A 72089-nucleotide genomic window follows, 5' to 3' on the forward strand; every position below is an offset into this window, starting at 1 on the left:
CAGGGTAAGGTCCTGTGACATGTGCATAGGGAATAGCCATTTAGTGGGAAAAAATACTTCTGTTGCCCAAAACCCCACAGTCTGTGGTACTTTGTTATGGCAGCCCAAGCAGACTAATAAGAGGATCATGGGTTGATAGCCATGTGACAGGGGAGGGGAGTAGGCAAGAGTGCTCCAAGTTGTGTCCCTTTGGGGCTATCTTGGTGATAATATACTCAGTAGGTGGGATAGGAAAGGATCTGGAATCTGGGGGAGATGAAACGTGGTAGATCAAGAAACCTGTACATAGTAAACTTTGCGGGTTCCGTGCCTCCTGAATTCTCTTTGGCCCAGCCTGCCTCTGCTCGTAGAGGGCAGCCTAAGCAAGCTGAACCCTTAGTCAGGGAGCAACATGTTCCTGAGGGGGGTCAAGGCCATAGAGGGATTGGGGTCAACCCTATAGGTCAGTTACCCCTCATCATGGTGAGTTTTAAGTTTTTTCTGAGTACTAACTTTGAGGGTTTGGCTTTTGTTTTAATAACAGAAAGAGGAGAGAGGGAAAAATGCTAATTCCTTAGGAATCAGGACAAAAAGGACTGAAAAATTTTCTTTCCTCATGGATTTGTGCCCTCTTTTCTGTCTTGTCTTGCTTAAGGTACCCCTGACGCCATCTCAGACAAGAGTTCTCACGTGTGCACACCTCCTTCTTATCCTTACTCTTTAAAAAAAAAAAAAAAAAAAATATATATATATATATATATCTATTTAAATACAATTAGCCGACGTATGATATATCGTTAGTTTCAGATGTAGAGTTCAGTGATTCATCAGTTGCGTCTAACACCCAGTGCTCGTCACATAACCTGCCTGTCATAATGCCCATCACCCAATTAATTACCTCATCTTCCCCCACTCCCCTCCAGCAACCCTCAGTTTGTTTCCTACAGTTAAGAGTCCCTCGTGGGGGGCGCCTGGGTGGCTCAGTGGTTAAAGCCTCTGCCTTCAGCTCAGGTCATGATCTCAGGGTCCTGGGATCGAGTCCCGCATCAGGCTCTCTGCTCAACAGGGAGCCTGCCTCCTCCTCCTCTCTCTCTCTGCCTGCCTCCCTGCCTACTTGTGATCTGTCTGTCAAAAAAAAAAAAAAAAAAAAAAAGAGTCTCTCATGGTTTTTCTCCCTCTCTGATTACTCCCCATTCAGTTTTCCCTCCCTTCCCCTACGAGCCTCTGCCCTGGTTCTTACATTCTATGTATGAGTGAAACCATATGATAATTGTCTTTCTCTGATTGGCTTATTTTGCTCAGCATGATCCCCTCTAGATCCATCCATGTCAATGCAAATAGTAGGTATTCATCCTTTCTGGTGGCTGAGTATTATTCCATTGCGTCTATGGACCGTATCTTCTTTATTCATTCATCTGTTGAAGGACATCTCGGCTCCTTCCACAGTTTGGCTATTGTGGACATTGCTGCTATGAACACTGGGGTGACGGTGTCCCTTCTTTTCACTAGTTCTGTATCTTTGGGGTAAATATCTAGTAGTGCAATTGCTGGGTCTTATCCTTATTCTTAATGACCATCTCTTTCAATCTTTGCTCAGATCCCTTTGGTAAATACAAGCCCACGGTGGTCTCCTTTTTCATTCCACTTATGGGCTGAAGCACCTCTCAGTCTTGACACTGAACTAAGGCTAGGGACACATCTCTACTGAGCCAGAAGTGGAACATGTGACAAATGGGCCAGGCTTTTGTCCTGGAAAGTCCTAGAAGAGCTCTTCTCTAAGACCCACTGGAAGACCCACAACGGTTGCTGTGCTCCCCACCTGCCTTTAACTGAACTGTTTCTCCTCAAGTACTAGTGGCCATTTACTTGTTTGTTTCATGATTGAGATTGCCAATGAGCTTTTAATTTTTTATTCTAAATATATGTATAAAATATCCATAAACCCATTAATGACATATTCCCTTTTTTTCTTTTAAAGATTTTATTCATTCATTTGACAGACAGAGATCATAAGTAGACAGAGAAGCAGGCAGAGAGAGAGGAGGAAGCAGGCTCCCCGCCAAGCAGAAAGCCCAATGTGAGGCTCCATTCCAGGACCCTGGGATCATGACCTGAGCCGAAGTCAGAGGCTTTAACCCACTGAGCCACCCAGGTGCCCTGATATGTTCCTTTTATAAGGAATCTGAGAGCTTACCTTGCTGACTAGTGACCTGTTCTGTTGACAAGAAATCTATCACCTCTTACAATAGCCCATTCCCTGGCCAAACAACTCTGAATTTAGAAGATGCGAGGGACGCCTGGTTGCCTTAGTCCATTAAGTGTTCAACTCTTGGTTTCACCCCAGGTCATGATCTTGAGGTTGTGGGATTGATCCCTGCATCAGGCTCTGTGCTCAGTGCGGAGTCTGCTTCAGATTCTCTCTCTCTCTCATTCACTCTCTCTCTTTCTTCCTCAAATAAATAAAATCTTAAAAAAAAAAAGATGCTTCTGTCCCCATGTACCTTCCATTTATGGGTTTATGTTAAATTACTATAAGGAATATCAAAGAACTGACTCCCAAATTTTGAGAACCTAATCTGTCTGAGACTCCTAAAGGTTGAAAATGCCTACTGTCGTGGTTTAAAAAATATATGTCGGAGACCAGAAATTGTTGGAATGAATGAACACCTCTCACATGGTGTCTAGCAGAGAGAAATGTACTTTTGCTGTGATTGGAGGCTGTCCCCGGGCTGTGATCTCAGCAAGGCTGAGCTGCTGAAGAAGGCAGCCGAGTGCCGTACTTGGCAGCTCCCTGGCAGAAGTCTGGGAATGGAGGAAAACGGATACCACACAACGCCCCCACTCCCAAGGCCACAACAAGCAACCCCTTTGATCTGACTTCCTAGACCAGCTGGGGCACGGTGAATTGTGGAGAGGAGACAGTCTCCTTCCAGAAGGAAGAGGAGTGAGCTGCTCTTGAGTGGCCTGGGCTGCCTGCCAGCAGGCGATGGCCACATGGTCTGTCCAGGGAGGAGAGCATGAATGTGCTAATGTCGCCTCTTGCACGTAAGCATTTGGCGTAGGGAAAAGTTCCATGATAACATGAAAAAAGAAAATTCTGAGAACACTCCTAGTACGGTGGCACCCGGCGAAGACAGTCCTTCTCCAGAGTTGCTTGCTTAACAAAGAATCAGTATGAGTTGAGATGGAGAATTCTGTTGGCTGCTTGAGGCTTTTCCTCTATTATTATTATTATTATTATTTTTTAGAGGGGGGGTAGGGACAGATGGAGAGAGAGAGAGAGAATCTTTTTTTTTTTTAAAGATTTTTATTTATTTATTTGACAGATCACAAGTAGACAGAGAGGCAGGCAGAGAGAGAGAGAGAGGAGGAAGCAGGCTCCCCGCTGAGCAGAGAGCCCCATGTGGGGCTCGATCCCAGGACCCTGAGACTGTGACCTGAGCCGAAGGCAGAGGCTTTAACCCACTGAGCCACCCAGGTGCTCCAGAGACAGAGAATTTTAAGCAGGCTCCATGCCCAGTGCAGAGCCCACTGAGATCATGACCTGAGCCAAAATCAAGAGTCAGACGCTTAACTGACTGAACCACCAAAGTGCCCCATTTTTCTCTACTTTTTTTTTTTTTTAAATAGAGTGACCTACTTAATGACTATTAGACATGGCGTTTTCCTTCTTGGGACTGCATATTATAAATGCTGAAAAATTCTAAGCCCCCACACTCCCTTTTATGATAACCTTTCTTATAAGTTAGAGAAATTCACCAGTTCAAGGTCCCTTGCTTCCTACGAGTCATGGTTGTGATGACAGCTTAATTTACCTTAGTTACATTTTAGGATGCCTACTTTGGGACTTTCCTAGTCATCAGTAAATTTTCTCCCCCTCCCACTGTATGATGGCTTGTTTCTAGGAAGGTTTTGCGAGATGGCTAATTCTAACCATCATTTGCTGCTTCTAGTAATTTATCTTTCCATTCTGGAATAACAAGTTAGCTTCACGGCTTGCAGCCTCTAACAATCCCTTACAGACTTTCTCTTTTTGACTTGGGCGTGGGTGTGTCTGTGTATGTCTTTGTTCAGTGCAGCATAAACATGGCCAGACTCTTGTTTTTAAGATTTTGATTATTTTTATTTCTCCCTCCTGATTCTAAAGATTGAAAATAGTTTTAATTTCAATGGTAATTCATTGCACATGGTATTTATGTCTTTAATATAAAGTGTGTTTATTATCATATACAAGTGACTTAAATAGTGAGCCTTTCAAAATAAGGAATTTCTTCCATGTTTATCATTTGAGGAAAATGTGCTTTCTGGGGAATGAACTCTACAATGAATATGGTTTATTTTAATTTTTGTAATAAACCATGTCTACAGTAGAGACCTCTGAGAGTAACAACAATAGCTAATTTATTTTTAGCTGTTATTTGCAGAGAAGTGTCATTTACAAATTATATGTGATTTTAATTGATATTCACAAAAACCTAATGAGGCAAGATGCCTTTATTTCTTCATTCTTTTATTCATTCAACAAATCACATTAATCGCTATCCAGTGCCAGGCACATTACAAGGCACTATTGATTCAGTGGTGAGCAAGGTAGATCTGGTCTCAGCCTTAGGGAATTTTCAGTCAAGCATGAGCAGGTATAATTAACATTCCTGTTACCAGAGTTCAGGTAAATTTGTATCTGTCTGTAACTTAGAATCTCTGAGACCTCATTCATATTCGACTGCCCCCATCTTATAGAGGTGAGATGGCTAGGAAGCAGGCGTTAACTCAAGGATGCCTCCATGAGGCACTTATGCAAGGAGGAGCTTGGAAAGTGCTAGAAGCTATGCGCAGGTCTTGGAAAACACTCCTCCCTGAATGAGGGATTACTTTTGAAGGGGGTCGGTAAGGCAGTATATTTCTGATTTAGTGGCTTAAGGGTGTCATCCCCTTCTGGGTGTGGGACTTTCAAGGACCAGAGCTGAGCTTTTGGATCTGTGTAGACCTCTAATTGAATTTCTTTGTAGCCAGCTAGGCACAGAGGTTTGTACTTATTCCACTTAGATGAGTACAGATGCCCTCAGTCAATGTCATTAATTAAGGGGGTTTTAGACAAATAAGAGGCTGCTGGTGTCTACTTGGCAAAGGCCAGGCCAGCCTCCCCCAGGAGGTGTCCACCTGAGGAGCTCCCTGTGGTATTGGTGGTTATGTGGGTCACTGACCACGAGGACAAGCACATGTGAATTTTTAAATGCTCATGGAGAGTGTAGAAGTCGCGGTGGCAGAAACTGCATGGTTGAGGCATCTTCTGTCTGGGTCCATAAACCTTTAGAGGGTGGACTTGGCAGGGAGGAGCCCTTTACCCCTCCCCCGCTTCCCAGGACAGCTCTTGAGACAGGTTTGTAGACGGGGTCAAATCCCTTGGCTCCGTCTGTCTGTCATGCTTCTGGAGTGTCCTGGTGCAGCTTAGTAGACAACTTCTGGAGGAAAAAGCTCAGCCAAAGCCTATTTAGTTTAAGATTTAAAAGGATGACAACAAAAGCATCAATTGTAGGACACCAGTTATGAAAAGGCTCAATGAGGTTAAGTGGGGTGCATTTATGGACTATACCCTGTCCCCCCTATAGTCACTCTATTCACCCCCAAACACGTGTTGAACATTAGGGAGTGAGGTTAAAGAAAAGGTCCAATTTCCCCATATCACCATCCACATACCATATTTCTGATTATTTCTCTTTGCGTAAGTAGAGTTCCAGAGATTTTTACCAGCTTCGTGGCTCTGGGAGAATTGCTTGAACTGTCAGAATCTGTTTTGCCTCTGCAAAATAGGGAAAACCGAAGCACTGTCTTCCCGCGGGATTTTAGCCCAGGGCTCACTACTTGGTGAGCACCAACTAGGCGCTCACAGTTACCCATTTCTTACCCTCTGCTTTCTCTTTGCCAGATTTTGGTCAGAACTCTCTCTTTCTTATGGGGCCTTGAACACTGCCCATGCCTAAGTCAGAGCAGTGGACCCTGACTCTCTTCTTAGTTTCTCCTGGGAATCAGCTGGCAACAGCCAGACCCTCTTCCAGGCAAACCCGACTGGTCATTTCTCCTTGCCTGCCTAGATTCCCCTCCAAAGATTCTGTTTAGCTCGGCCTGCCTCTTACCATATGAAAGAAAACCCTTTTTCTGTTTGATTTTGAGATGCCTGGAGACCTTGTGATCACTAACCCCCTCCCTCTATCCTGAGAGCCCCTTTCTACCCCTCACAATAAGCCCTTGACCAGAAGTCTCTCCTCGCTGAGTCCTGGTATGTTTTTCCCTTGACAGCATTTAATATACAGTAGCTGGTAACGATGAACGGTCTCTTTGATCAGCTTGCCAGTTTTAACCAGTGTCAAGATTCAGGGAGAGAAAGCCAGGCAGGCAGCCCAGGGCCCACCAGCTTCCGGTGACAGTATCTGGTGGACTCAGAAACGGCTAATGGTTTAAGTCTTTGGGTCTGACTACTTTCCCAAAATGCCCGGCCTTTGGTGGTTGCATTTTTTTTCCCAAGCGACAGACAAGAGATCATATACACTGTTTCACTCTTTCGTGTCTGAGTATTCAGGTGTCCGCTTGGTTGGGGAAGAAAGTGGGTTGCTCTCTAGTTCTGATTTAGGGGTGCGTGTGGCACGCATGGGCTGCCCAGGCTGGGTGCACCCACAGTTTCTGCAGGGGACTGATGGTAAGTCACTGCAGGTTGGAGGCCGCACTTTGAGGAGGCGGGCGGGCACAAGCCACCTGGTGAGTCTACGCTCTGCTGGGCTCAAGTCTGCACCACTCCCTTCTGTGCTGGCCAGCGGGCTCTCAACGTCCAGGTAGCGTCGGGCAGCGGTCTGAGGTCTGGCTTCCTGGGCGTTCCTTTTCCTTGGAATTGTTTTGCTCAGTTAAGGAAAAGGGGAATTCTGCTTGGAAAACGACCCCGCAGAACGTGCTTTTTGGCATTTAAGGACCCCCTGGATTTGTTTTAATAGCCCAGAAGGGGAATGAGCCGGGACAGCGTTGACAGACTCCCATCATCCCTTCTGATGGCTTAATTCCCTGCCCCAGTTTCTCCTTGCTGGCTCTCCCACCCCCCTCACTGTTTCCTTTCTTTCTCTCCTGGTGTTGGCTCCCTCTTGTGTAAATGGCACTTTCCCTTGACTGGGCGGGCCTGTCTACACCTGTCTATACTACAGTACCAAAAGGACGCACCAAGAGTTACAGACTTCTTTATAACCTTTCATATTCAAGGCAGCAGAAAAAATCCCAAACGGGGGAGATTTTGTTATCAGGGTAATTTACGGGTTGACTCTACAGCCTCGAGGCAATCCCCAGCCCAACAGCTGACAGTGTCTTCTTGACCAAACTTCAGACTCCGAGCCCCCTTTCCACTAGGCCCTGTCCTTGAGCCTTGTCCTGTAGAGCCCAATTGTCATCAGAATCCTGCTAAGTCAGTCTCTGAGACTCCCCGTCCTTTCTATCTGATCCCCCTGCATGTCGGATCAGATTTCCTCACCGTCCACCATCCCCCCGTATCGGTCTCTGATCACCCAGGTCTGCCTTCCCCAGGAGTCCTATTACTTTGGCTCTGTTTAACCAGATCTCCTCCAGTTCCTGATGTTTCTTCCTAGGACTTTTTCCTTCACTGACCCCACCCTGTGCCTTGGCTCTAAGTCCCCGAGTGTCCCATGGGCTATTCAGGAACTAAGCCAGTTCTATACTGAGGTCTTTTTCCCCCTATCATCCGTTCCTGAATAAAATCTGTTTACTGTTTTACCCCCACCCCCACCTCTGGTTTTCTTTAACGGCTACAGTAAACACTCTGCAAATCATGTTTTAGTTGTTGCTCATAATGGCTGGGAAGTTACCTTTTAAGAATTGTTTTACTCCTCCCAACTCAATTTTTCTTTCTTTTTTTTTTTTTCTAAAGAAATCTATCCTCCCTCTCTTCATTAAAAAAAAAAAAAACACCTAATTTTTGATCACATGGTTGAGTTTTGCATGCTTAAAGCAAGATTTCAGAGTTAACTGGACACCCAGAATAAAGACAGAAGGCTGTATTTATAGTCCAAATTATCATACAGCAATTGACAGTTCTGTTTTGATTTAAAGTTCTGTCTCTGATAATATAAACAGAGTCACGGTTTATCTCTGGCTGTAAGGCTTTAGAATGGTCCTGTAATTCAAGGCTTATCTCTGGGAAGGCATGGCTTTTAAAAGTGTAAATCTTTTCTCAGTGGCGATAGTTGCCGTCTTCCCATAGCAGACAGAGCTAAGCTAAGGATAAGAATGTCAGTTTTAGGGGCGCGTGGGTGGCTCAGTGGTTAAGCCTCTGCCTTTGGCTCAGGTCATGGTCTAGCCCTGCGATGTCTGGCTCTCTGCTCAGCGGGGAGCCTGCTTCCCCCCTTTCTCTCTGCCTGCCTCTCTGCCTGCTTGTGATCTTTCTCTCTCCGTGAAATAAATAAAATCTTAAAAAAAAAAAAAGAATGTCAGTTTTATGTTTTGAGGTCTTACAAGCAAATTTTACCCTGATGACATGAATTGAACCACATATGTCTATTCTAGAGTTCCTGAGTTAGCATAATTAACTTGATGTTCTGTTCTATTTGGATGGTTTTATTGATAAAAGGAAAATGCAGAAAGAAGTGGTGATGGTATGTGAAGACCTGCTTGTCCTATATAAGATGTTAGGGCTGAAGGGTGAACTGGTGTCTGTGACTGCCTTGCAAAACCCCAGGAGTCACATTTTTGATCATTTTTATTATGCCAGATATATTCTATAGTGCCTTTCATTGTTTGTCTATTTCCGGTCCAGGAACCAAGAATACTTACTGGCTTTCTCCTTGCAGTCCCTGTGTCTGTAAGGTTTTCTTTCTCTGAGATTCCTCATGTGACATAGAGTGTTTAGGCTCCTATAACAAATGCCCATGGACTTGGTAACTTATAGAGCACAGAAATTTCTCATAGTCTAGAGGCTAAGAAATTCAAGATCATGCATGAAGACCGTTTGATGAGAGCCCGCTTCCTGGTTCATACAGGGCCGTCTTCTCACAGTGCCCTCACCTAGCAGAAGGGACGAGAGACTCTCTGGGGTCCCAGTACCCTTCAGGAAGTCTCCACCCTCATGACCTATAACCTCTCAAAGATGCCCACCTCCTAATATTATCACATTGGGGGTTAGGATTTCAACATATGAATTTGAGGACTATGCAAACAGTCCCTAATAACATGTTTGCAAGTCCTGGGCTGCCAGGAAGTGCGAATCTTGACCTCCTTTAAGGCTGGGACTCTGTAAGCCACCGATCAGGCATGAGGGCAGTTTCCCTGGAAGATTTTGTAGGCATCATTGCCACCTAGGAAGTACAGTCTCTGTTCCTTAATAAATGGGCTGGTCATCCTCAATTAATGGGATTTAAACCAGACATTTCTGAAATGGTTACAAGTTTGGTTTATCCAATTATGTCATACAGATTCCTACTGAACCTATGCAAATGGTCACATAAGGTACAGCCATGAGAAGAAAAGGCATTCGGTGAAGGCACTTTGATTGTTTGGAATAGTTTTGCAGGCAAAGCCAAGCAATATACAATGTTTTCTACAGACTCATAATGCTTAAAGTCCCTTGTCGATTCATTAGTTTATCACTTATATTAAGATTTCTGATAAAGTATTTCCCCTGGGTTCTGAAGAGGGATTTGGAGCAAGACACCATTCAATGCATGTTTTCTTATAGTTTGTACAAGATTAACCTGCTAAATTCTAGAAGGAAAAGAGAGAATAAAGATGAAAGAAAAGGGTCCCCGCCCATGACCAAAGAAAAAGGGCATTTACCACAATTAAATTACCCTTTTTCAGTTCCATTTAGTACTGCACGGTTGATCCCTGTTCTTCTGGATCTTGGGTCAGCAGTCGGCTTTCCTAAAGTCACCAGCTTCTGAGCTATGGGAGTCTAGGAAGTTCTATCTCGGTCCCCTGGGGCAGTCTGACAGGACATGATGTCACCTCACAGTGGCATCATGAGTAGGTGGAACAGTGCTCTCCTGTTCATTCTTTTGATGTTTCGTCCAGAAAGTTCAATTCCTGATCTGGAGCTTCTAGCAAGGGCATAAGGGAAAAGGGGAACCACCTTTTCGTGGTAGGACTGAATGATTGCAGCTAACCGGTTACAGTGATGTCAAAGAAGACATCACAGATGCTGGATAATGGCAGTAAGACAACTTGTCTTCAGTAGGGATCAGAGACTTACGTATCCGCTGAGCTCCACTCCAGCTCAGACATAGATGACTGCGGTCTTTAAAGAGAGAACAGAGAGAGAACGAAGGGAAGCCATGGAGCGCTGGGGAAAGCAGAACAAGAAAGGGCACTAGGGGGGACATGAGGAAATGGAAAATTGCAGGAGAGTGGGAGAGAATTACTGAAAATAGTGCGGCCAAGCTTGGAGGCATTGTGTTTCCTTGAGCAAAAACTCTACCCGGAGTGCTGGGCTCAACTTTAGGGACATGGAACAGTACAGACGGAAGCTGGGCTGAAGTGTGGTCAGCACAGTGTTTTCCTGGAGTTCCTTGTTTCACATGGGAGTTCAGAGAGACCAGCAATGAAAGGATAGAGGGGAATCTCCTGTTGGAGTATATTAACTATTTTGTGGTGATTGATTATCCTGAGAGTAACAACACTGATGTCTTCAAGGACACCGACAATTCTGCAGGACTTTCCAATCCAACAGGTAAAGAATATTTAATTTGGTTTAATTTTTTAAAGTTTTTATTTATTTATTTGAGAGAGAGAGAGTACAAGTAGGGGGAGTGGCAGACCCAGGGAGAAGCAGGCTCTCCACTGAGTGGCAGCCCGATGTTGGACTGAATCCCAGGACCCTGGCAGAAGGCAGCCACTTAACTGACTGAACCACCCAGGTGCCCTGTGAAGAATATTTTAAATACAAGGACATTTTAAATTGAAGGGGGAAAAAAATCTTAAAAATTAATTTGTTAATAGGCCATTCCTTACTTTTCAATGTGTGATATCTCTGACTCATCCTCCAGAATTTGTTTCTGTTGCATTAGTGAGAATTTGTACACCTTAACCCATATTTCCTCCCTTTTCCCTCCCTCCAGCTCTACTATTCTACTCTCTGCTTCTACCCGTCTGACTATTCTAGATTGTGCGTATGAGCGAGCTCATACAGTATTTGTCTTTCTGTGTCTGACTTATTTCACTTAGCGTGATGTCCTCCGGGTCCCATCATATTGTCACAAATGGCAGAATTTCCTTTTTTAAGGCTGAATAATATTCCATCATATGTTAATACCACATTTTCTTTATCCGTTCATCCACCAATGGACATTTAGGTTGTTTTCATACCTTGGCTTCTGTGAATAATGCTGCAGAAAATATAGAAGCACAGGTATCCCTTGGAGATACTGATTTCAATGTCAATTTCTTTGGATAAATACTCAAAGGGGGATGGCTAGGTCATATGGTAGTTTTATTTTTAACTTTCTGAAGACCCCTCATGCTGTTTTCCATAATGGCTTTACCAATTTACATTCCCACCAACAGTGTACCAGGGTTCCCTTTCTCCATATCTTCATCAATATTTATGAATGTATTAAACAGCCATCCTAGTACATATAAGGTATATCTCATTTTGGTTTTGAGTTATAGTTCCCTTGATGACTGAGCACTTTTTTTTTTTTTATATTTTATTTATTTATTTGACAGACAGAGATCACAAATAGGCAGAAAGGCAGGTAGAGAGAGAGGAGGAAGCAGGCTCCCTGCAGAGCAGAGAGCCCAATGCGGGGCTCGATCCCAGGACCCTGAGATCATGACCTGAGCCAAAGGCAGAGGCTTTAACCCACTGAGCCACCCAGGCGCCTGACTGAGCACTTTTTAATGTAACTGTTGGCCATTTGTGTGTCTTAATTTAGAAAAATGTCTGTTCAGGTTTTGCCTATTTTTCAATTGGATTATTTGTTTGTTTTGTTTTGTTTGGCTCTTGACTCATATAAGTTCCTTATATATTTTGGATAGCAACCCCTTATCAGATATATGGCTGCAAATATTTTCTCTCATTCTGTAGGTTGCCTTTTCATTTTGGTGATCGGTTGCTTTGCTGCTCAAAAGCTTTTTAGTTTGATGTAGTCCCATTTCTTTACTTTCTTCTTTTGCTGTCTGTGTTTTTGGTAACAGATCCAAAAATTTGTTGCCAAGACCGATGACAAGGAACCTTTCTTCTTATGTTTTCTTCTGGAGTCTTATGTTTCTGTCTTAAATCCATTTTTGTGGATGTCTAAGATAAGAGTTCAGTGTCATTTTTTTTTGCATGCGGCTGTCTAGTTTTCTAATACCATCTATTGTGACTATCTTATTCCCATTGTGTATTCTTGGTGCCCTTGTCAGAGATTAATTGACTATATATGTGTAAGTTTATTTCTAGGCTCTCTATTCTGTTCCATTGGTCTGTGTTTCCATTTCTTTGCTAGTACCACACTGTTTTGCTTTCTGCAACTTTGTAATATAATTTGAAATTAGGAAGAGTTTTGTCACCAGCTTTGTCCTTCTTTCTCAAGATTGCTCTGCTATTCAGGGTCTTTGTGGTTCCCTATGAATTTAGGATTGTTTGTTCTATTTCTGTGATTTTTTTTTTTTTTTTTTTTTCTGGAACAGGGCTCTGGGACCTTTCATTTGACTCCCAGATTCTCACAGAGGTACATCTGTGGACGGCGGTCATAACGCATGCTTCTGTGCAGATATGAGAACTGGAATCCCCATTCCGCCATCTTGCGGAAGCACAGCAGCGAATGTGCAGTGAACACCCTTCTCTGTCCATCTGGTTCTCTGACCTTTCACGAAACCCAGCTCCTCAGGGCCTTATTTCTGCCTCCATTTAGAAGAGTTTCGTATTGTATTATTTAATTCTTCTGATTCCTTATGTTTTAGGGTTTTAAAATTCTATCAAAATCTCATGTTTTGAGGGACATTAGAATGTTTCGACTGTAAACAGAAACAACAAAAAAAAATGCAATATTTATCTTTGCTGAGAGGAAGCAATTGGTCATGGCTCTCCAGTTTGACTTCCAGAGCATTCTTTTGTTTTTTCTTTTCTTTCTTTCTTTCTTTTTTTTTTTTTTTTAAAGAGAGGGATGGAGGAAGAGGCAGCAGGAGAGGGGTGGAGAGAATCTTAAGCAGGCTCCATGCCCAGTGCAGAGCCCAACTCGGGGCTTGATCTCATGACCTGAGCCAAGACCAAGAGTGAGATGCTTAACCGACTGAACCATCCAAGTGCCCCAATTTCCAGAACATTATTATTATTATTTTTTAAAGATTTTATTCATTTATTTGAGAGAGAAAGAGAGAGCATGAGTGGGTGAGGGGAGGAGGGGCAGAGGGAGAGGGAGAAGCAGACTCACTGAGCAGCCGAATCCCGGACCTAAGCAGAAGGCAGACAAGCAGAAGGCAGATGAGTAACCCACTGAGCCACCCCAGGTACCACACCCAGAGCTTTCTTAACTCAATGCTTTCTCTGGCCGATTCCTATTTGAATATCTATTAAGCCAGAGTTTTTCCTTGATGACTTAATGGGAGGAAATCCTCTTAGCAGTTGATCTGAGAAGCAGTCGATCTGTTCTCACTTCCCACAAGCACCTTGGCCTAACAAAGGAAGTGCCAAATACAACAGCCTCCAAGCTGATGTTCTGCTTCTAGCCTCACTAAGTCACCCTGGGTGTTAGTTTCTTAGAAATGCCATAGCAGAGTATCAAAATGTGATGGCCTGAAACAAAAGTGTGTTCTTTCGCAGTTCTGAACGCTAGAAATCAGGAGGCTGGGTGAAGTCAAGCTGTCAGCAGGGTCACATTCCCCTTGAAACCTGTAGGGAAGAGTCTTTTTCCAGCTTCTGGTGGCCCCATGGACCCCTCAGGTGATGCCAGCCTTACCCAATTTCAGCCTCGGCCAAGGTCACCCTCTTGCTGTGTGTCTCTGTCTCCCCATGGCATTCTCCTATTGTTTCTTATAAGGACATCAGTCATATCAGATGGAGGGCCTGCCTTACTTCTTATGACCTCATCTGAACTAATTACACCTGCAAGGACCCTATTTCCAAATAAGATCACATTCACAGGTACCAGGGGTTAGGATTTCAACGTATTTTTTTGGAGGCAGGGGAGGATACAATTCAATGACGAATTCCTTGTTTACCATAAGCACATTAACCTTTCTGGGATACTGTTGTTTTCTTTCCATGTCACTATTATAGAGAACTCAAAGAAACAATCTTGAGATATTTCTAGCAAACACCTGAAGAAAAGAGGGGGAACAATCGACCTCTCATAGCAAAACTATACACAGAGACTTAGTGCAGGGGCTTAGAACATCAGCCTAAAGACCCAAAGCAGATTCTAGCCTAAGACCCAGCAGCAAACTCATCAATGCTGTGTTTACTCTGTGTGTGTGTGTCAGAGTAGATGCTGGATTAGTTAGCTATCGGAGCCAAGACAAGGCAGAGCAGACAGACCCATGAAGGAGAGATCTCTAAGCCCATGAGGTACAGATGCTGAGCCACAGTGTCCTGGGAAGCTGGTAGCAGAGGAATTAAGATCCAGATAGTCCCAGATCTGTGTCCTTTCTCCCTTTCTTCATAGCTGGGTGACTTTGGACAATCTGCTTAAGCTCTTTACTCCTTAGAGAGCCTGTCTTTGCAGTGGGAATGGTCAGACCTCCCTTTGGTTGGTTGTGTATACAGGGCACTTGGAGTATCTGGGGTGTGGTAAGTGTGAAGCAGTAGCTCTCACAATAATGATCACACACCGAGTATGTGTTAGGACCCTGGGTGCAAAAGGTAGAGCCAGCCTAGTCCAAAAGTGGACAGTATTGGGGAGTTCACTGTGGGCAGCAGGCGGACCAGCTGGAATCGGGGGCGTCAAAGTCACCAGGACTCTGGGCCTCTGTGGATTATGTGGGATCCTTTTCTAAAATTGTGTTGCCTGAGTGGATGAGACATCCCAAATCCTTTTCCTCAGTCTTGGGCTGGGCCGAAGAGCTTTTAATCCTCCTCTCGGCATCCAGCTCCCTTGCCCTCTAAGAAAAAAGGCAAGGAAAATGAATATTGCTTTGTTCACAAAACCTTTACAATAAGGATAACTTTAATTATGGAGAAGTTGATACGATCTCATGAAACTCCAGTTTTCTCAGCAGCACACACCAAAAGGCTCTTTATTTACATACATGAGCCTCATTCACGATTTGCCTAGTTTTTGCTCTCAGCTACCCATTTATCGCTACGTTCTGAAGCTTTCACTCACAGCGCTTTAGATGTGCCCATGGGTCCTGAAAACGGAACCCGGCGGTCTTCTCCCTTTGTTTCCCTGTTTACTTTCCCACCCCCAGCTTCGTTTGGGATTATTAAAATAGCGGATGCAGTGGAACGTTTCCACAGGAAAGAAGAGGAAAGATAAGCTACACCAGGACTTACCTGTTTTCAATTTTGCTGAGACTTATTTTGTCTCTGCTCAATAGTGTTTCTTGCTCTCGGTGAGAAATGGAACTGGCAATAAATATAGTCTCTTGGGAAAATGATATCACATTATCAAGCCCAAACTAGCAGACGCAGCCGACTTCCAAGTTTCTATATGAAAAGCATTCTTAGCTTTGGTTTTTATTCTCTTTTGCTTTCACTTTTGGCTATTCCTGGAGGAGATGGAATACTTCACTTAAATTAGTAGACCGAGAAAATAGTGTAATATAATTATTTTGTTTCTTGAGAATACTTTTATGTATATTCGTGGGATATAAAAATATCATAAACACAAATGTGATTTATAGACATGTTCACAGATGCAGACACGAATGCAATAACTAGCACTTTGATAGCTGAACCCAAGACCCTAGGGAGATGATAGTGTTTGTAGCCATCATTGTCCCTTTTTAAAAAAAGTTTTATTTATTTATTTATTTATTTGTCAGAGAGAGAGAGAGAGAGAGTACACAAGCAGGGGAGTGGCAGGTGGAGGGAGAAGCAGACTCCCCACTGAGCAGGGAGCCCGATGCAGGACCCGATCCCATGACCCTGGGATCATGACCTGAGCAGAAGACAGTGGCTTAGCCAACTGAGCCCCCCAGGGATCCCACCATCACTGTTCTTATATCTGCTTTGGAGGTTTGCCGTATTAACATGCAAAACCCCACTGCATCTACATTCCTTCTAACCGTTCAAGGTTGATGATTACCCTGATAGGAGCTGTGGAGGAGCAGACATATTCACTCTTTTCCAATCCTTTGTTCAGACTAGACCCAGGCCATGGCGAGCGGAAACTGGTCTGGTGTAGTTAGCTGCTGCTGTGCTTACCCACCGACAAAATGATGAGCTTTTTACTCTGCTAGTACCATAAAAAATCCTGTTGTCTGTAGTATGTTCTAGTAACCTCAGTTCATTCTGGGGTTTAGTACTCTGAATTCCCATGGGATGTAATGAGCTGTCTTAGCATAGATTTTGATAATGCTTAGAACTGCTTCTCTTAGACACCGCTGTTGATGCAATACAATAAAAAAACCCAGATCTATACTTAGCAAGCAGAGACTTTATTCTAAAAGATTGCAGGAGTGGGAGAGAAAGCATAAGCATTACGTCTGTAAGTGTCTCAAGAGTCAGGCCAAAAAAAAAAAAAAAGTTTTCTTTTGTAAGGATGAATAAACGAGGCTAGGAGGACCAGTGAGGGAAATGGTTAGATAATGGATCAGAGACTCTCTGACCCTCAGGCCAGCCTTTTCTTGAGGGGCTGTGTGCAGCTCAGGCGGAGGGTGGGCCAAAGTTCAGGGGCCTGGAGGAAGGAGAGACGCTTCACCACAGTTGGGTGAAAAAGCATTTTGTTCGGATTCACCATTGGGCCTTAGCAGTTCAGCTAATTTTTTTCGAAGCCAACAATGGGAATGGCAGGGTGCAGATCTGGCCTTGCCCTTGGTAAACAAGGGGGGGACATCTGTGAGTCTTATCTAAGGAAGGGGGCTTCTTTGTAGGAAGTCGCAAAGAGTGAGGGCATTCCTTAACCTTCACTTTTTCCAGAATTGCTGGGCTCAGGTAAAATCCAACAGAGTCAAGAATTGTGTTATAAGGGATCTGGTATCTTTATAAAGGCCAGGTTGCTGGCCTGAGCTCTAACTTAACCTGGGAGAAGGTGAACCCCCACCACCTGCGGAGGAAAGACTTCCTAAGGGAAGTTAACCACAGGAGTGTCTCTGCTCAGGAAAGGCTTTTATTTAGGGAGAAAGATTGCTCTGGAGAGATTTTGTTTTTATTTTCCAAAACAATCTTTTCCCTAAAACCCAAGGAAGGAGCAGACCAAGACTTCCTTTTCTTTGCAAAAGAAGAACAAAATCATGCTAATAAGGCAATTTTAATAGAGAATTTCGAGTGGTGCTTGGAAGGGAAGTAGGTGGTGATTCCAAAGCTGAGAATGGGTATCATGGAAGGCAGGTTTTATTTTTGTTTTCATTTGGTCTGTGTTTGATATTGGTCATTTATGATGTCCATTTCTGGTCTGTGTCTGCTTGGGTACTTAGAAATACTCGATTTTTTTGTATGTGCAAAAACTGTGGCGGTTCTGCGTGTTTTCTTAGTTGTTAAAACCTGTCTTGCCTTGGCTTTGGTGTATTATAGACATCAGCAAGGATTCATCTCACAGCTCATAAAATCAGAGCATAGGCCAGGAGAAGACAAAATCCCCCTCTTGGATTTGCCCCATTCCTAACCCGTGACAGGAACAGCAAACCCGGCTGAGGTCAGCTTCTATCATCTACCTTAGGATTTGTGCTTCCAACATCAACCTTCAAGCAGCACACACAAATGATAAAAATGACTGGATATACTCCTTTCAATTTATGTGTATCACATAGGTTCTGTGTTTTATGCAATTAAATAAGCAAATTATTTTATAAGGAGGGCTTTTAAAACTCTGGTGTATATGTTGATCACTAAGCTTTGTCTGTACTTGAAAAAAAAGCAATAAAATTGTAGCCCATCTTCCATATTTACAGGCATCATAGGAGATTTTTATATGCAAGATTTTTGTAAAATTGGATGGGGCCTTTATTCTGGAGTCTCTCTGTATGTGGCTATCAAAGACATCATTTTCTCTTTCTTTTTGTGTTTTGTGTTTTCTGCCTGGTACGTTTAATCTTTCATATCCCCTAGCTTCAGTATACATGAATTGATGATTGAATAAATTAAGGATAAGCATACTGTTCTGTTCTTCTAAAACCTGTATTTATTGCTGTGATTTATCTAACAATTTACATAAAGTGCTAGTTAGTACAGCTGAAATTATTAATTCTTCAGAGAATGAGATGTTCAACTGTTTCCACAGCTCCAGGAAATTTTTCCACATTGAAATGCAGGAATTACACAGACCACAACTTGTTTTTTGAATTAAAATGCATCATTGATGCTAATTTTAAGGAAGTCTCTATATTGTACTCCTATTTAACCAAACATCACATTTCCTCATTAAAATATCAGCATCCATAATGAAGTACTTTGCTTTATAATTTAAAATGTCCCACTATGTTGGAGGCACATTTGGACATTTAAATGTAATTCTGCTAATGTACTGATTAATTTATGTTATTCTCTGCCACTCACGTGGCAGATTTTAATTGCAATTAGTTAGCTGCTGTCGGGTCTCAGCATGCTGAAGGCTCGGGGAAAGCCTGATCACCGTGGAACAATTACCGGGACTTTGGAGCAGGGTTTGCATTAGAGGGGGGGCGAGAAGAACCATCAAAGTTGTGAATCCTCATTCTCCTGGTAATAGCTATGCTTGGGGGGTCAGCATTTGCTCCAAGGAAAAAGCCAAATAAATGGGAGTTATCTGAGCACCATAATACAATTAAGCTGTCACAACAACTTTGGGGACTGATCTTTTGTACTTGTTCCACGTCCGTCCGGCTGCTCGGGGGCTGGTGCAGCAGGGAACGTGCTGTCGCTAGCGTCCGGGGCTTTTGATGTGTGTAATGTACAGCTGTAACAAGACATGGGGTGCAACACCCGCCTTTCACTCAGTGTTGTTGAGCTACAAATTCATGTAATTAATTTTAAAAAGCCATTGCTTTGATCTTCATAAATATGCCCAGGATTCACATGGAAAACCTCGGGGGGAATTTTCTCAGGAGGATGATGATACGGCCAAAATGCAGTTTCATTAGGGTCTACTTCTTGTCTATAAATGAACCCTCCCCCACAACCTCATGCTTTGATTTAGGGGCTGCTAGTCCCAGCTGCACTGCTGTATTATGCAGAAAATCTGCTTGCTTACCCTGCAAACAAACTGCCTTGGTTCAATGAGCTATTTGTAATGCTATGCTAAGCTTTGCAATATATTGCTATAATTTCGTTTAAGGCACTTTCGGTGCTTACGCTGGTTATATTATCTTGACTATAGGGCAGTGGTGTTTAGCGATAAGATGAAAACAGCGTCTGCAGTATTCATTACTAGCGAGGCGCAGAGGAGGGAGCTCTGGGCTCCTTGAACCTGGGTTCTAATCCTACCTCTGCCACTTTCTGCTCTCTCTGGACCTCAGTGTTCTCCGCTCTTGGGTGGGGGTAATGAAGAATGATTCCTAGCTCAGGATAGGATTTTTTTTTTGAAGGGCACAGCATAACTGCAGGTAAAGGAGTTTTTGTGAACATTAGACTGCCGTGTTGAAGGCTTGCTGTTACAGCAGTGTTTTACCTCTGGGTGTGGGTTTTTTTTTTTTTTTTTAAATTGTTGAAGTGATTTTAACTTATAACAAAAATGCTGGGGCGCCTGGGTAGCTCAGTTGGTTAAGCAACTGCCTTTGGCTCAGGTCATGATCTCAGGGTCCTGGGATCGAACCCCGCATTGGGCTCCCTGCTCAGCGGGGAGTCTGCTTCTCCCTCTGCCTCTGCTCCTCTCTCTGCTCATGCTCTCTCTATCTCCCTCTCTCAAATAAATAAAATCTTAAAAAAAAATGCTGCCCTGAAGAGATGACCCCCCCTTCTCATTCTTTAGTACATTGTTTCTAATAACTATAACAAAAGGGATAAATTAAACAGGAAGAGTTTTAAGTGGTTAAATTGCAGGGTTTTCATAAGCCATTATGGAAATGAAATTTACCCCTCGTTCTATAAAATGCAACAAGATTGCAAGCAATCCCCAAATTTCAGTGGTTTAACACAACAGCAGATTATTTCCAGCTTATGCTGCATATCTAGGGGTTTTGCTGGCTGTTGTCACACTGGGACCCAAGCTAACAAGACCCGATCTTATCATTCCTTTTATTAAAAAAAAAAAAAAAAAGAAAAGAAAAATTGTGGCAAAATACACATAAGATGAAATTTGTCATCTTAATCATGTGTAAGTGCACAGTTTAGTGGTATTAAGTCCATTAGGGTTGTTGTGCTGCTAGAGACTGTACCTGGACATGCATTTCCAAGGAAAACAAGGCAGGAAAAAGGGAAGAAGGGACATGTGCCCTTTAGTGCTTTCATCCTGCAAATGATACAAGAAACCTCTGCTCACATTTCATTGGCCCCGTCAGGTCAGGTGGTTGTTCCTGACTTCAGAGAGGGCTGAGAAATGTCTCCTTTGTCCCCTGAAAGAGACGAGAATTGAAACACTAGGTGCGCAGCACTAATGACCACTACACTCTTCCTCTGCTGAATTTAGGAAAATGGGTTGTCCGCCCCTGGGAAGCCGACTAGCCCCTGACAGCCCGAGAAGGGGCATCAGAGCGCAGCGAGGGCGGTTTTGATGGTAGACACCATCTTCCTCATGGGAGGGGTATCCCCATCACCAGATACATCTGTTACCCCCTCCGGGTACTTCTGTTTCTCCTGCCATCTCAGCCACTCAAATGGAGCCTGACCGTAAGGCCTAGGCCAAACCTTGTGTGTGCGAGAGGAAGTCCTAGGCCACTCACTCTTTGGCTCAGGGGCCCTTTCACTCTCTCCCCCAACTCTTAGTGACCAATCTGTCTGACGCTGTCCTGGGTGTTAGGGATATAAGAGGAATATCATCTTAAGGGCCCTTCACCCTTTCTTCCCTGAACATTGTATAGTTTTTCTTTAGTTGCCTTTTGTTCACAATCCCAGGCTCTAGTCTGTCTTATTTTGTTAGACCTTCTGGCCTCAGGAGTGGAAAGGAAATATTTGGATAACATTTGGCTTCGTATTGTCATATCCCAAGTGAACCCCTCTTGGCTTTGGTCCCCAGAATGCTGGGGTATTTATCTTTATTTTTGAAGATTTATTTATTTTTAGAGAGAGAGAGACAGGATAAGCGAGAGAGAGAGAGAACAAGTGGGAGTGGCAGGAGGAGAAGGAGAGAGACTCCTAAGCATGCCCAGGGAGGAGCCCAACATGGGGCTCCAACTCACGACCCTGAGATCACTACCTGAACTGAAATAAAAAAGTCAGACACTCAACTGACTGTGCTACCCAGGTGCCCCAGACTGATGGGGTCTTAATAATGGTCTCTGAGAAGGGGCTATGGATTCTAGTGTCTTTTGGTTTCCACGTTATTTTTATAAGCTCTGATATTCAGACTTGGTGGCAGAGAGGACTTCTCAAAGACGATAGTCATCCACTCAGGGAGCATAGCTTGGGTGACAGTCCAGAGGCAAGTGAGGAAGCTGTGTTTACGACATGAAATAAGTTTAGATGGTGCTGTAGGGCTGTTGTCTATGATTGTGTAGGTTGTGCACTGAACAACCATGGGGTGTGACTTTTGCCCCATAGTGTTTGTGATTGCCCCTTGTCCCCTGGCGTTGGGCAGTGACAACCTGTTCAGACACACAGTGGCTCCAGGAGCTTAGAGAGACAGGGAGAGAGAGAGAGAGAGAGAAAGAGAGAGAGGAGGTAAAAATGGTGGCAGAGAGGATCAGATATGCCACATAACATAATACGCAGAGCTTTGCAGCCGTGTTAAGGAGTTTGGAATTCCTCCAAAGGAAAGTGGAGCCAGCGAAGAAACTGAAGCATGAATGGGGCATATGAAGAATGGATTTTAGCGAGGTCAGCCAAGAAGTAGGGAGACCAGTTGGGAGAGACTGTCATGGGAGAGATTTTGTCGATCAGGGTCTTAATGATAATGTGGATGGTGAGAAGTGGAAGACTTGAAAGACATGCAGAAGGTGGTATCACTAGGAAGCCTTCAGCCTGGCCTTGCTTGGACACATTCCCTTTTCTACCGATGTTTTCCTTATTTGCCTCTCATGCACGTTCTGTCTCACTAAGTCCATTTTGATCATCTTAAAGACAGGGATTGCATGTTCAATTCCTCGGACATACTTAAATATGCAGACTCAAAATATTCAGTAAATGTTAACTGACTCGTCCTCCATTCACTTGCCACCTGATCCGAGTTAGCATGCAGGAACCAGTCTCCTATGCTTGGATGGAAGGGATGACCAGAGAGAGGTCCCAGGTGGACAGATGCCTCCCCAGGAAGCATTTCTAAGGGGCCTGATGCACTGGCGGAATTTCCCTAGGCCACCAGAAAGACAGAGATAAAGTGATGCTTCTAGAGCTTTACAGATACTGGCCCTGGGGTTATTCATCTTGATGCATTTTACTCACTCACCCAAAGGGTCACTTAATGAATCTCAGAGAACTCTTCCAAGAGAAAAGTTGTAGGAGATACAGAAATTCAAGCCAAAGGCCCTGCTTGGGATCAACGGATATTCTACCCGCGTACACTTCCTAAGAAGCGAGGCGGAAGCGCATGGAACAGCTAACCGGGTAATCCCCGTGTCTCTTGCATGTGTTCATTTCCTATTGCTGATGGAGCAAATTGCCACAGACCGGGTGGCACAATACACATTTATTACCTTCTAGTTCTATAGGTCAGAAATCTGATATGGCTTAAGATCAAGGTGTCAGCGGGGCTGTATTCCTTTCTGGAGACCCTAAGGCAGAATGGTGTCTGTCTGTCTGTCGGTCTCCTGTTGCGAGGGCCGCTGGCCTTCATTTTCCTGTGGCTCCTTCCTCCATCTTCAGTGCCAGCAACTTCACATCTGTCTCCTGCCCTCTGTTTCCATGCACATCTTTCTCTCTGTCTTCTTCCTCCCTCTTCTGCTTTCAAGGACTCTTGGGATTAAGTCACTCTTAACCTATTTGCATAATCCAGGATAGTCTGGGTCCATTCCGAGGTCCCTAATTTAACCATGTGTGCAAAGTCCCTTTTGCCATGTACTCTAACGCTAGCTCTGGTTTTGGGGATTAGGACTGGGGCCTTTGGGGGCCATTATTCTGCCTCCCGCACGGACCGACAGTGGGTCAGAGCCCTTGTTCTGGACCAGAGGCTGTTCCTCCTTCGTATGCATTGTTTCTCTCAGTCTGCCCTGCGCTGCGAGGCAAGACTGTCCTTGTGAGCAGGTGAGAAAATCAAATGACTAGTAAGAAGCTGTGGTGGGCTTTGACGCTGCCTGTTGCAGCGGAAAGAACATGGGTTTGGGAACAGGACAGGCAAAGGCGCGACTTCAGGTTCCCAAACTGTTTACCTGCGTGATACGTGGCTCTTCGGAGCTTCAGTCTTCTCACACACACCATGCCTGCCCTGTGGCACGTGGCTTTCATTATTAAGAGAACAGTGCCAATTAAACAAAACTGAGCCCTGTCCCTAATTAAAACAAAAACAAAAACTGGAAAAACAAAAGCCAAAGCCAAAACAAAAACTGAACCCACCCCCCCAGGGCACGGGATACTCTGGTGGAAAAAAACCACAGGATTTGGAGCAAGACTGATTCGGGATCGAATCCTGGCTCTTACTATACAGCAGGCTCACTGTTGTGCGGCAGGTATGTTTTCATTAGCTAATAGATAGACGTTCCCTTTTCTTCTGTCATTCATTGAACTTGTTTACAACAACAAGCTGGACCCTGGCAGATGTGAAGACTGACATGGCTTTCATCATTATTGTCCAGAGGAGTGGACGCCTCTATTTCCTGAGAAGTCTGTACTCCTTCACATTTTTTAAAAAAGATTTTATTTCTTTGAGAGAGAGAGAGAAAGCACGAGCAGGAAGGAAGGGTAGAGGGAGAAGCAGGCTCCCTGCTTAGCAAGGGCTGAGGGACGCTGGACTTGATCCCAGGACCCTGGGATCATGATCTGAGCCAAAGGCAGATGCTTAACCGACTGAACCACCCAGGCGCCCTTTTCACCTTTTCCAAGATTGGTACTGTGGACCAGAGAAGGCTGTGTTCTAGTTAGATTCAAGCATTTCCTTCTGCTCTCTCCAGGAGCTTCCCCTGCTGCTTGCCTCGTGTGCTCCCTTTATCCTAGTTTGCAAGATCAGTACTCGCTCCCTGCTCCTAGCATCTGGCCTGTGTCATTATTTCCCGCCGAGTCTACCCATCCATGTCTCTCCTCCTTCTTCTCCACGCCCACTGTCTTAGGTCACCATCTTCTCTTAACTGGGCGTTAACCTTCCTATAGAGTTTCCCGGTCTCCAGGCTGGTCCCTTGTAGTCCGTGGTTCGTGGTTTGTAACTTTGAAGACCCCTGGGCTCTCTGAATAAAGTAACACCCCTGTCCACCTACACGATGATAACAGAGATTCTTGGGGATAGTGGTTAGGAGGGTTATCTGGTCTCATGCTCCCCCTCTTCTGTCCTGGAAATTTAGCCTCTCCATGGGGATGCTGTCAGTCATGGCTGCTGCCTTTTATAGCTCTGTTTTCTTATTGCCACTTTGGGACATGGACCCTTTGTTTAATTTTCCATCTCAGAGCTGAGACTGGCATTGATATGCAAGCATTTAAAAAGCCTTTTCTGGGGACGCCTGGGTGGCTCAGTCAGTGAAGCATCTGCCTTCTGCTTGGGTCATGATCCCAGGGTCCAGGGATCGAGTCCCACATTGGGCTCCCTGCTCAGTGGGGAGCCTGCTTCTCCCTCTGCCTGCTGCTCACACTGCTTGTGCTCTCTCTTTCTGACAAATAAATAAAAGTCTTAAAAAAAAAAATCTTTTCTGTCCATGAAAAAAACACAGAATGACAATACAAGGAGTCATTTTGTATTTGTTACTTAGGAACCTCTTGAGACCTGTAAGTGCTCTCTGTTGGCTTCTGTGTTCCTGAACTAGGGCAGAGACCACATTTTCCCTTCATGCAGGGATTTCCTCTAAGCTTCTGGAATCTCCTTTCCTTTCTATCTTACAACAAATCTCCAAGTCCTCAGTTCCTGCCCTAGGATCTCAGTCTTCCCAAGAAGGCTGTTACTGGGGCTCCACTCCCTTCAGGGTAACTGCACCCCTCACCCGGAGGGGCGTAGCCTAGCCTGGCAGTCTCAACCTGAAAACCACATCCAAAAATGATAAGTCCAACCTCATGACAAGTGCAACACGAAGAGCAGCACGGGCATTAGGTCCTGAAATCTTCCTAAAATGCAAGTCCAATCAAGTTAATGACTATTGATGATTCGTCAATATCTCTCCATTGCCTCCTGAATAAAGTCTGATCTCTTTGATGTAACTTTCATATCTAAGAGGCTTTCCAACATATATCATATTCTCTATCCATATTGAAATGCTTGATGCTCCTTGAGGCATTCTGCTCTCTCATGCCCCTGTGGTTTGCACCTGCTGTTCCTTCTGCCTGGAATTCTTTCCACCTGGCAAACTCCTATCTTCTCTTTAAGACACAGCACAGGCAGCACCTCCCTCCTCTGTGAATCTGTCCCTACCCTTTCTCTCCTGTCCCTTCTTAGAGATAATCTCTTTCTTCTCTCTGCTCCTAATTCCCTTATACATCTCTGCAAGGGGAGAAATATTTACTCTCTCAGGTTCAGTGACTGGGGATGTGTGTGTGTGTGTGTGTGTGTGTGTGTGTGTGTGTGAATTATATTGATGAAGGACGGATTAATAGAATAAAAGGCATATATTTCTTTACTGATGTTAATATTTTTACATGCATGGGGGCTTTACAGGAAAGAAGTGAAAACTTAAAGAAAGGGTTAGATTTGAAAGCTTACATACCAGCATTACGAAGGGCAATGCATCTTGAGGTGACTCTATAAAGGAGAGGGAGATGTAGTCTTCCAGGGGTGGCAAATTGTGGAAAGGTAAATATGTGAAGAGACTCAGGAAACATGAGGGGTATGTTAGTAAGGCTTGTGTGTGCAGACTTATCTTGGGGCTGAGTTTCCATCTTCTTCATGGCCATAAAACTTCTCCTGGGAGAGTTTTCTCAGAAGTTCCTGCTTTTAGTCAAATAAGAAGAGCTCTGAGAAGGTCTGCATCTGTGGATTCTCAATTGACTCCAGCTCTAAATAATCCGTATGCCGAAGTAGCATGTTTTAGGATGGCATTTTTCCCTTTCAGCTCTCTACTATGGCCTAGGTCACATTGTTTGCTAGTCTGTTTATCTGTTTTCTCCTCTGGTCGATCATCCAGAGCTCACCCTGCACCAAGCCTGTGAATTATCTATCTTTGCATCTAAATACTTACTGAGGCTTGGATCCCACATCCCCAGATTCTGATGTAATTGATCTGAGGTGCTGCCTGGGCACTGGGATAATTAAAAGCCCCCAAATGACTCTAACCTGCAGGTAGAGTTAAGAACAACTGCCTCAGACAGTATTTTATTATTTTTTCATGTTTACTTTAAAAAAAATATTTATTTATTTGAGAGAGAGAGAAAGAGAGAGAGAGCAAGCACAAACAAGGGGAATGGCAGAGGGAAAGGGACAAGTAGGCTCCCCACTGGGAAGGGAGCCTGATGTGGGGCTCAGTCCCAGGACCCTGGGATCATCTCTTGGAGCAGAAAGCAGATGCTTATCCGACTGAGCCAACCAGGTGCCCCTCAGACAGTGTTTTAGATCCTCCCCTTTTCCTAGCATTCTCCCAAGCTCTTGGGGACCTCACTCTCAAGGGTTGTCATTGATGGAGAGGAGGGTGCTAAAACCAACCTGTGGCTTTGGTTTTGTTCTGAAATCAGAGTATGTGTCGGGGAGAAAGTGGGGATGCTAAGGAGAGACCTAAAATCATATGGGCGCCATATTGGAATGAGGATTGCTTTCCAGGCCTCACAATTAGAATGAATTTTAAGGTGTTCTCTAGATCAGTCTTCTGTTCTGGCATTTTGGGACTAAGATACTTGGGGAGGGGTGGGACCCTCCTAACTGAACACAACTACGTTTTAAATAAGATGTACTTTCTGATGAATGGCTTAGTTTGGAGCATGGAGGGGATGCCCCCCTCACACTCCCTGTCCCCCAGCTTTCTCCAAAGGAGCAAACTGTGAGTGACTCTGGCTAATAAGCCAGCAGGAGGAAAAGGTTATCCTGGGAGCAAATGCCAACAGCAACATCTTGATGAAGTGGGTACTAAACTGAGGACCAGAAGCTGGAGGTCAGCTGGCCCAGAGACTTGGCATTGACTCACTGGCGGAGTGTTTATTGGCTAAAATGCACAGATTGAGAATATCGGAGTCAGACATCACAAAGAGGACTTTGACCATGGGCTGTGGAGCTTTAAGCTGTATGGTTTGGGAAGAGACATAATAGTAGTATGATGTGGCAGAACTTTGGCTTCAACACCGTTCTGTCAAATCCGTGTTTATGGATGAGGAAGTGCAAGTCCATCCCCTGGTATGGTCAGAGGGCTACAGGCCAAGCTTTGAGGTTGACTAGGATTGATCACTGTGAGCATTGAGCCATGACTCGTTTCCACATTGCTTTGCAGGAGGCCAAGGCCTCTTCTAGGAGGCCAGCCTTCAGGGAATCTGTCTCAAACAAGTTAACCCTTGCCACTCATAGAGAATGGAATCACAGAGATGAGCAAGCGATAGGAGACATCAGGAACGACCAAGAAGATTCATAAAAGAGCAAAATAAAACCTCTAAAATGGAAACTATCATTGTTGGAATAAAAGAAAAAAAAAAAGAAAAACTTCAGTGGGGCTAAAGAAATAGTGAACTAGACACACTTAAAAAGTGAATTATTGGAATACGTATCTGAAGACATTACAGAGTACAGAGAGAAAGGAGATAGAAAATATGGCAGAAAAGTTAAGAGGGAGCAGAGAACTTGAGAGATTCTTGAAAAGATAATGTGAATCCAGTGAAGCAACATTTAAAGAGAGAATCGCTGAGAATTTTGCAGAATATTGAAAGAGATAAATATATGGATTCTATACCCAGGCAAAGCATAGTGAAACTTTAGATACGAAGGCAAAAGAGAAAAATGTAAAGTTGTCGGAGAAAAAAAAATAGATCACCAGAGAACAAAGACAATTAGAGATTAGGTTTCTCAATAGCCACAATAGAAGATATAAGACAATAGAATAATATCTGCATGAGAAAAAAATAGATGTCTTAGAATTCTGTACCGAGCGAGATTATCTTTTAAAAGCGATAGAGAAATAAAGACATTTTCAGATTAAAAAATAGGTAGGATTTACCACCACCAAATTAGCATTAAACAATCTATTTCAAGAAGAAAAATATCAAGATGAAGGTCTGAGAGGCAAAAAGGAATGGTGAGCCAAAAAATGCTAAACCTATAAATTTAAACAGCCTTTGCAGGTAAGAGAATAATGATTAACTTTTGTTCTTAAAAAAGACACAAGATGGGGACGCCTGGGTGGCTCAGTGGGTTAAAGCTTCTACCTTTGGCTCAGGTCATGGTCTCAGGGTCCTGGGATGGAGCCCTGCATTGGGCTCTCTGCTTAGCAGGGAGCCTGCTTCCCCCTCTCTCTCTGTTTGTCTCTCTGTCTACTTGTGATCTCTGTCTGTCAAATAAATAAATAAAATCTTAAAAAAAAGACACAAAATGAAAGCACTTTTTAACTATGAGCTTCTAAACAGTATTAGGGAAAGGATAGCTCTGTAAAAGTGTCCAGAGTCCTTTTATTTTGGGTCAAAAATGTTTATGATATAATCTATTATTTGATGTTGGTAAGTTAAATATGCAATTGCAGAATAATCATTAAAAGAACAAGTTTGGGATGGCTTAATTTCCCAGCCAGTAAAGGGAAGAAATGGAATAATAATATGAAAACAAACAAAAATCCAGTCAATTAAAAAAGGAGACCAGGAAAGAAAAAAGCAGCATTGAAAAGGAGACAAATACAAATTAAAGAGATGGTAGAAGCACGTTTGACTGCATCAGTAATCTCAATGACAGTAAATAAACTGGACTTAAAACTTAAAAGAGATTGTCAGAAAAACAGAATGGGGGGGAAATACTAAAACGAATCTAGGGCTATGATGTTTCCAAGAAACATACTCCCAAAAACAGAAAGCTTGAAAGAGGTTGGAAAAAATATATATTTGTCAGATACAATGAAAAAGAATGCTAGGATAGCAAATTTATTATTAAAAAAAAGTGGATTCTAAGACAGAAAACATTATTAGGGAATGAGAGGCTGATTTCTTAGTGACAAAGATTCAACTCACCAGGAAGATTTAATATTTTAAATGTATATGTACATAATAGAATATCTTCAAAATATATAAAACAAAAATTGATAGAACTAACTTGAAGAGCTAATTAACAAATGTACCAGCACATCTCTCTCAATTATTGATATGTCAAACAGGCTAAAAAATGGTAAAGAAGATTTGTCTAACAGAGTCACCATGATTGATTTACTGAACATATGCAGAACTCTGCTTCAAGGTGCATTCTTTGCAAGCACAAATGGAAAATTTACAAAAATTGACCACATAGTAGGCCTTAGGCAAGTATCAACCACTTTCAAAGAACTGGTAATATTCAGACCACATTTTTCTTTCCACAATGCAGTTTAGACATCAATAGTAAGATAAATTGAAATAGATCCCTGTACATTTAGAAATTAAACCACATGTCTGAAGAGCCCGATGGGTTAAAGAGATCATAACACAAATGAAAAAGACGATCCAGAGTGGGGAATCATCCAGTCTAGTCCTATAGGTCCTTGACCCACAGAGCCAAGTGGGAGGGATGACAATGGCTCTGGGAAGCTCTGGAGAAGACAGATACTGAAGCAATTAAGGCAAAAGCAACCAAATCTCTGACCTGGGGAGACTTCAGTTCTCTTTATTGATTGGTCAAATGGCATCAATTCCCTAGCTTGGGTTCCTTATTCTCTAATTGAGGATAACAGTGTTTCTCTGTTGCATTGCGTGATGTTGGGAAAATAGCCCATTGAGCAGACCATGCAGATGTTGGCAGTATGTTTTTACCTGGCTTTTGGGATGCCTACTGGACTGTAAGCTCCAAGCAGGCATCCACTGTTGATTACAAGGCTGCTAACACGTAGGCAGGGACTTCTGGGCACCACAGGACAGGGGGATTTGAGGCCTGGAGACAGCTGGCTTCCTTCAGTTTAATTATTAAGAACATCCTCCACTCAAGTGTTCAGTCTCACAGCTGAACTGCCTTTGGACTGGTAAGCTAAAAGAATTGATGGGACCCTGGGCTTTTCTCCATCTTCTTCCCTACTCTACTTGCCGTCCCTGCTTACCCTGAACGAGGGCGGGGTGGGAGAAGCCTGCATTTGTTTTCCTGCCTTAAGAGATTGCAAGGAATGTGGGGGTGTATCTGTGCCAAGCATTGTGCAAACTGGCCAGTCCAGTGAGCACCTGTCATTTTTGACTCTGATCTTTTCCTATGTTGACCTAGAGAAACTCAGCACTGTTTCTGCATTCTAACGCTGGCCCATAATGTTAGGGTAGCACCTAGCAATCCAAATTATTTTTCAACTTATTAACATTAGAATGCAAATTCGTAGATGATAGAGAATCTTTCCTCTGTCTAGTTCAATGACTCTAATTCCCTCATATCATTAATGAGCTGATTAATCCTAAATGATTAATTCTAAAATTCTAATGAAAATAAAGTCAAATCTCCTACTTCCTAAATGCGGCAAACTGTCATAGGAGCCAAAATGATGATTGCTTCAATCTTTTGTGGATGGTGCATAAATACGAACTCCTTAAACCATATTTTTGTGCAGATGGGACTGGATCTAACAGTGTCACAACTAGAAAGCCCCGTCTGGCTCTCCTAACTGAATTTTGAAGCACAACTAAATATCCTAGAAATTTAAGCTATGTTGTCTGCCTTTTCCAGGTGGCTCGTAGCTGCTATTTATCTCTCCTTATGGAATAAATTTATGAGCAAACAAATTACATCTCCAACCAAATCTTGCAACCAAATTAGGGCAAATACGCTCTTGCTATACATTTCATCTGCTGTTCAAAATAGGCTGAGAAAAGAGGCATTGTGCTGTCCTAAAAGGCAATTTTCAAAAATGAGTGGATTTGAATAATAATGTCTGAATAATATCAGGAGAAAGAATAGCCACAGCACACCCCATAAGCAAATGGAGACACAAGATTGTCGTGTCTTATTCACGCAATAGCTAGGTCTAGAAGAAGGGGAGGGAAAACACACAGGCACCACTTGAGGCGAGAAAATGATCCAAACGGAGACTATTCTTTCCTACCCCTGACAAAATTGATATTATTTCCCTGTCTATTTTCCCACTTGCTCATGGCCAGTGCTGTAATTAAAAGGCCTCCCTCCAAGGAGCTCAGAGTGCTTTGAAGACATGGTCTAATTAATCCTCTTGTAATGTCCACAAGCTCCAGGCCCTCCTCTGCTGGGAGAACAGGCAGCCCCGCCTAGGTGTTCTTGAGAGGTGGATAGAAAGTGACAGCTGCTGTTGGAAGCAGCCTCTCTTTCCCAGAAGCTGTGAGCACAGCCTCTCCTCAGCGCCAGGGCCGGTGTGTGTCAGCTGAAGGGCCCCACAGCCAACAGTCAGCCCCCAAATGCCTACTCCGCACACTCACTCTTCCCCAGAAAGCTCTGTTGCCTCCATTGTGGCTGGAGCCGAGCCTGTAACTAGGCAGCAGCCTGTTTTAGAAACTTTCAGCCAATTCATCTTCCTAAATGAATCTTTTTTGACTCTAGGTGTTGCTTTGTTCTTTATGATCACTTACCTGGCCTGTTCTGCTTCTTTTCCAGTTTTACCGCTTGTGAGATGGGAGACGCCATTACTACGCCATTGATGATGATTATGGGTGGTTTTCTGTGTAGTTCTAATCCTGATAGTGTTAAATACTTTCTTGACCACGCAACCCCAAAGACATGTTGGGATGACGGTTTTCAGCAGCGCTGTCAACTACAACTCTAGATTTGCTTCCGACCCTGGGTACGGAGTTCATCTGAGAGCCCTCAAAGTGCTGTTTGTCTAGTAGTAGGTATGAATGCCTAGTAAGTGGGTTTTTGGAATCTCATAAGTAGGCTGGTTAGTTTTCTTTGAAGTATGTTTTGTTTTCCTGTCTGTCATTTTTGCCCCCTCATTCATATCATTGTTTGAGGTCTATGATGGTGATAAAACATCAGGACAGTCTTCTACAAAAGGGTTGCAGAGCCTGTACTTTCTAGTATCTGAAAGACTGTTTCTCATTTATTATTTATTCTATCACCCGATAGTCATGTGGCACTTTGATACACTCAATATAATGTTTTATTTTTTTAAATTAATTAATTAATTATTTTTCAGCATAACAGTATTCATTGTTTTTGCACCACACCCAGTGCTCCATGCAATCTGTGCTCTCTCCAATACTCACCACCTGGTTCCCCCAACCTCGCACCCCCCGCCCCTTCAAAACCCTCAGATTGTTTTTCAGAGTCCATAGTCTCTCATGGTTCACCTCCCCTTCTAATTTCCCTCAACTCCCTTCTCCTCTCCATCTCCCCTTGTCCTCCATGCTATTTGTTATGCTCCACAAATAAGTGAAACCATATGATAATTGACTCTCTCTGCTTGACTTATTTCACTCAGCATAAACTCTTCCAGTCCCGTCCATGTTGCTACAAAAGTTGGGTATTCATCCTTTCTGATGGAGGCATAATACTAGCCATCAGGGAGATTCAAATTAAAACCACATTGAGATACCACCTTACACCAGTTAGAATGGCCAAAATTAGCAAGACAGGAAACAACAAGTGTTGGAGGGGATGTGGAGAAAGGGGAACCCTCTTACACTGTTGGTGGGAATGCAAGTTGGTGCAGCCACTTTGGAAAACAGTGTGGAGATTCCTCAAGAAATTAAAAATAGAGCTTCCCTATGACCCTGCAATTGCACTACTGGGTATTTACCCCAAAGATACAGATGCAGTGAAAAGAAGGGCCATCTGTACCCCAATGTTTATAGCAGCAATGGCCATGGTCGCCAAACTGTGGAAAGAACCAAGATGTCCTTCAACGGACGAATGGATAAAGAAGATGTGGTCCATATTTATTTATTTTCTTTAAAAGATCTTATTTATTTGACAGACAGCTCACAAGTAGGCAGAGAGGCAGGCAGAAAGAGGGAGAAGCAGGTTCCCTGCTGAGCGGAGAACCCGAAGTGTTCTTTCCTTTCATATCTCTCTCAAATTTTAAATGCATGTATTACTCTTTGAGCTGTGTATTTATGCTGTATTCTTCTTTTTTAATTTTCTTTTCTTTTATTTCTTTTCAGTGTTCCAGCATTCATTGTTTATGCATCACACTCAGTGCTCCATGCTATATTCTTTTTTTTTCTTTTAATTTATTTATTTGACAGACAGCGATCAAAAGGAGGCAGAGAGGCAGGCAGAGAGAGAGGAGGAAGCAGGCTCCCTGATGAGCAGAGAGCCCGATGTGGGGCTCGATCCTAGGACCCTGGAATCATGACCCGAGCTGAAGGCAGAGGCTTAACCCACTGAGCCACCCAGGCTCCCCATTATGATATTATAAGGAACACTATGAAGTAGGTACAATGGTAAGAACATTTACTCTCGTGTCCTATAGTGAAATGAAGCTCGGAGAGGTTAAATACTGTTTTCAAGATCACAGAAGTCAGATTCAGATTGACTTTTGTACAATATCAATTTTCATTCTACTCTCTTCTGTCAGTATGCACTCTTTCCATTACCACCTATTTTTTATTCAATAATTGTTTATTTTATGTTATTTTTTGGTGCTAGATACTGTTCTAGAGACTAGATATACAAAGACAAGATATGCTAAAAAAAAGATATTTGATGTGGTAATCATGTAAATGATTGATGTGATACTGTGTGGTTGAGGCTATGATCAGATGGTCTGCACAAGGTGGGAGGAATTCTAGAACTGGAAATAGAGTGATAAGCAGAGAAAGGAAGAGGATATGAAAAGACAGAGGTAGACACCAAGATGCAGGGTCTGGAGGAACTCTAAATAGTTCAGTTTCCAGAGCTGCATTGGGATGCAACAGAAGAGAAAGCTGGAGTGACCATGAGGACCACATCATGGAAGCCTTCTAAGCCATTCTGAGAAGTTTGGACTTTGGTCCTCAAGACCATGAGAAGTCATAGAAATCTTACGTGTAGGAAAGTCACATGATCAAAACTGCTGATTCAATCAAGCTCTCTGTGTTCTTCTTTGAGCATACCCAAAGGACAAAGATGGACGAAGTTGACTATGCTTCATTTCGGTGACAGGGCATCGAAGTAGAATGTCTCACAAAATTTTAGTAAAAGTGTCTAGTGATACACGGTTGCTGGAAAGAACTTTGGCAATAATGTAGTAAGAACCCTGAAACAATTCATTTTATTTTACTCAGTAGGTCTACTTCTGCAAATATATTTTAGGGAATTTATCTCAAAAAATGAATATTTCAGGGCAAAGTGGTTTGGGTGACTGTTTTTTAATAGAAAGACACTAGAATAACCTAAAGTGTCTAACAATGGGGGTAATAGTTAAGAATATATTATACTCATCTATTTATAATAAATCAGATGAAAAGTTTTAAACATAATGATACAGTAGACAATGGCATGATTATTTTGCTACCCAATACACATGTATGCTTATTTTTATTTATTTTTAATTTTTATTTTTATTTATTATTGTTTAAGTTTTTATTTAAATTCCAGTTGGTTTGCATACAATGTAACATTAGTTTCAGGTGTACAACATACATGTTTATTTTTACAAAAGAGTTTTACTTTCTGTCTGGCTCCAGGTGTAGAATATGGGTCTGAGATTAAACTGTAATCATTACTCAGCACTTCATTTATGAATTGAATAAATAGACAAAAGATGATTTATTTGGAGGATTCTCCTCCTATCTTAAAAAATGACTTTCCTAGGGGTGCCTGGGTGGCTCTGATGCTAAGTTAGTTAAGCATCAGAGTCTTTTCTTTTTTTTTTGAAGATTTTATTTATTTATTTGACAGAGAGAGACACAGCAAGAGAGGGAACACAAGCAGGGGGAGTGGGAGAGAGGGAAGCAGACTCCCCATTGAGCAGGGAGCTGGATGTGGGATTTGATCCCAGGACCCCAGGATCATGACCTGAGCTGAAGGCAGCCACTTAATGACTGAGCCACCCAGGCGCCCCAAAGCATCAGAGTCTTGGTTTCCACTTAGGTCATGATCTCAGTGGGTTCAAGCCCCAAGTTGGTCTCTGTGCTCAGAATACAGTCGGCTTGTTTCTCTTCCTTTCTCTCTGCCCTACCCCCACTCACGTATATGTGTGTGTGTATGTGTGTGTGTGTGTGTGTGTGTGCGCGTGCGCACGCGTGTGCGGGTGCACACACACACTCACTCTCTCAAATAAATAAGTAAATAAATAAATAAATAAACAAACTCTTAAAAAATGACTTTCCTGTGTACTATACAACATCAAGAAGCTGGAACAAAATATGAAAGAAATTTCCAAAGATTCAACATTAATCCCATTGTCACACTCCAGAGTGAACCTTTGTTAATTGAAATGGGAAAAAAGTCCACTTTCCTTTGAGTCTTGCTAAGCTTCAGTGACCAAAGCTCCAGGATTGTGGAATGTGAGATTTCGGCAGCAAAATGTGGTTTCAGAGTAAGACTTTGCTGATTTGACTTGTGTGACCTCAAACAAAGTCTCTTAAATTTACCTCTTAGAAAAGCATAGGTTGATTTCCAAATCCGAATCACTCCGGGCTTACCATATGTGAAGAACCGACAAATCTGACACAATATAAAGTGAATAATGTAGAGAAAATTATTTTCCTGGGTATGGATTTCAACCTCTGTTTGTCTCGGGAATATTTCATTTGGCCATTTGGGGATATTAAGGTTGAAGGTGACTGGCAGTCCTCAAGGTCAATGCTGTTCCTTGCAAAACACAATAAAAGCTTGCAGGAGGCTGAGGGTTCTGTGAGAAAATTAAATATTGATTGAGGAGTAGCTATGATGTTGTGCAATGTAGTTATTAGGCTCCATTCAGTGCTGTTAATTTGAGGTCTCCCACTTTCTCAGAAGATTACACCAGTTAACAATACATTATTAAAGTCTGGGGATGCTTTCGTTCTCTGATCACTGCATCCTCTTTTCTCAGCTGTGGAAGACTACTTTGCCCAATCGATATGCTTTTATTGAACATAGGTGCATATAACCACTCAACTCAAATACAATCACTCTCAGGAGTTTGTGACACTTGGCAAAGTCAACTTTTCTTGCAGATACTCTCTTCCTGTCAACAAATCGGGAACTCTGGACTCCATTGTCCATGAATTATAATGGGGCCTTGGAAAAGTGGAAGAAAGGAAATTCATCCTTTTGCTTTTAGTGATTCTCTGCCATTTGCAACAGAGCTGAGCTGGGCAAGATCCCCGAACGTGGGAAGGGGCTCGGAGCATTGGCAACTCAGACCAGAGAATGGAAAAAAAACCCTCCATAAAATCTTAGAACTGGAAAGAGCTTTAGAAATCACCTAATCAAGTTCCTTCATTTTACAGATGAATAATTTCATTTCCAGAACGGCTGTGACATGCTTAAACTCTGCAGCTAGTTAGTGGCAAGCTTGGGAGAGTAACCGAAGTGTCTTGACCTTGCGTGTTTCTTTCCACCGTGTGTTCTGCTGGCACCATTGTCTCGGTTAGGGACAGTGAGAATCTCAGAATCAACAATCCCCTTATGAACACGTACAATTTATAAAAAATGAAATTTACATGAGATATCTTTCCCCCAATCCTTAAATTCCATGTGCAACTAATACAAAGACTTCTGAAAACCTTGTGCATGGTTTCATTGCGTTTTCTAACAACTCTGTTTTATAGGGAGTGGACATTCTAATTGTTCCCACTCCACTGAAGACAAAGCTCAGGCCCAGAAAAGCTAAGTGGTTTGTCTCAAATGGCATAACCATTTATGGTCGACAGATAGATTCTCAAGCATGAGTCTTTATGCTCCGAATTCAGTGCTCCTTCTACCGTTCTAGGCTGCCTCCATTGTGTACCCTAAATTTGTCCTACCATAGGCTGTAGGCGCTTAACACTTCTCTGGTTATTCTTCCCCCAAGCCACGTGTTCTGGAAGAGGCTACTGTGTGCTCAGTATTTTAACACGTACTCTGACTTCACGCTCATGGTTAGAATTGAGGAGAGAATATGGCATTATTTCTGGCTCCTCTGGGCATAGCCGATATTGTGCTGATGACTCCGTGTTTGGAATAATTTTCAATATACTTAATAGGAACATGACGCACGACATATGAGTCATTTATTAACCTCTCTAAATTTACATTTGGCAACGTTCCTCGCAACCTACACAGTGAACACACCCAGCCTCACTTGTGAGAGGAACCCCAATCTCTTAGAAACACCGTTCCTTCCTCAGCCGTCCTCTGGGACTAGATCTTTCTTTCCCAGGGAAAATCACTCCGGTGGACAAGGGCTTCCGGTGTTGAGCTCCTTTGGAAGTGATCGCAGTTTATCTTTTCCAACCACCAAATGGGAACCATTTGTGTTTTCTTACAACTCCAGAGCTGCCATAAATGTGGGGTAATAAAATTTTTCAATGCCTAGTAAGATAATCGCCCTGGGGAGAAGCTGTGAAGGCAGCGCCCCTCCATCCTGGTCCATGTGGCTCTCCCAGACGACCTAGAAAACAAGGCTGGAGGAAGACAGCTTTCAATTCCTCATGCTAAATTAGTTCTGAGATGCTTCTGGGCAAAGACTGCCAACCGAACTCTGTTTGGACAGTGAGAATATTTATAATGAAACATGACGAAGTAAAATTCAAGTCCCAAATTGCCCCAACACGGAAGCACCAAAATTGCAATTCTGGTTATAGTGACACATCCAGTTACTGAAATGGGAAGTAATTCTCTTTGGAAATTGACTTTACTTTGAGGAAATGAATACTGAGTAAGGGTTATGACACACACACATCAGGGGCTTCAAATCCTCTCTCTGGTGTGAAGGCTGACCTCAGACAAGCAAATTGGACTCGCTGCGTCTGTTTCTCCCTCTAGAGGCAGCAAAATTACCAACAAGAGGCATTCCGGGGCTCACCAGAGGGCTATGAAGCATCGTCAAACAGCTCCAGGAATGAAAGCACTGAGCACAGAGCGAGTATTTGCAGTCCTCACAGTTGATAGGATGTAATTTTCAGTGCTGCCTCTTACTTTTGTAGGGAACGCTCGTGCTTTTTGACAAAGCTCTTCAGTGCCATTGCTTTGACACTGAGAGTCAAGAGCGAGCAGTATTTCTGACACAAGCTGATAATGGCTTTATTTATTAATGAATGAATTCAATTATCCCTTTATTCAACAAATATTTACTGCACGCTTACTGTGTACCCGAGGTACTTGATGCCGAGGGTGTAGCAGTGGGTAAAGCTGATGTGGCAATTTCCTAATCAGGTATTAAGGAAATACACAGTCAACTTTCGACGTTCGGGGTAGTTATGTTCTATGATTTTCTGCAAACGCTGAATTTGTGCATGCTCAACCATTGCTCCTATGGGAAATACAGGGTTAGGTTCCGGTGAGCCTCTGGTCTCAACATTTTTGTCAACTGATCAATGCATAACCTTGTTTTATGTGTGTTTCTGTTTATAGACAATTCCTGATGCTGGGATGAAGCTCACACATATTTTCTCTGTAAGTTCATCACAGCTTGCTTTCTTTTGGGAGCACTAGAGAAAAACAGTCGTGTAGAACCATCTGACCTTGGGCAGATTTCTCTGGGAAACATAACGAACTCCCTGAGACTCTTGTAACATCTCAAGAAGGTTTTTTCCACCCCTCACAGAGTGACCGAGACTTGCTTTCTATCCCCTGTAGCAGCTTAGAGCCAGGTTATATTCTAATTTCCCCACTAAAAGAAAGAGATCATTTCCTACACTTTGAATGTTGCAAAGCAAAATCATACTGGCATGCTAGTAAATTAAGCAGGCATCTTGGTTTTATATATTCAGGTATTTTTTTGTAATTACAGAATGTGTCAGCTGTAGCATCAATTACATTGTGTTTACTCATTTATACTGACAAGGAAATGATATGCCTTCAACTTGTCTAACAAGCCTTTTGATTACCCGGAGAGGAAATTTTCAGTTTGTTATGGTTTTATTTTATTATGATCAAATACACATAACATAAAAATTTACCATTTTAACCATTTTTTAAGTATACAATTCAGTGGCAATAAGTACATTCACAGGGCGCCTGGGTGGCTCAGTGGGTTAGGCGTCTGACTTCTGCTCAGGTCATGATCCCACGGTCCTGGGATCAAGTCCCTCGTTGGGCTCCCTGCTCAGTGGGGAGTTTGCTTTTCCCTCTCCATCTACCCCTCCCAGTCGCTTGTGTTTTCTCTCTCTCAAATAAATAAATAAATAAATAAAATCTAAAAAAAAAAAAAGTGTATTCACAATGTTGTGCAATCATTATCACTACCCATTTCCAAAACTTTTTCATCATTCTTGAACTGAAACTCCAAACTCTTTCAACAATAATTCCCCATTTCCCTCTCCCCTCTTCTACTTCTGTCTTTGTAAATTTGACTATTCTAATGATCATATACGTGGAATCGAAGAGTATCTGTCCTTTTGTGTTTGGTTTATTTCATTTAGCATAATGTGTTTAAGTTTCCTGCATGTTGCAGTTTACATCAGAATTTCATTCCTTTTTGGGGCACCTGGGTGGCTCAGTGGGGTAAGCTTCTGCTTTAGGCTCGGGTCATGATCTCAGGGTCCTGGGATTGAGCCCTGCATTGGGCTCTCTGGTCAGCCGGGAGCCTGCTTCCCCCTCTCTCTCTGCCTGCCTCTCTGCCTACTTGTGATCTCTCTCTCTCTCTCTATCAAATAGATAAAAATCTAAAAAAAAAAAAAAAAAGAATTTCATTCCTTTTTAAGACTGAATAAATATTCCAGTGTTTGGATATACCACATTTTTAATTCACTCATATTATACTATATATTTGTTCTACTCCCCTATCAGACTCTGAGTTCCTAGAGGGCAGGGATGTTGTATAGCGTGTCTTTCTACTCCCAGCATGTAGCAGGGTTGAAGGAAAGAAAGGACACATGGTCTTTATTGATAATTCAACAATAGGCAAGGTGTTATAGGTCCTCTATCACTTGGAGGCATTTGAACTTGTCACTAGACCTATATCTACAATCCTGAAAGATGAGGCTGTCATCTTTTAGCTGTGTCCTAAAAGGACAGCCTTCTGGGGACCACATGCTTACCCTACTTCTGTGTCTTGGGGGAAGAACATGGCACACAGTGGCTTTGCTTTGTCTGAGGTTTTGCCTCATACAAAGCAAGCAGGCGGGGGTTGGGAGGTTAGACAGAATTCAGGTAGAAACACCTCTGACTCACTGCTTAATAGTGTAAGTGCATAAGTAGCTTCTGAAGGGAAATTTAATTTTTTGCCTTCTTTTGGATTTTGCAATACCCTCTTTTAGGCCACATAATCAAATGTGACCTTTGGAATGGATCCAGTATTGAATGGAATGAAATAACAATTGATCCTGCCAACTTAGTCCAAGATGGCCTAGTAAAGAATATGCCTCAGAGTTTAAAAACAGCTGAGAGAATTTCTGCAAATACAGAAAAGCTGGGTGGCTGTGCTACGTGACAGAAGGTATTTGCTTCAGTGCTGTAGTTCACTTGTGCTTTTTATCCTTTTCTGCCTGGGGCCTGTGTGTACATTTATTTCGAGTTTGACAACCATCACATATGGCTTTATTAATGCCCAAGAAAGAAAGTCCTGGTGAAGAGAATTGAAATGTGTGGACAGTGAAACCAAGAAACTTGTGAGGGAGCAGAGGCCGTGGCCGCCGTGTCAGCAGGCAGACAGACCTCTAGACTGGATTCTCAGCCTGCATTTCAGTAGCTGGGTGACCATGGGCAAGTTACTCTCTAAGACGGAATTTTCTCCTTGCAGGACGGATTGGAGGATGGTATTACATATTTATAGGAACCACGCACAAAAAGTGATTGTCATACAGTAACTGGTAATAATTCTTAATATTTTTGAGTCTGTATGATGTAGTTCTCTATTATACTACAGAACAGTAGACCTTGGAAATACGTCTGGCCTTTGGGGAGGAGAAATATGGAGCTGCTAAGATATAATTTAATGAGGTTCTAATATATGGGGTTGCCAGATTTAGCTAATAAAAATGGACACTCCATTAAATATCAATTTCAGATAAGCAACAAATTTTTTTTAGCTTAAATATGTTTTATTCAATATTTGGGACATATTTATACTAAAAATTGATTTGTCATTTATCTGAGATTCAAACTTAAGCGGACATCCTCTATTTTTATCTTGCAACCCTCCAGGTGGGGCACTTTATCTAAAAGATCTATTTTAGATTCATTCCTGTGGCTCTTAAAGGTTTATTTTATTTTATTTTTCCAGGGCATTTCTTTATTAACATGCCAGTAATATATAGACAAGTAATATATACAAGGGTTTGATTATCCCTACTTGAGGGCAGGCATTGTGAGAATAAAGCTCTAGCCATATCCCTGTCTTTGGATCCTGCCTTGCCTTTGTTCTATGGCAAAGAAGAATTAAGGTTGCAGGTGGAATTATTTGCTCACCAACTGTAGGGAGATCATTCTAAATTATCCAGGTGGGCTCCACAGGATCACATGAGTCCTTAAAAGGGGAAGAGGAAGGTAGCAGAGAACCAGAGAGAGGACAACAGAAGAAAAACTCAATTTGCTGTTGCCGGCTTTGAGGATGGAGGAGGAAGGTCAGGATCCAAGGGTGGGGTGGGGTGCGGTGGGGGTGGAGTAGTTATTAGAAGCTGGAAAGGACAAGGAAATGGATCCTTGCCTAGAGCTTCCAGAAAGGAAGGCAGCTCTGTTAGTGTCTTGATTTCAGCCCGGTGAGACCCACTTCAAATTCTGAACCAGAGAACTGTAAGATGGTAAGTGTGTCTTAAGTCACAGAGTTTGTGTTTGTTATGGCAGCAGTAGGACACTAATACAGGGACCAATGCGAGGCAGGAAGTGGCCAACGAAGTGGCTCAAAGTGTAACAGGAGCTGGGAGTGGGGGTGTGCACAGTGGTCTTAATAGCAACCCTAGTTAAGGGAATTGTCTACACCCAGAAGGTATTGGATTGAACAAACATCCTGCCCACAAAGAACCATCAGATAGAATCCAGGGAAGGTAGAGTCTGAAGGAATCCTAGGAATCCTCTACTCTGGCCTCTTCATTTCTCCAGGGACACGTCCAAGGCTCAAAGAGACAGAATTGCTGGAGTTCACAGAGCAAAGCAGGGAATGAGCCAGAATGAGAATTCTGTACTCTTGACCCTTTGGCCAGCATTCGCTGCACCACATCCCACTCCCTAAATCATCATTTTCAGATGAAGGGATTATCTATTTAAAATTCAAAGAAATCTTTAGGAATATTTTTGAATTTTTGAACCCTCCAATGTTAAATCATGAATTGACTCAGAGCGGGAAAGCCATTTTGCCTCCTGGCCTCCCCATGGCTCTGTCTCTCCCTATGGGGTCCTCTCCCTACTTCTTCTTCTTTTTTTTTTAAATAAATAAATATTTTATTTATTTATCAGTAACACAAAATGAGAGAGAGAGAGAGTGTACAAGCAGGGGGAGGGCAGAGGGAGAAGCAGACTCAGGGCTGGGTCCCAGGACCCTGAGATCTTGATCTGAGCTCAACGCATAATCAATGAGCCACCCAGGTGCCCCACCCTACTTCGTATTTGGACCCACAGCTGTGTGTCCTCAGGATGCAGCTCACCGACTGTCACCTGCTCAAGGAAATAGAATAGGGTGTTAAGAGAGCCTTTGTGGGCATTGGGTCCAGATAGACCTGTGTTCTCATCTTGGTTTTGCCCCTGACATGATATGGTGTATCATTTAGAATAATGTGGGTAATCTCTTGGAGACTCAGCATCCTTATCTATAAATGGGGATAATAGTTGGATTTAATAGGATTTAATACGATAATTCCTGTAAAGCATTTAGCACAGTCTGGGACATAGTATTGTTCTTATTGAATGGTATCACACAGGGCTGTAATTTACTTGAATTTCTCACTGCTCTAGACTGTAAGCAACTTGGAGTCTGTATTCATGGCTTCTTGTGTTCTTATACTTCCCAGCACCATGTACATATAGTATCTGACTCAAAATTTGACCAAAAAAACAAAAACCAATAGCACTAACATTTATTGTGTACTTATCATGTGCCACTATTGTATATACTCCACGTATAATAGTTCATTCTATCCTCGTGGTATACCTGAAAGGTAGGTACTGACATACCTATTTTATAGATGAGGAAACAGAACGATCCATTTTCCAATCTTTCCTTTATTCCCTCCTTCTACATTTCAAGTATTTGTCAAGTTTTCTTTCTCTTCCAGCTAGATCACTTGAGCTACAGAGTTTTCTAGAAAGAAGCATGGAGAGGGGGCTGATGAAGCTGGGGGGCCAATTACAAATGCCAGGGGGGTTATATGCAGGCACACAGAGGCTTCCATTGTTTTTTTCTTTTTTTTAAAGATTTTATTTATTTATTTATTTGACAGACAGAGATCACAAGTAGGCAGAGAGGGAGGCAGAGAGAGATGGGGAAGCAGGCTTCCCGCCAAGCAGAGTCCGATGTGGGGCTTGATCCCAGGATCCTGAGATCATTACCCGAGCCTAAGGCAAAGGCTTAACCAACTGAGCCAACCAGGCGCCCCTGAGGCTTCCATTCTTGAAAAATGTCTGTGAATGGATTAATAAATGAACAACATATATACTGGATAAAAACAAAACAAACCCATCAACTAAACAAACAAAAAACAACCTGGGGCAGCATCCTTTAATACTCTAAAAATAATTCTGTCTCTAATGTGGCCTCATTTGAAAATAAAGTACCAGTGTGAAGTCTCCTAGTGTTTCTGGTTGGTCTTCCAAGCATAGCAGACAGGTAATGACTACTAATTAGTTAGCTATTGATTTTTCGGATTTTGCCTTCCCAGTGTGGGTAAATGAAATTCTCAGCGAGGATGGGAAGGGGTGATGATTACTTTGATTTCTAGAAGCTCTCTTCCAATTCTAAGATCTTGTAGGCATTGACATTTTTATATTGTACTTGCATTTAATTGGAAATTTGCTTTCTTGATAGTATTTATATTCTACGCAGGATTAGATATTTAGTGAGGAAATTTTCCCATGAACACATGACACTGGAGGATAGTCACTGACGTTCCCAGTAGACTCAGGGAACGGTTACTGCTCCCGGATGCCCTATCAGACATGCACCATGGTCCTCCAAGTGGGATAGGTATTCCCATACTGTGGTCTGATGGGGAAATTTGTTTTCAAATGAACTCTGAGATTTGGAGAATATACAGATCTTTCAAGAGCTGTAGAGAGTGACATCTTTATAGTTTTGGGCATTGAGAAAACTCTGAAAAGAAGCACCCACTCTTCCAAGTATAGAAATGAGCTGATACCAACTGAACTACCTTGAGTTTTCTTTTGTCTAAAATTTCTAAGTGATATATGAGGAGAATTTCGCTTCATTCTCATAGTTGGAGGAGGGGGCTGATTTAGCTGTTGGACTTGGTTTCAGATGGAAATAGAGTGGAATAGCCTCATCCCGCTCTCACCATGTGGTTCTGGATCTCTAGTTCCAGGAACTGCCTGGGAAGGCTTACCATTAGCTGGAAATAGATGAGGGAAGCTATTTGTCTACCAACATTTGCCTACACACTTACGAGTGGAGGGAGAGAAGCTTTCCAGCTTTTCTGAGCCGAATCCTCACAAAGGGATTAAAATCTTGGAAAAGAAGGTTTATTAGTAAGGATCTCTAATTATTCACAAGACAAATCAAGGAATTGAAATAATGCTCCTAGTCTACTAAGAGAGGTTTGGCCTCCATGGTAGATAAATGTGCAAAGGACAGGAGATGATTTTTCTTGAAAGAACTAATGGTTACTCTACCTTACTAAAAGACAGTCAACATCATGAGCACTGGAAGATGAAAATTAAAGAGAAAATGTGGGATTGTTTTTTGTGAATCAGACTTGCAAAGATTGCCAAGATCTCTTTCCGACCAGGAAGCTAGGGTGAGGGAAGGGGGATTCCCTTACTCTCGTACAGGGCAGAGTTCATGAGCAGTTGTTTTAGTCTTCTTGGGCTGCCATAACAAAATACCATAGACTGAGTGGCTGAAACAACAGAAATTTATTTTCTCAAAGTTCTGAAGGCTGGGATGTCCAAGATCAAGGCGCTGGCCAATTTAGTTCTGAGGGAGAGCTCCCTCCCTGGCTCACAGACCGCCACCTTCTCCCTGTGTTCACACATGGCAGAGATTTTCTTTTTCTCTCTCTTCCTTCCTTTTCCCCTCCCTCTTCTTTTAAGGGCACCAATCCCATCAATCCCATGCTCTCATGACCTAATCACCTCCCAGAGTCTCCACCTCCTACCATCGCACTAGGGTTTGGGGCTTCAACAGGACAATATGTATCAAATCTTTAACAAAGAGACCACTTTGCTCCAGAAATTCCAGTAATAAGAATTTATCCAAAGTGGGGCACCTGGGTGGCTCAGTCGGCTAAGCGTCCAACTCTTGGTTTCGGCTCAGGTCATGATCTCAAAGTTGTGGGATCGAGCCCCATGTTGGGCTCTGTGCTCAGTGTAGAGTCTGCTTCAGATTCTCTCTCCTTCTCCCTCTCCCCCATGCTCTCTCTCTCAAATAAATAAATAAAATCTTAAAAAAAAAAAAAAAAGTTATCCTGAGGGAAAACATGGACCAGTTTTGAAAAGTGTATTTAGGGGTTGTTCTCTGCAGTGGTGCTTATCTTAGATGGTGGAAATGCCACACATATCCATCAATCTGGGATGAACTAACCAATTTTTGAAACACATATACCAGAGGTCAGTACTTTTCTTAAGGGCCAGATTAAAAAAACTTAGGCTTTTGGATCAAGAGGCAAAATTGAGGATATTATATAGGCACTAATATCATAATTTAAAATTATGATATAAAAAATGTAAAAGTCATCTGTAGCTTGCATCTGTAGCTTACGGGTATACAAAACCGGAGAACTAGATCTCTGGTCTATACAGTAGAATACTATAAAGCTATTGAAAATAATGATGTAGATCTATATTTATTAACATGGAAAGATATCTATAATTAATTAGGAGAAAAGCTTATATAGTATGACTATATACTATTGTATGTGTGTATGCATACAAAACAGCATGTTAATTATATCTCTGTTTTTGGGAAAGTCAACTTTTGTGTACAAATATATATGTATACAAAGTTTAAAAGGCCACACACAAAAATACTAACTGGTTAACTCCAGGCTGCGCTGTGGATTGGATTGATTTTTATTTCTTTCTTTAAAAATTTTTGTATTTTCTGATTTGGGAAAAGCAATGGGCATATATTAATTCTAAAATTCTAAAATAACATGAAACTATTCAAACTTTATAAGCACCTCCACGAAACAAACACAAATTAAGAAAACAAGGTGCCATTATACAGAATATTGCTAATTGCTAGGTATTATGCCAGAACTGGGGGCCAGGAATTAAGAAGAACTCAATCTGTTTTTCAGATGATAGATTTAGGATAATATTTAGACATGAGAGCATTAGCAAGACTTTTCCCCCTACATTTCCTGGAAAGTTACAAGTGCAAATCTAAGGAAGGGAATGGTCTGATTAAACCCTCAATACCTTTTCCAAACATATGATCCTTGCTATTGCTTATGTTATTTTTAAAAAAATTTAAAAAAGATTTCACTTATATATTTGACAGAGATCACAAGTAGGCAGAGTGGCAGGCGGTGGGTGGGGGGAGATAGGGGAGTGGGGGAAGGAAGCTCCCAACTGAGAAGAGAGTCCAATGCAGGGCTTGATCCCAGGACCCTGAGATCATGACCTGAGCCGAAGGCAGAAGCTTAACCCACTGAGCCACCCATGTGCCCCGCTATTGATTATGTTAAACGCAGGTTTTAGAATCCACACTGAAGTAAAACTCTTTTAAGACAACCTCAGTGGGGATGGAAGGCATGTTGATATTTTCGGCCATAAAGAACGTTGGGGAAGTTTACATTTAATCAGAGCTTTCAGTTTTACCAGGAGAACATCGCAAAGCCAGTGAAAATGCAGTCATCTCGCCAGAACAAGAATGTAACCAGGGAACAGAAATTTCAGAAATATGACACTCAGCTATTTAGCTAAAATCAATAAGTTACTTATTTTTCATCTCAAATGAATTAATTTCCCAGTGCTTGCAAAATATTTCTCTTGGATGCACTCTTTAAAATTAGCTTTTCGAGACTCTTGACTTTGGGAAACAAACTGAGGGTTGCAGAAGGGGAGGCGAGTGGGGGGATGGGGTAATTGGGTGATGGCCGTTAAGAAGGGCATGTCATGTGATAAGCACTGGGTTTTATACGCAACTAATGAACCAATGAACACTACGTCAAAAACTAGTGATGCACTCTATGTTGGCTAAATGAATTTAAATTAAAAAGTGCTTTGTTTTTAGATTAAAAAAATAATGTTAGCTTTTCAAGTTTTCGGCACAACCAGTGGAAGAAACTCCCTCTCTGGATTCTCTGAATTGTCAATTATCCCTAGTGATGGCAGCTCATTTTCTATGGGAAATGCTGGTGTGTATGTGTGCCTGATGAAAAGGTTCTGAATGAGTGGTGGTCCATAACTTTGAGGAGTTTGTCAAGGACATGGATGTTTAAACGTTTTGAGCTAAGTAGTTCTGTTTTATAGCAAAGTCCAATAACGATAATCACAATAATAGCAAAAGCTTTCACTTATCAAATACTCACTAGGCCCGGCACAATATGGGATCTCAAGTTGGCTAGGACACAGGTGTTACTATATTCATTTTAAGATGTGGGTTAATGTCAGAGAGGCAAAATAACTCTTGAGGTCATGTCGCTAGTAAGTGATAGAGACGCAGCCCAAACACAGACCTGCTTTAATTTTACCCACTTTCTGCTGTGCCAAACTGCCCACCATATAGTATGAATATAAACTATCATTGTACTGCTAGTCTGTTCTTGTTACTCTTTAGCCATTTAATGCCTTAGTCAGTTTATGCTACTGTAACAGAATACCATAGACTGGGTATTAACTGGCTAAATCAAGTAACATTAATTTTTCGGAGTCTGGAGTCTGGAAGTCTGAGATAGTGTGCCAGCATGGTTGAGTTCTTTTTGTAAGGGCATTAATTTCATCAAGGGACCTCCACGCTCAAGACCTCATTTAAACCTAATTACTTCCAAATACCATCATCCTGTAGGTTAGGGATTCAACATAGTATTTGGGAGGGACACAAACAATCAGTGCATAGTATATAGTCATGAGTTAATTGCTGCTTCAAAACCATATCTGAGAGCTATGTTATGAATCTTATGAAACCATGATGAAGCTGTAGAACATAGAAGGGACCCAGTCTTGATTATAAAAGATAGAAGCCATGTGCATTGCCTCTGTGAACATTTGTGGTTATTAGTCCCTTTTCCCTTCTTACAGAAATATGCCCTTGACATTGCGTTGTCCTTGGTAATGGATCGCTGCTCTCAGACCCTCAGCCTCTTGTGATGTGTGCTGCAGACTCAGGTCTTAGGGCAGTCACATGCTTGTAATTCACAGAATGCTCTCTGCGGCAACCCCTATTGCAGCCTGATACATGATTAATTGCTTCTTAGATAATCACGTGTTCCAAAGATTTGGCATTTACAAAAATGAACTGAGGAAAAACAGACATTTGAACATAGAGTTTCATGGTCGGGGGGTTGGTGGAGGAAGAAACCCAACAAGCAAGCAAACAAAACTACTCTCTGTTCTTTGCACATAAACTCTAAAACACATCCCAAACTTTGCTCTTGAGTTTTCAGAACATTCTCATATTTCCTTTTCTTAGCCAGGGGCAGCACTCATTCATTTATTCGTACAAACCCTTGATTCTCTCCTGTTCATTCATCCCACCATTGTTACTGAATGGCTGTTCTGGACATAATATATAGGGCACTAAATATAGGGCACAAAATATAGGGCACAAATATATAAATATAGGGCACAAAAACCAAATGAAAGATGGTCCCTGCCCTCCAGGAAACTTTTGGTTTTGTGTTATATAGTCATAACATTTATATCGTGACAACAAGATATTATAACATGGATGAAAAAATGAGATCTATATAATGGTTAGCTATCAATCATCACAGTGATGTTGGGTAGCATACCACTCCCAAACTTACAAACCACTTCCACTGAGTTTGGGATTATTGGCTCCAAACAATAATCATTTACTCTTATTCATGTGAGAATTTTGGGTGGTGTGTATTGGTTTCCTAGGGCTACCATAACAAAACACTACTTTACTTCCCCACTTTAGTCAAAAGATTCTTCTGCTTTGTTCACTATCTATGTAGTGTTGGTGGTTTTCCTCACATGCTACATCCCTGAAAAGATGTTACTAACCTTAAAGCTCACAGATGCTTTCAAATGGTTTTTACCTATCTCTGTACAATTCAGTTTTCCAGTGACTCATCCTATAGATTCTTGACCTAGATTTTTAATGTCAAGTTCCCTCTGCTGACAGAACTGGAATCCTCTTCTAGACAGAAGCATTTACCTGATGGGAGGTAGTTCTCCCACAAGATTTAGTAGAACTTGGACCACTAACAAGCTGAGAAAGCCACCTCTTCCTCCTCTAGAAAATCAAGTAGTCTTAATGAAACAGGGAACCAAATGGGTTAGTGATGGCATATTCTACTTCAAGTAGTGTTTTGTTACCTATGCATGTTTGTTCAGATCACTTGATGTAATTGCCGTCTGTCACTCAATATATTCTTAAAAACTCTAAAAAAAAAAAAAAAAAAAAAAAAGGTTTCCTAGGGCTACCTTAACAAAACACTACCGACTGGGTGGCTGAAACAATAGAAATTTATTTTCTCACACTTCTGATAGCTAGAAGTCCAAGATCAAGGTGTCAGAAGGTTTGGTTTCTTTTGAGGCCTCTTAACTTAACCTTTAGGGTGACCTTCTCTTTGTGTCTTCACAGGGTCTTCCTTCTATGTGTGTACATGTCTGTGGCTTAATCTCCTCGGATTGTAAAGACATCAGTCAGATTAGATTAGGGCCAACCCATATGAACTCATTTGGCTTTACCTCTTTAAAGGTTCTATCTCAAAATATAGTCATATTCTGAGGTACCATAGGTTAGGAGTTCAACAATAATTTTGGGGGGACAGAGCCCAGCTCACAATAGATGGGGGTTAGTTGATCTAAGCTGGGTTTGATGGGCTTAGCAGGTCTCATTTCTCCCAGTCTCCTGAAGATGTGGGCTAACTGGGTACATTCTTCTCATGGCAGAGGTTGGAACCTTCCAGAAGGGTGAGTAGAAACATGCAGTGCTTCTTAAGGTCTTGGTTCAAGATCACTTCCACACACATTCTGAAACAAATCCATTGCCAAATCTAACTCGAATGGGATGGGGAATAGACTTTACCTCCAGTAGAAGGAATTGCAGTCACAAGACAGAGTGCGAGGACACAGGGAGGGACGAAGAATGGGAAACAATAATGTAATCTACCTTGAAAATAGAATGTATAAACTTACTCTGGAGTTTTCATTACCTGACAAGAACTGAATATTTATTTTGCTTCTGAGTATTCAGCATTGAGTAGTTTCTTTGAGATTTTAAAAATGCGTGCCGGGACACCTGGGTGGCTCAGTTGGTTGGATGACTGCCTTCGGCTCAGGTCATGATCCTGGAGTCCCAGGATCGGGTCCCGCATTGGGCTCCCAGCTCCATGGGGAGTCTGCTTCTCCCTCTGCCCTTCTCCTCGCTCATGCTCTCTCCCACTGACTGTCTCTCTCTCAAATAAATGGATTAAATCTTAAAAAAAAAAAATGTGTGCCAGTATGCTTGTACTATTTGGGTAATTTCAAAGTTCTTTTCTGAAACAACTACATTAGCCATCATATTAGTTGAGTAAAAATGATCACAACTTAGTATCCAGTTGTTTCTCTCATTAGGTAGAGCACCAGCTGTCTAGATACAGAGCAGCACACTGGTGTCCCAGGTCTGATATACACATAACTTCTAGTTTACAGCTACAGAGTCTTAGAAGGTTCTCCATCTGATGTACGACAGGAGGAGAGACCAGCAGATGTTTGCTGTCATGACTACAACATTTCAAAATGAAGTTCCCTGACAAGGAGTCAGTAATATTTAGAACAACCTGAACTAACTAATAATGTAGTGTAAATCATTCAAATACCCTGGAAGCAATTGAAGTGAAAGGAGCAGTATGATAAAAAGGAAGTATCATCAATGCATTTGCTGAGAGAGAAAATTAGAATGCCTCCTCTTATAGTTACCTAGTGGGTAGCCCTTGGGTTATTACATTACTTGGCTCAGCCAGGTGGCTTGGGCTCTACCAGAATAAGGAGGTGGGATAGGTGGGAGATTATTATCTGTGGCATTTGCTATTAGACAAGAGAGAGGAAGTAACACAGATTGGGTTATCTTAGGGAAGAAAAGGACATTAATGGGAACAAAATGATTTCAACAATTGACATAGAGAAAAGTAGGTAGAGAAATGAGAAAAGGCTAGATTAAAAATGTCCAAAATGGTTTTTCTGGCCCCTGGAGCTTATGGTTACATTCTCTAGGGTCCATGAGTTTTATACAACTTTACAATCTTTATACTTTCACTTCTCTTTGTTTGATGGCAAGCTAAAGAAAAATTAATCAAAGAATTTCCTAGGCGACCCAGATGATTATCTTTTAACTGGCTACTGTTAGGAAATTTCAGACTTGCATCTTTTCTAACAACCATAATATTTGTGCTAAACTTAAGCCAAAGAAACATGTTAGGACCTTGGGTAAAGAAGTGATTCATAGTAGTTCAAATATGAAAAAAATGGCGGTTGAATTAAGTAACACTTGCTATGTGGCTGCTTAACACATACAAAAAAGAACATATTAAAGTGTTGATATTGCTCTGATCCTGAATGTGTACCTCTTTGCAATAATTTATTAGCAACAATCATAGTATTAAATATGACAGTATGAATTTTTTTCTTTAAATCACGTAGGAAAAGATTCCAGTATTTTGGTTTTGGATGTACTGTTACATGGTCAGACCCATCAGTAAAATGGAATAGGATTGCATTTTAATTTAAAAGTGGAAATCAAAAATAGTGAAAGCTTCAGTGGTGATCCAACTTGCTGACAGTCGAAAGAATCAAGCCAACGTAGGGGCCAAGGACAGGTAGCTCCAAGATGGGCCATGTTGACATGAAGATTATTGTATTGATGTTATAGTTTAATTTGTCTTTACTCTGTGAATTTATTTTGGTTATAGAATTCTCTAAGAGGTATAAATGCAGAGAGTTTATACTTAGTTTAATATTTGTCCATGTTTTTGAAACATTATAATTATTAACATTAATACCACAGGTATTTGAGAATTTTTTCCCCTATAGAAGTAATTTGTTTTTAAGTTGGTGAAAGATGGAGATGATAGGAGATAGGTAATGAGGTAAAGTTTTCTAGAAGGATAATGGAAAGTCGAAGAGAATATATTACCTTCCTACTGTTGCTGTAACAGATGTAGGGGCCAACAGCAGGCAGATCCAAGATGGGCCACTACGGCATGAACATTATTTTGAGTTAAAAGCAATCACAACGCAGCAGATTCAGGAAAAGCTCTTTACCTCCCCTTTGATCACATGCTTGTACCAGGAGGAGAGCTATTGACAGATTCCTCTTTACCTAAGAAACTTGTCTACATAATAGGGCAAACTTTGCTTTCCTAACACATCCTTTCACCTTCCTACTAATGGCCTTTCTTCTCTTTGTATTCTCAAACTCCTACCCTTTTCCTTAGCATCATGTTGCCTCTCGGTCTTTGGTGTTACCATGTCTGTGTGGATTCCCTGTACATATGATACTATTTTTTTTTTTAAGATTTTATTTATTTATTTGGAAGACAGAGAGCACAAGCCAGTGGGGGAGAGGCAGAGGGAGTGGAAGAAGCTGACTCCCCACTGAGCCATGAGCCTGAAGCAGGACTCAAACCCAGGGCCTTGGGATCATGACATGAGCCGAAGGCAGACACTTAACAGACTGAGCCACCCAGGAGTCCTTACATATGATGCCATTACATTTGATTTTTCTCCTATTAATTCATCTCATGACAATTTGGTTCTTAGTCCAGGAAGAAGAACCTTAAAGGGTATAGGAAATTCTTCCTCCCCAACACAGATTACCACAAAATTAGTGTTATAAAACAACACAAATATATCCTCTTACAGTTCTGGGGGCCAGAAGTCCAAAATCAGACTCACTAGGACTAAAGTCAATATATCAATAAGGCTGGTTCCTTTTGGAGGCTCTATGGGAGAATCTGTTTCCTCACCATATCCGGCTTCTGGAGACCACCTACATTCCTCAGTTCATGATTCCTTCCTCACAGTGCTCCTCATGTTCTGTTGTCACATCTCTACTTTCTCCTGTGACCCCCCTTGCCTCTCTCTTAAAAGGACCCTTGTGATTCCATTTGGGTCCATCTGGATAATCCCCCATCTCAAGACCTTTAACTTGGCAAAATCCCTTTTGCTATAAGCTAATAATCAAAACTTCCAGGGATTAGGATGTGGACATCTTTGGAGACAATTATTTATCTTCCCACAAAGGGAGGTTTTAAGACCATATTAAGATCCAAGTTAGAAGAAGGAATAGGGGCACCTGGGTGGCTCAGTCAGTTAACCTTCCAACTCTTGATTTTGGCTCAGGTCATGATCTCAGGGTGGTGAGATCAAGCCCCATGTTGGGTTCTGCACGCAGCAGGGAGTCTGCTTGGGGTTCCTTCTCTCTCTCTCTCTCTGCCCCTTTCCTTGCTCATGTTCTCACTATCTCTCTGAATTAAATAAATAAGTAAATCTTTTTTTTAAAAAAAGAAAGAACATGAAATAGGGTTGTGTATGAGAGGTGGTTCCCCCATAGAGTAGTGTATCTAGTATTTATGTAATTATTTGTTGGTGTAAGCAGTTTTTGTAAGTAGATTCTTTAGAAAGAAACACTGAACACAAGGAAAGGCTTGGAAATAAAATTTTGGGAGAATGTAAGAGTAATGTAAATGTTTTTTGAAATGTAGAGACACAGTTTTGGTAATTAGCCATTCTTCTTGTCAACAACTACTGGATGTTAGTAACCACCTATTGTGTTGAAGGATGTGAACATGCCACCCCAAAATATGACTCTTTGGTATAAGAATTATTTTTGAGAAACAGCAGATATAGGAGAAGCTTGGAAGACAAAGTAGTAACTATCCTTTTGTAAGGGAAATTTACATTTATAAAGGAAATCTCAATTTATAAGGGTGTCTCCCTCTCTGTACTGGGGAAGAAAAGGGTAGCTGTAAATCACAAAAGAATCTTATCAATGGAGAAGGCAGTGATTTAAATCTGCACATAAACCTTACCCTTGCTTAGGGTGTTTTTCCTTGTTTACCACCCCCCAAACTGGCTCCCACCCCCTCTCACCCTCCCTTCCCAAACCTTTCTTTTGTCATTAGCTGAGGATGGTATTCAAGGTCTCTGCTTTGGGCCATATCTGGGTGTCACTCAGTTTTCCTGGGTATCTCCTATGTACACAGGAGGTATACATGTTAATAAACTTCTGTTTGTTTTTCTTTTCTTGTTAATCTATCTTTTATTGTAGGGGGGTGGCCTTCAACCAAGTACTGAGAAGCATAGAGGAAATATTATTTTTCCTCCCCTACAGTTCATATAAACCACAGAAATATTGGGTTATATTCTAGAGAAAGGAGGAAAGTGTCATTGGTGTTTTTGTCAAATAAAATGATTACTGCAATAGATTTCTAAAAAATGTTTTGCGATCTTCTGGAAAATTTAAAGATGAAGATGAAACATTATGCCATTGAAGGTACTGGGAGACTGTGAAGAGAGGCACAGTGTGATGTGAATTTAATTTTTAACTGCAATGAGTCATAGCTGGCCCTTTCTATGGTGCCCTTCAATACATAAGTTTGTGTCCGGCCTTTCTTGTTGTTCAGCTGACTTGGAAGAACTTTCTGGCGCATGGTGACTGGTTCTATCTTCATGGAAAACAGAGTTACAGACCTCTGTTAATAGCTTCTTGAAGCTTGGGGTAGTCATGACCATGTTTGCCAAGTGCGACAGAAGAGAGTTGGTGAGGTCTTCCTGCACTGCGTGTAGATAGCAGCCCCCCAAGGTGGGAGTCCCAGCAGGGCTGCTGCAGCACTAGGGCAGAGTGCAGACAGCTTGTGTACCTGCCAGCCTTCTGCGAGCGCACTCTGTGTGATCGCCTGGGGTCCCTGTGGTTAGAAGGGACCCGCGCTCCCTTTAATGCTCTGTTGTCGTCATCTTGAAAATTTTGATAACTTTCGAACAAAAAGATCTGTGTTATCATTTTGTGCTGCAAATTGTGTTCCCAGCCCCGCCTGCACAGCTTCATCCAGGGTCCCCGTCACTCACCTCTGTATGGTGAAGCCTATCCAAATTTAAAAAGAAAAAAAAAAAAAAAAATGCATGCGCCTGAAAATCATGCAATGAGAGTAGAAACAGCAGTGAAACAGTTAACAGATTCTTAGCTATTACATCAGCCACTGTTAGTCAACATTTCCCATTAATTCTCACAGCAATCCAGTAAAGTCCATGTTACGCTCTTATTTCTTAGAACAGGAAACTGAGCCTTGCTGCCAGAAAACTTGCTCCATTCTTACGCAGCTGGTACACAGCAGAGCTAAAAATCAGACAGAAATCTGTGGTTGCAAAGCTTATGCTTCACCACAATCCACTGTCTTTCCCTGGCGGGCATTGTACTTGTTGGGGAGCAAGAATTCTGCCCCCTGAAAGGTCCTTCTGGCTGGACTAAGAATGAAATCTCCATGAGACAGATTACCAGGAGAAAATCAGGCTCAGTAGGTGAACATATGGGGAATCCACATGGACGTGGAAATTCCAAAGATAGTCTGGCAAAATGAGGTATATGTGTCATTCTGAACAAAGGAGAAGGGGGTCTGGGATTTTAGAGGAAAGGAATGCATTTCCCAGGGCGATTAGAGGAGCGGGTGTTTGGTAATTAGATGTTTGCCCTGCATACGGATGGGTCACTCAGGTAAAATTGATCTCTGCTAATAATCCTTATTCTGGGAAAGACCCACAATGTAGACTCATCTGTGTAGTTAAGGGAGGGGCCAAAGTTTGTCTTGAGCCCACAGGGTCTCAAATGGCTTCAGCTCAAAATGATCCACATGCCAAAGTGGTACATTCTGGGGGTGGGGGTGGGATGGGGAACTGCCCTGAACCCCTCATGCTTTAGTGGGGATCATTGCCTTCTTGGTTATTTTCACAAGGGGATTTGCTTTACTTTTGGAGATCTCCAACTGCAAGATAGTTCTTACTCAGCATGAAATATAGAAAAGGCCTTGTACACAGGGATACTTATCACAGCTTCGTTTAAATATAAAGCAATTCAAACAGTCTTAATAGCCAAGAATGTGTGGCAGTACAGCTACAAAACGGACTGTTGTATAGTTACATAAATTGCATTTATGGAGATTTTAATGATGTAGAAAATATTTTTTTGTAAAGTAAGTTATGATACAGAATTGTTTATTTAGACCATGTGAAAAGTGCGTGAAGAAAAGGAAGGGAATATGCTGAGATAGGAATAGGGATCATCTCAGGCTTTGGATAATTTAGATTTCTTCTTTTTGCTTTTTCGTGCTTTCCAAATTTTCTAAAATCGATCTAAATTTTATTACTAATTTAAAAAGGTAAATGGAAAGTATGTCATGTTACTTATCCAGTAAGTATTTATCGAGGACCTATTATGTGCTAGTCACTGTTCTTGGCTCTGATAGTGAATAAGAATAATTTAATTTAGGTTCTATAATTCTTTTTTTTTTAAAGATTATTTAATTTATTTATTTGACAGACAGAGATCACAAGTAGGCAGAGAGGGCAGGCAGAGAGAGGGGGAAACAGGCTCCCTGCTGAGCAGAGAGCCCGATGTGGGGCTCGATCCCAGGACCCCGAGACCATGACCTGAGCCGAAGGCAGAGGCCTAACCCACTGAGCCACCCAGGCACCCCTAGGTTCTATAATTCTTATTTTAATGAAATCTGTTATCATTACTTAGACCTGGACGTCAAGCTAATAGACACTCTTGGGTTTACAGACAACCCAAACTTTAAGAGTGTGTGTTTGTGTGTGTGTGTTTAAATGAACTGTTAAGTCAATCTTGTTCTTAGAAAGTTGATTTTTTTCACCAAATAGGCTCAGTCTCTTGAGATGTTTTTACTTCAGGGGCTTTAATTCTGATAAAGTATATACTTCTAGCATTGAGACATTTATACATTATTTAAGCATATTTTCTCTGACTTTTGCATGGAAGGAAAATCTCTCTTCTACCCGTCTTAGGTTTTCTAGCTAGGCCCTTTAAATTAGACCAACATAAGAAAGACTACCTAGAGAAAAGCAAACAGTTTATTAACATGTCCACCACACATAGAACACATGGGGTAGCCAGAGATGTGTAACTCACAGGTGTAGTTAGAACTTGAGTTTATATAGCATCTTAGCAAAAGAACGGTAAGTTTTTAGACAAGTGACAAGAGAAAAGGATCCTGTGTCCCTCGGGGAAGCAACTAGAAGGAAGGCAAATAAATACACGGGAAAGGAATGGTGAACCGAAGCTGGTGGGTGAAGATTGTTATGTGGATTCCTCTGGTGCCATCTCCAGGCTGATGAAGTTCTCAGGTTGTGTCTGGTGATTAACTTTTCTCCTTCCCAGTAGAGAGGGGAAAAGAGACACCTTTGTAAACTGATATCCCACTTTTAGCAAATACGGGGAGGATGGGAAGCTTTTCCTGCATTTGCTCCTTCTTAATTGTCTTTAGCTCAAAATAATTCTTGCATCCAAGAGGCATATTTTGGGGTGATATATTCTGATTTCCTTCACATTCAGATCAACACTAGAAATAATAAAGGATCAGTGCCAAATATGGAGTCAGAGCTTACCTTAAAGTCCTCCCTTTGAATCGCCGATACCTCCATAAATTCTGGATGTGGCTGTTCAAACAGCCGGTTCATCTACTGAATATGTCTGCTAGGAAGTCATGAAAGATTTTTTCCAAAAGCCTATTGACATTGAGCTATATTTATGGAATGCTCCTGGTAAGTCAGTCTAGCAACTTAGAGAAGGAAATGAGGGCATTTGGGCACATCGCGTTCTAAGAGAGCCCACACCACTTTTTAGGGTCCACGGCCAGTGCGGACGGTATTTTCTGAATACCTACAAACCATCTGTTAAGTAATTCGTCATAGAATTTCCCAGTGAATAATATTAAGTTCATCTGTCTACGGTTTGGGAATTTGCGTTTTTGTAAATCAGAACAATATTTTCCCATAATAAAGTCCTTGATGGGCTGAGTGGAGAATCACAAATACCTTGCTAGGTGGTCCTTGAGATGGAAAATAGTCTCTAATCCTGATTAGCCAGAAGACCATAGAGTGTCTTGGCCTCCCCTCTGTGGTCCTGAAGGCCCTCTGAGAGAGGTGAGCTCTGTTAATTAAACACTCTTCATCTAAAACAAAGCTTGCCGGCACAGGGAGATTTCAGAAGAACCATAAATGTGAATTTTATTTTGCATTTAAAAAGCCATGCTTTATGCAATTGACATGTCAGAGAACAGATTGATAGGGGAACTTCTTAAGAACACGAGAGGGCCTGGCAATTTGCATATTAATTTATGTACCCAAAATGAATGCAGACAGCCATAAAATGCACTTGTAATAATTATACTACCATTGAACTGTGGGGTTTTAATTAAATGGAATGTTTTTATCTTGTGTTCTTCATGTTAGCCACGTTGCTATGGGTGTCAAGCTGTTCTTGCAAATCAAAGCATTGGGGATGCCTGATCCTGGGCTTTCATCACTCCCGGCCCACAGTGCCCGCATTCCAGGACGGTGGCAGCTGGGTCTGGTGCTCTGGGCAAGCTTTGGGCACCTCTGCTTTATGCACACTTTAAAGAAGGGCACTGGAGACCTAGCTCGGTCACACTGGCACGGGACAGGCATGACAAACCCCGGCTTTGGAAATGAGAAAGAAAGAGGCTTGCAACCTGTGAGCCTTTTAAATAAATCAGAAAACGAAACCATGGGTGTTCTTCTTGAGACCGTTTTGCATTATTTGTTTGTCTGTGCTCGCTATTTTGATCTCCATCTACATTGTGGGCGTATCAGTGTTCAAGGCAGAAGCTGTGTTAGACAAACGATCATTTTCACACTTTTCAATGCAGCAACAAGAATGCTCTTTTCTCCTCTTTTTTTTTCTTCAAAAAGCCTGTTAAGTGGGGCCACTCGTGACTGATGTAAATGATTATTACAGTTGTGTTTGATGTTCTGAGCTGCTTTTTTTTTTTTTTTTTTAATCTGAGTTGCACTGTCCCAATTCATTATCATAATGGCAACAGAAGAGCCTGGGCCCATCCCAGCCAATGACAATCAGCTGTATTTTCCAGGAGGGGCTCGAGGGCACTCGAGCTGGGGCTGGAGAATGTCTGTTGAGATGCAGTGAGTAGCACGCATGCGCAGTTCATACACACAAGGAACTTCACAGCGAGAGTGCCGTCTTGTAGGTGCGTGGTGTTAGCGTTCGTGTGACTTTTTGCTACAACTTACACGCCCAGGACTTTCTACAATGGCTCTGCACTGTATTTTCTCTTGTTTTAAAATAACAGAAGCAACTGAAGTTAAAAAGGGGGAATTGATTATAAGGGTACAGTGTTGAATTAATTGGGGGGGGGGCATTGGACTAGGGTGGTTCTGATGGCTTAGTAGCTACTTAAGCAAACACAATCGAAGCCTAAAATGCCTCAAAGTCCCTAAATTGAAACCTGAGGACAACAGACAGTCAACTAGGCTTTAAGCTCTAGCCCATCAATCATTTTCTGGCTTTGCCTCTTTCTCCTGTCAGGGGAGTGCGCCTAACCATTTCTGCTTTGCTGATGCCTGTTGCAAAATGATCTTTGCTCAAACGAACTCTCAAAATTTTTAATATGCCTCAGTTTAGCTTTTAACAACAAATAGGTATGTTTAATACAACTTAAGGGCAGGGATGGGGCTGAGATTCAGAGATGATCATTACAGGAACCAGGAATTTTGCCAAACCCCAGGGAAAGTTCTGCCCATCTCTTGGTCTGTGTTTCTTTCTGTTGTTAGTTCTTCACTCTTTCTCCATGGCAGACTGGCCCTTTCTGCTGCTTTGTCTAAAGGGCATGCAGAGCCGGGGACCACTGAGACCACCCGAGTGATGATCCAGCCTCAAACATGTCTCCGTCTGGGTTGCACTTTGCTTCCCTTAACTCCAAATTCCCAATGGAGGGACCCTCCTTCAGCCTGGATCGATGCCTTCCCCCAGTCCAATCAGTGGTGGCCCGGGGTGGGGGAATGGTGTGTGAGCATGAGTGTGTGTGCTTGTCTCCACGGAGAAACAGCTAGCTGACAAATATGACTGTGACTACTGGGGTCACCAGGTATCCTTGTCTTTCTGCCTCTGCCTCCTTTTACTGTGACCTGCTCATTGATTCGATCTAGGAGTCTTCCTAACATGGCAGAAGGTCATGGAGAGCAGGAACCATGATGCTGAGGTCTTGGTAATTCCTATCTTTTCAAAGCTAAGAGAGCCAGGAACACATGTCTCCAAATGAATCACTTAGGGCAGCAGTAATGTAACCACAGTGTGGTACCCAGAGTTGACAAGATAGGAGGGAGCAGAAAAGGGTGATGACTTCTCAGGCTGACTCCAAGGGGCTCCAAGTAGATCCATGCCAGCACGCCATTTCTCCTACATGAAAGAAGGATTTGGTCAGAGAGCTCTCTGAAATTATATGCATCATGTACTGAGTGGCCCACGTCAAGCCCATCCTTATCACAGCAACAATGAAAATTTTGCAAGGAGGGCTGTAGATTTTTTTCTGTGACTTTCTGCCATTGCTTAAATTTTAGTTTCTGCCTTGTCCTATTAGTATTTCAAGCCTTCTTCTCCCTCTTTCCCGGCCTCCAAATTTATGGCGATGAAGTCGCATATTCTATGGCTCCTACACCATATTTTTCTTGAAATAATTCTCAAAAGATGCAAACATCTTTTTTAGGCTGTGGAATTAAAAACTGGAGAAGGACTAAGCAGCAACTGTGAAGCTGTAATTATTGCTATTATGACAGGAATTATCATGGGGGATAAACAAAACAAATTTCTAACTTAAGAAACAAGGTAAAATAAGAATCCACAATGATGCCATGATTTGTCAGGGAATTTGGAGTTATTCTGTCACCTCTGTCATTATAAATCCTGAGTGACACTATCACAGAAGATGCATAGACATTACCAAGGAAACACACCAAATGGGGGCTGACAGTGTGATTTGGTTTCTGTGTCAGTTAGACATCTGGCTTTTCTTCTATCTCAGAATCCCATAGTGCATTCTATCTCTATAGTACCACAGTCTGCTGTGGACTAAAATCATGTGTACTCATGTCTTGTGTTCCTTCATAGATTGTAATGACCTTGAAGATGGGTGTGTGTCAAATTATACAAATTGACTATGTAATTAGGTGTTGGCTTATGTTTTTTCTTCTGTCCCTTCTCCTGAGACTCTGTGGGCAACTTTGAGGGAGCCTATGATGCGTTTGTGTGGGCTACATGTAAAACCACCTTCTCAAGTAGTTCTAATTAGTTTATTTTTATTGTGCTTTTTTAGAAAGAGTAAGAGAACACAAGCTGGTAGGGAAGGGCAGAGAGAGAGAGAGAGAGAGAGAATATGAATCTTAAGCAGTCTCTAAGCCCAGCACAACGCCCAATGTGGAGCTCAACCTCATGACCCCAAGATCATGATCTGAGCCAAAATCAAGAAGTGGATGCTTAACTGACCGAGTCACCCAGGCGCCCCTAGTTTATTGTTTTAAATTCAAACCTAGAGTTTTGTGCTGGTACCGTGGATGGTGCCAGCTGCTCTCCTGGCTGTGAACAAGTTGACTGGGTGAGGTGGGCCAATCACTCCTGAAATGGAGGTACTTCCTTTGCCCAGAAGAAACCCTTTAAAACTCAGGGTGTAATTAACTTGTTTCCAGTCTCACTGTGGAAGAACAAATAGCCATTAAAGGCAGCCCAAGCTCAGTTCAAGTTTGCTGCAGTCTCAGATGATGGTGAACAATTTTCCTGTTTGCTTGTGATACCTGCCATGTATGTGAGTCAGGAAAACTGGAGCCTGAGGTGACTGTCCTAGGGAGGGGGGCGGTTTCTCTCTCTACCTCATTTTACTGAGTTTGTTTAAAATAAACTGTTGTGGGCTGAACTATGTTCCCCCAAAAGGTATGTTGAAGTTCTAATCTCTAGGACCTCAGAATTGAGGTTGGCTTAGGGTAAATGTAATTAGTTAAGATGAGGTCTTACTGCAGTAGGGCGGGTTCTTACTCCAAAATGGCTGGTGTCCTTGTAAGTAGATGGCGTAAAGACCGATTCACATGGAGAGAAGGCCATGTGGTGACAGAGGCAGAGATGGGAGTGATGTGGCTATGAGCCAAGGAAAGTAAAAAGCTGAGGGTCCCCATCAGAAGTTGAAATAAGACAGGAAGGATTCTACCCTTCAGAGTTTCAGAGGGAACGTGGCCCTGCCAACCCCTTGATTTTGGACTTCCAGCCTCCAGAACTGTACGAGAATACATTTCTGTTGTAAGCCACCAATCTGTGGTACTTTGCTTCAACAGCCAAAGGAAAGGAATACAGAAGCATTCATGCCTGTGAAGTGATTTCTGCTGCCCTCTGCCTTGAGATTCCGAAGGTCTAAACTCTCTAGATCCTCTGAAGTGTCTCATCTACAAGTCCAGAAATTCAGGAGTCAGAGACATTAAGCATTCTTTTCAAGCATCATTGATCCTGGGTTTGTCTGAATGCAGAGCTTGTGGGACAACTATTTTCCATGCCTGAGTGACTTGACCATCAGTACCCTAGGCTCAGTCTGATACACACTGATGGAGATGGTCTATGATGGCACTGGTTTCTCCTTTAGTCATGTCTTTAGTGGATGTTTGATGCCTACACACATGTGATGTCCTTCTCCTGAGTTCCTTGTTGGTGAGTCGTCCCTTCAAGCTTGCTTTTGTAGCAGTCCTGTTGTGTGATGTCAAGTTATTCACACTGGCCAGGAATGCCATGTCCTGCCATCTGCAGCAGGGCCACCAAGAGGTTGTAGGCAAAAGCCTCAGGCTCTCGGGCAACTAAGATTCTGCCTTTTGTTTCATAACAGGATGCCTGTCATATTGGATCAGGGGTTACCCTAATGACCTCATCTTACTTAATCACCTCTTTAAATACCTTATCTCCAAATACATTTTGAGGTAGTGAGCATTAGAATTTCAACATATGAATCTTAGGGGCAAAATTTAGCTCCTCACAGTCTCCTTGACCAGGTAGGACTTTTTGTAAGCATGGAATGGGCTTCACACATTTTGATACCTCTGTAGCCTAACATAGAACCCAACCCCAAGTGTGTGCTTAGCTCTTTTGTTATGTGAACATGCCTTGATTCTTAAGGAAGAAACAAAAATGAAAACAAATCTGGCATTTGCTTCTGTGCTTGCCATACATAGCCCCCCAGTTCCCAAACTGAAATCCACAGTACTTGTTGAAAGTGTGCACACAGGATGAGGAAAGTAAGCAGGAAAAAGAGACAGACATGCCGGATGGGAAAGGTATGTGAGCGCATAACAGTAATAATAATGGCATATGGCTTCTTGTTCTCAGTGCAGTGCTCTCAACTGCGTGAGAGTTGCAAAACGGAAATATGCCCTTGGATGTATTACAAGCTTTGTTTCATAATCAAGACCATGAGGTGATAGAAAACAAAGAGAGGAGACATGTTCCACACCTGGGAGTTGTTGTCTTTCTCCACTATGTCCAGACAGTGCCAGGCGAGCTGAGTTATTAAAGGCTTTAGCACTTCTCTCTTCTGCCCACCCACTTTCTGGTTGTCCCAGTCCAGCCAGCTCTACAGAGCTGCTGGGCCATTCTGTGATTATCCTATTCTCAGAAGAGCAAACTGCTTTCAAATTTGAATTCCTTCCCCCCAAATTAGATAGAAGTAGGTGCAGGCATGTTTGGTATAACTTAAGAAAATATAGGATACCTCCATAAGAGAAACGAATCCTTCATTCATTTAACTTTTTTCATTCACGCATGCATGCATTTGACATTATCAAGAACCTACATTATGTGCCAAATACAGAGTTAGGCACTGTAGGTCTAGAAGATTTTTCCTTCCTATAACGTACCCACTTCTCCCTTAACTTGATTTCCTTTACGTCCAGAAGCAGGTTATTGTAAACTCTAAGTCAATACTTCCTTTACTTTCCTGTGAATGAGATCCTCCTGGGAAGCTTAATAAAAATGCAGGGATTCTGCACAGGCTTCCAGTTATAGAATGAAGAAGTCATGGGGATGAGAGGTACAGCACAGGGAGAATAGTCAGTGATACTGTAATAGTGCTATATGGTGACAGAGGGGAGTTGTGCTTGGGGTGAGCAGAGCACAACGTACGGACTTGTGGCATCACTATGTTGTGCACCTGACATTGATGTGACATTGTGTGTCATTAAAAATTGCAGAGATTTCTCAAAGATTCTGACTCAGTGGGTCTGGTGTGGAACCTCAGATTCTGAATTTTTTATAAATATGGGAGATTCTCGTGCAGATGGTCCATGGACGAAAGGCCTTTGAGAAACTCTGCTCCAGGGTTGGAAGTGCAGGTCGAGGGTGGAGGCCTGCAACCACTGAAGGTGGCAGCCCATGGAGGAAAGTGTGTTGGGATGGGACCTGCGGGGTGTGTCCAGGGGATGGCGCATGTGTTTGTGGTCTGGAGAGGGCACTGGGCATAGAAAATGAAATGGTCTCCCTCAGCTGAGACCCACCTTCCCTGTGTCTGTTTCCTCCAAGAAGTCTTGGGTTCCAGTGACCACGCCACACATTTCTTCCTTGGCTTCACGTCAGTCCATGTGCCTCATCCAAGTTCAGCATCAAATTGTTTTCTTTAGTAAAGGAATTTAATTTTCAGGGTGTGAAAATGTAATCAGGTTGCATGGCCCTTTGACTTGGGCCTTACAGCAGCTTCTCATCAGTTTATACTAACTTGTCAGTGATAAGATTCGAGCTGTACCAGGAATTCCCATGGAGAGTTTTTCTTGGCTGCTCTGAGAAGCGATCGTTTTCATGCCCATTATTTCCGGCGTAATTTAAAATGTTTGTTGTGGAGGGAAATGGCCTTTGCTTAGTATGCTGGGAGGTCTTGTGCTGAGATCTGAGGCTTCTGTGTTTACAGAACGAATATTCTAGCTTGGATGAGCAGTGATTTTTATCCCCTCCCTATGTTGAAAACTAAATGAGGAAATAAACCCAGGGTAACTAATGGGGAACCACACCACCTATGGCAACTCATTTCAGCATATAAATTTGTTTTCTTTTACCTTCAACATAAAAATCCTTTGTAAGTCTCCCTTGGTAGTATCCAAAATTGCATGTCTGATCTTTTATGCGCCAATCACTCCCTAAAATATCTCTGCAATTTCAGTGCTATCTGGAGCAGTTACTGTCCATATTCTATGTAAAGGTCTAATGGAGGAAAAGGAATAAATATTATGGCGATTATTACTATGAGACTTTATTTTAAGAGGCAAAGCCCAAGATTTCTATGGAGACACAAGTATATCAAACTATATTTTTTATGGTCACATCTAAACTGGGCAATAATAGCATATCAATAAACCTCAATTACACTGAAGCAAATACCAAAAGCAAACCTCTTGTGATGCTCAATAAAGTGTACAAGCACATCAGAGTTATACAGAGCAGTGACATCCATCTGGTATTTTCGGTGACTTCTAGTCAATTACCGCATTTCATCATGTGTAATCCTCTTTTATCTCCAGTTCCTGCTGGTGCAGTAATTCTCACTCTGCTACATCTGTGGCTTTACTGTGAATTTTTATCGCCTGTAAGGTAGCGCATCCCTTCCCGCTCCTGGATGTTGTTGAACTGTATCTGTTGAAGATTTAATTGCAAGGTGGTATAAAATATGGATTTAGAGACACCTAGGAAATATGTAAAGCAATTAACATTAAAAAAAATGGGCATGCTTTGAAATAAAAAATTGTATTACAGTCAAAGTATACATTCCGTTAGAACATTAGACCCAGGGTTGGCAGTGTTGTTTTAGAGGGTGAAAACTAAGGAAAAGAAAACAAAAACAAAGAAGCCAGATCAACCCTGTCCAATGGCGGTCTTTTGGAGAGGAGATTTTGGATACATGTTTTACAATGGGTGTAAAATGTTTTGTGTATGAATGAACATGTACACGTACAAATGTAAAAGGCATGTGTTCTTTTGTATAATTCTTAGAAGGCATCTTACTTATATTTTGGAAAGCTGACTGCCTTTTTTTTTTTTTTAACTTTGGTTTTCAGAGCAGTTTTAGGTTAACAGCAAAATGGAGAGGCAGATACAGAGAGCTCCCACATTTCCCCCATGTCACGCATCCAGATCTTCCCTCACAGTCAACATTCCCCACCAGAGTGGCATGTTGGTCACAATAAATGAACTTATTTGCCAATGTTATCACCCTAAGTTCTTAGTTTATCTTATTGTTTCCTCCTGAAGTTGTATATTCTAAGTGTTTTGCCAAAGGTATAATGATGTGTTTTCATGAAACAGTATTTTATAGAGTATTTTTAGTGCCCTAAAAAGCCTCTGTGCCACTCCTACTCATTATTCCCTCTCCGTTTGCAGTCTGCTCTCCTCATCCTGTGGTAGTGGCTCTATCATGATGCCTATCCATTCCTTCTTCCTTCCCTCTCTTCCTCTTTTCCTCCCATTTTCCTCCCTCCTCCCCATTCCTCTGCTCTTTCCAGAACTATTGATCGTGCATGAGCTGTGTGCCAAGTTCTCTGCTAGATAGTGCAGGTACAACTAAGGGCAAAACAGACATGGTCTCTGTCCTCAAGGAGCTTAGAGCGTGGTCAGGGAGACAGATTTTAAAGAGCGCTCGCCAAATACAAGCATAGTGATGTAATTGCCGGGAATAATGAGGAAGGATGTGAGGAGAAGTGGTAAAGAGGGGACCCAGTTTGGGGCTTAGAAAATTGAGGAATCACATTTCAACTGAGATCCGAAGGAAGAGTGAAGAGCTCACCAGGAAGGTAGTGTTTTAAGTGAAGGGAATACACTCCCTTCTGGACTGGGAACCCTCTCAAGATTTCCTTTTGTTTGTTTGCTTTGAAAGAAACTTTTCAATTTAGAATAGTTTAAAATTTACAGATAGTGCAGTGATGGATTAGCAAAGACAGTACAGAGAATTCCCGTGAATCCCTCAACTGGTTTCAGTCGGGTATTGTTATTGTGTTACATTACCATAGTACATTTGTCCCAAATAAGGGATCAGCATTGGTCCATACTATATATATATATTTTAAGATTTTTATTTGTTTATTTGACAGACAGAGATCACAAGCAGTCAGAGAGAGAGAGGAGGAAGCAGGCTCCCCGCTGAGCAGAGAGCCCGATGTGGGGCTCGATCCCAGGACCCTAGGATCATGACCTGAGCCGAAGGCAGACGCTTTAACCCACTGAGCCTCCCAGACGCCCCTAGTCCATACTATTAATGAAACCTCAGACTCTATTCAGATTTCACAGCCTTCCCTTAATGTCTGTTCTGTTTCAGTCTGGGACACCAACTGCATTTAGTCATCATGTCTCCTGAGCCTCCGCTGGTCTGTGACGGTTTGTGACATCCCTGGTTTTTCAGGATGTTGACAGTGTTGAGGAGTACTAGTCAGGTAGTTTGTAGAATATAGGTAATTTGTAGAATGTCCCTCATTTTGGCTTTGTCTGAAGCTTTTCTCATGGTTAGACTGTGGTTATTGGCTTTGGGGAGAAAGACAGCAGTAGTGAAGTGTCCTTCTCATCACGTGCTCTAAGGGGACATGTTTCATGCTGTCAACATGACTTGTCATTGATGACATCACTCTTCATCACCTGGCTCAGGTAGTTTTCATCAAGGTTCTCCAGTGTGCTTTTCCCGCTGCTTGCCTCTTGCTACTCATTGGAACCAATGCACTAAGTGTAGCCCACACGCAACCTCCTTGAGGAGGGAGTCTTTTCATAAATTATTTGGATTCTTCTGTATGAGAGATTTGTCTCTTCTTTCCCATTTATTTATTTAGTCAATCATTTGTATTAGTAGGGATTCATGCATATTTATTTTATCCACTGGGTTACAATCCAATACTACATTATTTATTTTGTTGCTCAAATTCTTCTATCCACTGGGAACTCTTTCAGGCTGCCTTGGGTATCCCTTTTACATACTTCTGTTAGTTTATATTTTTGAGCACTTCCTGACTTTCTGGCTCGATGAGATGCTTGTTCTATGGAACCTGCCCCAGCCCTAGAATCAGACATTTCTCCAAGGAGCCCTGGTTCCTTTTATCGGAGAGTGGTATTAGAGACTACTTTGTGACACACATTGGGTGTGTTCATTGTTGCTGGGCTGTCACTGTTTCTAGGTTTTTTTAGCTGAGACAGCAAAGAAATATATGTGCGTACACTAACCTGTACATATACACATATCTATAAATATTTCTATATGTATCCATCTGGACCCATATTATATTAAACATGAGCTGGATCTATATTATATTAAACATGAGCTCATATGGGTGTCCCCAGTGCTAATCCATCACCACATGGATCATTCCAGCCTTCCTTCGCTTGTATGTAACCTTCCAATCCTATGGTGAAAAACCTGGCCCCCACCATCTGCTCTCCACTTACTTCCTTGTTCAGTTCTAGTATACAGGTCTAGTATACAGATCTTCTCTAACTTAGGCTGGGGTTACATCGCCATAAACCCATCCTAAGATAAATATCATAAATCAAAAATGCACTTAATACGCCTAATCTACTGAACACCACGGCTTAGCCTAGCCTAACTTAAATGTGATGAGAATACTTACAGTAGCCTACAGTTGGGCAAAAATCATCTAATACAAAGCCTATTTTATAAGAAAATGTTGATTGTCTCATGAAATTTGTTGAATTTTGTGCTGCAAGCAACACACAGAATGGTTATGTACAGGAGAGCTGGAAGTGTATCTGTGATCGTGTGGCTGACTGGGAGCTGTTTGCTGCTACCCAGCATCACAAGAGTGGACTGTAATGCATATCACTAGCCCAGGAAAATATCCAAACTCAGAATTCAAAGTGTGGTGTCTATTGAATACAAATTGCTTTCTCAGCATTGTAAAGTCAAAAAATTGTAGGCTGAACTATTATAAATTGGGAAGCATCTCTACATGCGTCATGGTTTCAAAATTGTTAACCTCTTTGTGCATGGGAAAAACTATACCAGCTAGAGTACCATGCCTATGTAGGGTTCCTTCTGCCTTCAGTCTTGCAGACTCCCCTCATTTCTGAAGTTACTAAGTCAGTACCTTTTCCCCTCCCACTCCTTATATGAAATTATTTCATACATTTGTGATAAAGTTAGATTCTCCTGGCTCCATTCTATCCTGGGAAGCCCTGATCTCCTAAGTAATTTTTAAATTTGCTTACGCTGAAGTTCACTTTCTTGTACCATAAAGTTCATGGGTTTGACAAATGCATAGCATCGTGTATGTACCACTGCTGTACCAGGCACGTGAGTTACATGACCTTAACAAGTGCCCTGTGCTAGGGGCACCTGGGTGGCTCAGTGGGTTAAGCCTCTGCCTCCGGCTCAGGTCATGGTCTCAGGGTCCTGGGATCAAGCTCCATATTGGGCTCTCTGCCTGGCGGGGAGTCTGCTTCCTCCTCTCTCTCTGCCTGCTGCTCTACCTACTATGATCTCTCTCTGTCAAATAAATAAATAAAATCTTAAAACAACGACAACAAAACAAGTGCCATGTGCTTCCAGTAGTCAAACACCCCTTTTCAAACTCCTGGCAACCGCCGATCTGTTTTCTGTCCTTAGAGGTTTTCCCCAACCCCAGAATGTCCTACATCTATAGCCATTCAGAGTAGTTTTTTTTTTTTTCCACTTTACAAAATGCACTTAAGATTCATTCGTATTGTGTGAATTAATAGCTTGTGCCTTATTATCACTGAATAATATTCCATTTTATGCATGTACCACAGTTTATTTATCCATTTTGCATATGGAAGGACCTCTTGTTGGTTCCAGTTTTGGCAGTTGTGAATATAAAGCTGCGACAAACAATCACGCGTGTCTTAGTCATTTCAGGCTGCCCTGGAATGAAGTAGCATAGATGCAGCGATCTACAAACAACAGCGCTTTACATCTAATAGTCTGGAGGCTGGACGTCTGAGTTCGGGAAACTGCTATATCCGGTTCTGGGGAGAGACCTCTTCCGGGTTGCAGACTCTGACATCTCTCGTCTCCTCACAAGCAGAGTGCAGAGAGGAATGCAAGCTTTCTTCTGCCGGTTCTCAGGGCACTAACCCCATCATGAGGTCTCTACCCGCTTGACCCCATCTAATCCTAATTACCTCCCCAAACCCACACCTCCTAATACTACCACATTTGGGGCAGGGGTTGTGTTTCAGTGTATGAATTTTGAGGGGAGACAAAGAAACTGCCAAACTGTCTTCCAAAGTGACTGTACCATTTTGAGTTTCCACCAGGCATGAGTGAGAATTTCCGTTGCTTGGCATCCTTGTTAACATTTGGTGCTGTCCAGCTTTTGGACGTTAGCCATCCTTCGAGACTGTAATCATTTTTATAGTCTCAGTGGCCAGCATAAAGCATGTCATTATTGCAAGGAATCAATGAACAACTGAACACAACAAGAAGCTGTGATTTTACAGTTTATATCTTAGAGATTCCTCTGTTATTAAAGAGGGTGCATTGGGACAGGGATTATATTTGGAAATAGACTGCAAGCTCAAATGCTTTACAAAGTGAAACAGAATGAGTGTAAGGACAACAGGGAGTTGTGGGGACTGTGGCAATGTGTAGACTCCCAGAGAATGTGTGAACCCGGTTTTGCTAGACTTTCCAAATTTTTAGGTTCAGACATAAAATAAAATGTATAAGAAATCTCACAATTTGTATATGTAAGTAATCAACTAAATATCAGATTTAAACAGTAAGCTACCATTTTTAAAAAATGATTTTATTTATTTGAGAGAGAGAGAGAGAGAACATGAACTGGGTGGGGGAGGGGCAAAGGGAGGGGGAGAGAAGCAGACTCTCTTCTGTGTGGGGATCCCAATGAGGGGCTTGATCCAAGGACCCTGAGATCATGACCTGAGCCAAAGTTAGATGCTTAACTGATTGAGCCACGCAGGATCCCCAAGCTACTGGTTTTTAACCTATGTGTTTTTAATCCCTTCTGGTGTGGCATCAAGACAAGTGTCCACAGTGACCTAAGATTCCAGTCATTATTTGATCAGTATCTATTATTTGAGATTAATTTTATTTGAGATAATCAAAAGGAGTTTGGGATGTAGAGGATAGAACTGAGGAGGAGAGGAAAACTGATGTGAAGATTTCAGTATGGACGGGAAGCTAGACAATGTGACTTTTGGCCCGGTTTACAAACTTGTTATTAAGGAGCATGTTTAATAGTTAATTATTTGAATCTTTGTGAGTATGAGAACTCTGAGTTTCAAAGTCATCTGGATTAATCAATTTTATCCTGGCGTGTGAATACTTCAGAGCTTTGAGAATCTCTTTCATTCTCCCTTGTGGGGTTTTGTGGGGGAAGAAATCA

This window comes from Enhydra lutris, unplaced genomic scaffold (assembly GCF_002288905.1).
Source record: "Enhydra lutris kenyoni isolate GAN:26980312 unplaced genomic scaffold, ASM228890v2 scaffoldscaffold15, whole genome shotgun sequence".
Taxonomy (NCBI): Eukaryota; Metazoa; Chordata; class Mammalia; order Carnivora; family Mustelidae; genus Enhydra; species Enhydra lutris.